The sequence below is a fragment of the Candoia aspera genome, chromosome 5, assembly GCF_035149785.1.
Source record: "Candoia aspera isolate rCanAsp1 chromosome 5, rCanAsp1.hap2, whole genome shotgun sequence".
In the NCBI taxonomy this organism is placed as follows: Eukaryota; Metazoa; Chordata; class Lepidosauria; order Squamata; family Boidae; genus Candoia; species Candoia aspera.
The window spans coordinates 11,403,650-11,475,738 of NC_086157.1; the positions used below are offsets into that span (position 1 = coordinate 11,403,650).

At 41.5% G+C, this 72,089-nt stretch overlaps 1 protein-coding gene across 2 annotated transcripts; it reads right to left on the minus strand.

Moving 5' to 3' along the window:
- Nucleotides 1-594: 594 nt before the first annotated feature.
- Nucleotides 595-58,633, minus strand: CTBP1 (C-terminal binding protein 1). Of its 2 annotated transcripts, none has more exons than XM_063304589.1 (9): nt 58,480-58,633; nt 29,029-29,183; nt 15,209-15,353; nt 12,019-12,225; nt 10,036-10,250; nt 7,471-7,601; nt 4,528-4,655; nt 1,934-2,051; nt 595-1,705 (listed from the first exon to the last, which is right to left on the minus strand). In XM_063304589.1, exons 1-9 carry the CDS (start codon nt 58,517-58,519, stop codon nt 1,522-1,524), a joined length of 1,323 nt encoding a protein of 440 aa, XP_063160659.1. In that variant the 5' UTR covers nt 58,520-58,633; the 3' UTR covers nt 595-1,521. The 2 variants fall into 2 exon arrangements, with proteins under 2 accessions (XP_063160659.1, XP_063160660.1); XM_063304590.1 differs by lacking the exon at nt 58,480-58,633 and adding an exon at nt 34,489-34,662.
- Nucleotides 58,634-72,089: the final 13,456 nt, after the last annotated feature.

Below are 72,089 nucleotides of genomic sequence, written 5' to 3' on the forward strand. Positions count from 1 at the left end.
AAAAAGATAACACATGGAAACCATTAACTAATCTAAAGATATAGAGACTGGAAATAATAGAATCAAACATGAAGTTTTATGGGCACTGCGTCCCACGTGAGATGAAGAAAAATGAGATGAAATCAGTCATAACTCATGCAAATATTCTAGCCATAACACCTTGGCTGAAAATGCTGGCATGAAATGAAAGGCAGATTTAAATCAGTATTGTATTTGTATCTGTGAAAAAGAAAATACAAGAGTTTATGAAGTAAGTTAAGCACATTGCCTAATCTTTAAAAATAAACACGCAGAAATATATAGGAAAAGAAAGCCAAAACTGTTACTTGTTTTATTCATTTGAACTAAAACTTTTTATTGATACGATTGTTCATTAAAAATCAGCTCCCACTTGTGGTGTTTCCAATCTCCCTTCCAATTTTCTTTATTAGTAGTCGGCAAGAATTGAAATAACGTGAGTTCTTTTCCAGCCTGCACTAGAAAATACTGGTTTTATACTGTTTTATTTCTAAGAGATCCATGCAAGAATGAGGTACACCTATGAAATAATCAGATTTTAATCAAGTTAAAAGAAATTAAGAGAGTCACCTGTGATTTGTTTGGAATTTTTATTTCTTTAAAATAATTCATACAAATGGATACAGACACAAACATGATTTAACCCAAAATATTGCTAGCCTACTACATTACTGGGAAGGAATCCATGTAGGCAATGAAATATTTCTACTTTTCAGTAGCCCTAGTGCCTTTCTCAGTCAGTCAGTCTCTCTCTCTTTCTCTCTTTCTCTCTGCATCCCAGCAATAATATATACTTTAACTGGTGACAAAAAAACATGACCCTTGCTTATACAAAAACTTTATTTGCACCTCAAAATCTCTTTCAAACATCTTCATTCTGAAATATGGGAAATTTATGTCAAAATCAGGAAAAAGTGTTTGTATTTTATTAAATTATCCTAAAAAATAAGACAAGAAGGTAGAAAAAACAATGCACTGTATGGCATAGAAAGAAAAATGGGTGGGCGGGCGGGTGGGACCCATTGTCCTGAGAAGTTCATCAACTGCCTCATTTTGGGGCATTTTTAAACATATAAAAACAAAAAAGTTTTCAAATCTCAAAACTGGTTTGTCAAACGCCTCTCTTACGTTTTTGTTGTTGACAACTGAGCAAACAAACCTTGGTTAATGTTCTAAAAACTGTACACAGACAAGTACATTCATGATATAATTAACTACTAACTTCTCTGGCTTAACAAAGAACCCACAGGACACAGAAACCATGATTCAGGTCACTGGACAGGGACAAACTACATTTTATATGGAGGAATAAAAGTTTTCAAATCTTCTTTTCATCTCCCACCATTTCTCATTATTATACTGCATATTGGACCAGTTCCTAAAAACATGGATGACCTTTTTCCAGGTGCTTGTTGTGGTTCGGCATCTGTTCCAAGTCCAAATGTTTTACCACACACTTTCCAAAGTTGCAACCATCTATGTTGGGAATGATATTCTCGTAGGCTACAATTGGTCACTGGGGTGGTCTCTATCAGCTTCAGGTTTCACTGTTTGGCCGGGAGAAGGAGCATGGGGAGGATGAGCTACTGGAGGCAGCCCATGCGATAGGGACATGGCATTGGGGACAATTCCTTCCACAGCTGTTGGGATCCCAGGTGGAGCCACACTTACAACACCAGGAGGGTACCTGTTAAAAGAGGGGAAAAGGAAGGTCTGTTATACCTATGGAATCATGGCTTTCACTGCACTGAAACACTTCTGATGAAGTCTAAATCCTGAGATTGTATCATCTACTTGCCTGTTGCCAGTACATCTAAGGGCTTTGTGATATGGTAGAACATCACAAAGTTGAGAATGGTGTTTTCCATTTTGGAATACATGGGAGGTGATGGAAATGGAGTTGATGTAGTCCTACCTGTAGGTAGCGCCATTAAGTTCTGGGTGAACAACTCCTGGATCCATGCTCGCCCAGTGTGTAGCTGTGGTCAAGTGTTCTTTGTTGACACAGTTTTTCAGGCTGTCTGGAATACGACCTAGAGAAGAGGTAAATACCACCGCATAAACAATGCAGCTGGTGCTATATGAAAACTGCACATGTGTAACAGAAGCACGGTCAACATGTTTTGGCCACAGCCAACCCATCCTTATTGCTGCATACATTCTCCTCTTTTTTCCAAAGCTTGCTAAAATTTCTTATCTTTTGTGCTCCATTAAGAGATGAAATCTTCAGACAGTTTCCAAGAACTTTGGTACTAATTTTATTTTGCAGCACTTGTGCTACAAAGCCTGGGCTGAGATTTTTAAAGCACTATTTACAGCTTATACCTTTATTTTCCCCTCTTCAAAATATTACGCATCCAAAGTCCCATTCTCTTTGGATGGAAGAAGGGCTGTTACATTCTCACGATGGCTTATGGAGACGAAGTGCAAAAGGCAGGAAGTGTTGAGGAATAGACTGGCTTTGGCATTCTGTCTTGGCCAGCAAAGGGAGTCTGAACTCATTTCAATAGCTTTACTTCCTTCCAAAATCACCCACCCCTTTGCTGGTCATAGCAGCAAAAGCGAATGGATCAGCAGAGTAATCCTAGGATGATAGATGGTAGATAATCTATATAGTCACAGTCATTTCCTATGGCCCCTTTCCCCCATGTTTCTGGTCTTCTCCTTAGTTGAGCCTTTACAAAATTTCTTCCCACTGCTTTCAATCAAAGGAAATAGGAATTTACATGCAGAAGGTGCTGCAGGAAACAGTCCGAACAAAATTCCTGTGATTAATTTTGGCCGCACCCAACGGTACATCAAATGCCCAGTTAAGGCTTGAGACAGGAATGCCGTCAATTCAAGCGAGGGCCTGGAAGCTGATGATAAATTATTGGCTAAAAATCCAATTTTTCCCCAGTTGGTTTAACTCCTTTAGTCCTAGTAGATAATTTCTCTTCACCCTGGAAGCAGGCGGTAGAATATAAGCTGGCTTCGTACGGACTCTCTTCTCTATTCTTAACATCATCAGGCTACGATCAAGCCAAACAAATAGTCATCCAAAGAATGAAGGACATGGAGTTCCAGAATGAACTCAATAGGCTCCCACAACATAACAGAATTTGGATAAACAGGGGTGTAAGGGAACCAGCAAGGTATCTCCTAAATTTAACACTTCCTATGTTGAGAATCGCATTCTTCAAAGCCAGATTCAATGCTCTCCCATCTGCACTACTCCAAGGCAGATACAACAAAGTCCCCACAGCTGAGCAGATCTGCCCATGTGGTGAAGAGGAAGTAGAAACTGTTTTACATGTAAATTTTATAGGGATATCAGGTCAATTTACATTTTGCCCCTAATAGAAAAACTCCCTGGGTATCCAGATAATTTTCACGTGAACTATCTACTTCAGGATTTAAAACCTTACATTACATGTACAGTTGCCAAATTCTGTGTTGCTGCAATGAAAGTAAGACAAATCCAGACAAAGAAATAACTCCCTATTTTAAAACGTACTTTTAAATTTGAAATATTTTGATTGATTCATTGTCAGGGGATAGATATTTTTACTTTTATTTTAGAATTTCTTGCCATATAATTTCTAATGTTTTAGGCTCACCCCATAAGGTAACACATGCATTAATACAGTCATGGCAGAGTGAATGCTGTATTGTTATGTGATATATTCTGTTAGTTCGTAGTTTATTACTGTATTTCTTGACTGTACTTTGTTTTTTCTTTTAAATTTTGCTGGTCACTGACCGCAGCTAATAAAATAATAATCATCCAAGGAAATTCGCTCTGATAGCTTCAAGGCTGGCACTGTTGGCCTCACTCATCAGACGCATGCAGGAGAGGTTCAGATTCTGTAGACCACTGTTCCTCAACCCTGGCAACTTTAAGATACGTAGACTTCAACTCCCAGAATTCCCCAGCCAACAGCTAGAGGCCCAGGTCTGAATACAGCCCCTAAATTATTCCTCCAATTATTTCTGTCCAATTCTGGACAGAAGGGGCAATTATTAAAAAAGAAATGGTCATATACACCTTGGTATGCATTGTGTTGTGCTTCTGGGATCCCCATGATGTTCATATGGGACAACCTATATACCATCTGAGGGACAACCCCCCCCAATGAAGAATAATTTTAAATAATTGCCAGAATACTGAGAGATTTCAACATTTGTTGCTTTGGGGGGCGGGTACCAGACCTGAAAGGGGTGCTGACCCTTGGCTCAAAGCTTTTGGCCAAAGGAACCACGGACAACTTAAAAAGTTCCAAGGTCACTAAGTAGCCTTCTAACTTCCTTTCTAAGAACAAGTGGTATGAGGGACAGATGAAATCAGACAACTGGGATACAGATTATCTCTCTCCTTACACATTAGAATTGCACCTAAATGTTACCATTAATAAAGTGTGGTTCTTTAGTTAACCTAGGCCCATCTGGTCTGTTCGGTATTGCAGAAGACAGAAGAATCGGTGAGCACATTAGGCCAAGGAGGTCACTTAAAAGAACATGGTTGGCAACCTGTGATTGCTCTCCTGATCTCCCGCGCTGCTTCCTCTCGCATCTCTATCGAGGCTTGCTCACTGTACCAGGCAGCATGGGGTGTGCAGATGAGATTTGGTGCATCCTTCAAAGGGCCTTGGCTAAAGCTGAGGAAAGGAAATCACAAGGCGTTGCATCTTCCTGAACAAACATTTTTGAGCGTGAACATTTTCTGAAAATTGTGTTAGCTAACTCTCAAGCATTGCTTTGTGGCCAGTTAAAAATGCAATCTGGATGATCCGGGCTTCCATCTTGACTCTCAGTAGCATCATCAGCACTGAGAACAACGGGACACATCTGTAAGGCAGCTTTCCCCAAGGTGATATCCTCTAGATGCGTTGGGCAACAATTCCCATACTGGTTGGGGAGTTATGGGAATTGATATCCAACACAGCTGGAGGGCACCAATTTGAAAATGAGGACTATACATTTTATGTATTCAGGCAGTCTGAAGCCCAAAACTTAGAAGTGTTCAATGAGCTTACTATAAAGAGGACAAGATAGAATCATGATAAAAAAAACACCCACTCAGTTATGCTAACTCTGTTGTAACACAAGAGAGTTGTAATTCAGCACTAAGTTTCTTTTTACAATTAGCTCATAAGTAGACTTGGCTGATCTCAAACAGCTAAACAAGTTTGGTCCCTACTGGTACTTGGATGAGAGGTGATCAGGAATCCCAAAGCTAGAGGCTAGACTGGGAAAAAGAAAATATTCTAGAAACATGCAGTGGCAAACCGTTTATGTAATACTGTCAAGGAAACTGCCTGGACAGGTCCATACAGTCACTGGGAGTCAAGCCTGACTGGAAGACAACTCCTTTTTAAAAAACCTTTAATCTGATTTTAAGAGATTTGGAAATGTCAGGAGAGATGAGGCTTTAATGAGTGAGTTAGCACAAGGCTTTCCTTACAGAATCCTGAAGATGATGAAAAGGAATAAACTAACCTTATTTTTAAGGGATCTGTTCCTCACAAACACTTTTCTGACTTCACAGAAACAGTCCAGTTCAAGGTCATCTCCCAGATTCTCTATGGTGTCCAAGTCTGTATTTTTAGAAATTTTGACCCTTGAAGCTATTCAGTCCAAGTTTATGAGAGCTATCCTTGCAGTCCCAATATGTATTAAGAACATGTTTAGAGACAGGCTTAGTCTCAGGAGATGCTGGAGCTTGTTGCTATCTTTTTAACCTCTGGCTAAACTTAACTTTTTTTCCAGTGGATCTGGCCCCACTGGTTCTTCAAGTCACTTTACCACCTTAAGTCAACCTGGTTAAATCAAGTTCTTGGCAAGCTTCCTGCCTAGGGCCCTTTGCCCATTAGGTTTTGATAAAAACACCACAAGCACTCTTAAACAAAGTACTGGGACACTGATTTTCAAATCAGTCTGGTTCCCAGCCTTGCAGCACACGGGGTCATCTCAAATGAGTATGTGCCAGCTTCCTATCTCTCCTCTACACAGTTCTGAAAATTTGCCAACCTCCACTTTGCCCAGGCTGGATACACTGCCTTCTGTCATTCTGTGGGGCACTACAAAACACTCCTTTACATCAGTGTATATGTCCTTGTGGGAACGGCTCTGTAGAGTCCTTGAGCCAAATGCTCTTTTACTGCTCTCTCTGCTGGGAATCCCGGGTCACTTTCACCCACCCTATCCTGAAGAAATACTCTGCCATGGAGCATGACTTCTATTTGTGTCTTCTCCAACCTGACCATCATTCAGATCTATCTTCCTGGGTTGCCCAATTCTGCACCTCTGTATGGACCATCCACCTCTCCTTGTATTTGAAAAATGGTATCAGTTTTTCTTTTTTAGCATCTTTTTTTAAAATCTGTTTTATCTGTATCTGACTGCTGGCCTTATGGCCGTAATAAAGGTTTGACTGATTGGTGATTATTGTTGACTTCATATTAACGTGGGCTTTAAAGGGGCTACCCTTGAAGAGTATCCGGAAGCTTCAGCTGGTCCAAAATGCAGCTGCGTGGGCTATTTTTGGTGCCCCTAGGTGGGCTCCTATAACATCGTTGCTGCGCGAGCTGCACTGGGTGCCAGTTTGCTTCCGGGTCCAATTCAAGGTGTTGGTTATTACCTTTAAAGCGCTACATGGCATGGGGCCAGGTTACCTGAGGGACCGTCTCATCCCCATTACATCGGCCCGCCCCACCCGATCAACCAGAGAGGGCAAGTTACGGACCCCGTCCATAAGAGAATTTCATCTGGCAGGGTTCAGGAAGTGGGCCTTCTCTGTAGTGGCCCCCGCTGTCTGGAATATCTTGCCCCGGAGGTGAGGCAGGCCCCTTCTCTCCTGACCTTCCGGAAGGCCCTGAAGACCTGGTTCTGCCGTCTCACCTGGGGCGGGAGAGTGAATAACCATTCTTGGGAGTGGCTCGCACTCTAGAGTCCCTCCCACCAGCCTGGATTTTACATCTCTCTTGGATTTTATTTATTTATTGTGTTTTATGTGATTTTAATGTTTATGTTTCGTGTGGGATTGTATTGTAAACCGCCCAGAGTCCCTCTGCTGGGGGAGATGGGCGGTGGCTAAATTTGAGTAATGAATGAATGAATGAATGAATGAATGAATGAATGTCACTGTTATCCAAATATGATCCAGTATCTCCCAGGGGCTCAGAGCTAAGAGAAGGATGACAGAAGCCATTCATTTTTCAGTAACTGGAAATAAGAGTGGATTGAACGTACTGCTATCAAGGTCTGTATATGATGGGTTCTCCCCCACCCCCCAACTTTTAAATAAATCTTGTTTCTTCAGATCCTTGGGTTTTTTGGAGTAATCTAGAGCTGCCCAGAGGTGCTAAGAATGTTTCTTTATAACCATTTTAATACTAAGAATTCTTACGGTGGAGATCACACTACTCTTCCAATGGACTTTAAACTCTTTTTAAGAATGAGAAGTCCAGTCACCTGAATGGTTCTGACTCATGGACATCCAAGGCTGCTCCTCGTATCCTGCCTTCCTTCAGCGCCTGTGCTAGTGCCTTTTCATCAACCAGTCCTCCGCGAGCTGTGTTCACCAGGAAGGCCCCTTGTCGCATCTGCAGGATTGAAAAAGATAGAATTCAGAAACTCTCTGGAATAAAATTCCCTGCAGAAAGGAAACATCTATGATGGAAAAGGCTACAGAACATACCCAACCAACCCCTGAACAAATGAGGGGAATATCACCCTATATGTCATTTAAACAATGGTCCAACCCTTTCTGATATTCTGGCTTATCAGGAAGCAACAATGGTGTTAGATCAGTTCCAGTCTGCCAGCAGAAGTAACGAAAAATGGTTTCTCGCGGCTTGTTCAGCACTATATCCTAACCAGGGTCCTTGTGCTCTTCTCCACTAGTAAGTTAAAATCATGAGCAAAAACAAATCCTTGGTTTATAATGTGGGTTTTTAACATCTAGACCAGACCATATCTTGGCCAACAATCCAAAGCTGTAATTTTCTATTAGTTTTAACATATCAATGGGAACAACAAAAACATTTCAGGAGTTGTCCAGCACTACACAAAGCTGGCAACCTAAAAATAATAGCGAACGTATTAAAAACTAACCAGAACACCTGTACATTTGACATTTGTTTAGTGACGGTCTCTGACAAAAGTAACTTTCGATAACGTGCTCATAACAAACGCTTTTTCAACAAGAACTGCTTGAGCTTTTATAAATTTGCAATAAACTGTATCCTTTTATCTTTAATTCTCTGTAAAATATAATACCCATTTTGAAACACATTATGCATTTCACTTTCACTAAATTAATCTTGTTCTGCAAGTGGCTAGACCTTCAACGTTGAGACTCAATGCTTGCTCAGACTCATCCAATTCAAGGTTCAGAAAGTACAGTGAACAAACAGATCAGAGGTGCAGGACTCCAAAAATTAAATATTTTAGGGATTGGAGGCCCCATCGAATCCATCTCCAAACAGTTCCTTGATGTGTAAATTTGTATTTATTCCAATTTAACAATCCCTCATTTCTACAGTTCTAGCCATTATGACAAACGATTAAAAATTATATAAATCCTGTAGCAACAAGACAGCAGATTAAAACTCACTGAGACTTATTTGCTTCCTACACCACAGGCTCCGAGCAGCTTTCAATAGCTTTTGAAAATGAGAAGGGTTCTGTACCCCAGGGGCTCGAAATCTAATTTTAAAACCAGTACGGCTCAAAGACCGTTGGTTTCTGCAACCTATCTCAAAAGGATAGGGAGAGATTATTGGGCACCACATGGCACAAACCCTTTGCGTGCACTTGTGATGGTGAGGAGGGCAAGACTGAGGGTGTAACTGAATGCTCAGACAGAATCAAACAGAAGCAGGAGACCCTGAAAAAGTTTGGCCCAGGCTTCCTAACTACCACCCCCTTTGTCAATGGTGTGGTTTGATAAGCAAATTCAGAGAAGCCTCTCAGATGCTCTGTAGCCACTCTGCAAAACTATCTTTTATGCCACTTTGCAGGTAAGGATAGGAAACCAAGACCCACTCCTATAAAAGCTGTATAAATGAGTGATTACAGGTAGTTCTCGCTTAACTGTGGTAACTGGGACCAGCAATTGCATCGCTGAGTCGTGAAGCGTGATGTCACATGACCACGCCAACTTACAACAGTTGCTGTTGCTAAGCAAATCCTGCAACGCTGTTAAGTGAGACATCACGTGATCGCTATTTGTGACCTCCTGCTGGCTCCCCTATTGACTTTGCTTGTGGGAAGTCAGCAGTGGAGGTCACAAATGCTGATTATGTGACCAGGGGATGCTGTGACCGCCGTAATTGCTAGACAGTTGCCAAGTGCCTGAATCGCAATCACATGACCAGGGAGATGCTGCGATGGCTACAACTTCGAGGACCAGTCCTAGGTCTCCTCATCCAGCACTGCCGCAACTTTGAATGGTCGCTGAACGAGTGGTTGTTAAGTGAGGACTAGGTGTACAAAATATTCTGGGAAATTAAATATTCCAGTCATTACTTAAACTTCTCTTGTTTTATCCTTCTCAAGTCATTCTTCATATAAATTCCTCAGTGTGCAGATGGGAACAGCAGGGGTTTCTTATTATTCCCTTGGAACAGAAGGGGGCGCCAATCCCTCACCACAATCAAATACATATGAATTATCATGTGCAGAAATGTCCTGATGCTGCAGGTTTCAACTTTTATCTACACAAGTAAATAAAGATCAATATTAGATGGGTCCTGGTATCAAGGGATATCATTTCCCCAAAAAGAACTTGCTGACAAATAAACAGTACAGGCCACACTGAAGCCAGCAGGAATGCGTGTATTTGCATGGCAGAATGTTTCACCTGGTCAGGCGGACCATAATAACGCATCTGCAATGTGGGGATAATGAGAGCACCCTGTTTTGCAAAGGCTTCAGTAAGGATTTTTAAAGGTAATGTTCACAAAGTATGCCGGACACTCAAAATTGCTATATAAATGGTTATGATCATCACTGTCTGATTTGACAGATCCTTACCTGTTTAATGGTGAAGTCATTAATCAGGTGATGATTATGTTCATTGAGGCTGCAGTGCAGGGTGACGCAGTCACTATGAAATAACAGATCCTGCAGAGTGCTCACCCGTTGAAGTCCAAGAGCCCGTTCAATGCCATCTGAGAGATATGGGTCATAGAAAATGACATTGAAGCCAAAGGCCTTGGCACGCAGTGCGACGGCTTGACCAACTCGTCCTGCAGGAAAGTTTTCAGAAAATACACTGAATGTTACTGTCCCCTTTCACAAATTTGGATTGTATGGAGTGTAAAAATGGTTTTGAGCAGTGTCTCTCAACCTTGGCAGCTTTAAGATGTTTGGGCTTCAACTCCTAGAAGGCTGGCTGGGGAATTCTGGGAGTTGACATCCACACATCTCAAAGCTGCCAAGGTTGAGAAACACTGGTTTGGAGTTACATGTTCCTTGGAGATTTGATTGTTCCTCATCCTTTTCTTTCTTCTGGAAGAAAGGAAAGAGAAGCTTCCATTTCTCACATTACAATAATCATGCCTTTATTATGTCATTATGTCTGAACTCAAAACCTTGCCCAAACGAACTTGGGAAATAAACCAGAATCATAACCCACAGATTGAAGTTGGATTATCAGTATTTTAGACAAATCCATTTGTCAGCTGTTGAGGTTAACTACTCTGTGTCATATGAACAAGCCTTACACACAAAATCTTTTTGTTCCTCTCCTTTTGTAAGTGGGCAAGCAAATCAAGAACTTCTATAAGCTAAATACTCTCGTTCTGTACAAAAGAGGGAACTATGGTTAATGGCTTCAGAAAAAGCCAGAATATGAAATCAAGGTTTGAAATTTACTTAATATTCTGACTAGTGATGACCAGATATGGATGACTTCGTTTTAACTTATCCTTTTTGAAAGCAGACTTCACAGCCCAACCTGCCAGGGTCTTAAAAAGCTGAGGGCCAGACCAGTTAACACTTGGGTGGGGAACACTTAGAAATCCCAGGGAAATAAACAGGCAAGAAAATATTTTATCACCACCACCACCCTAGAAGGCATCAATGAAAAAATGACTTCTGCACTGTAGTCATGAAAACTCTATAAACAGGTCCATGAACTTGCTATGAGTCAATTTCATGTGAGGGAATCCTTACTTTTAAAAACAACTACAAGGACATTGCTCCTGCCACCTACATCTCGCCATGAAGGTACTAGGAAGAAAATATCCAAATTCCCTCTCGCTGGGAATTCTTTCAAATCCACAATCCCCTTGTTCTGAAGCTATTTCTTAAATTCTGAAACTATCATTAACTGAAACACTTCTGGCTCAAGGCTCAAGATTTATTCATATGTCTGAGATAGGACTGTATGAAACCACCTGAGTGATCAAGGTTAGTTTAAAAAAGAAGAAACATGTACTTCCTCATGTCCAAACCAAAGGAAGAACGAGTGGGGAACTTACAAATTCAAAGCTCATCCAATAATGGTAAGACACTGTTTAGTATTACACTTGAACGATACCATCCAAAACCTTTCCCAACTTTTAGACTACATCACCCAACAGTACAGCCAACCATACCAGAGGGTCAGACACGTTGAAAATTGTGGGGGAGACTGGAGGCATTCATCTGGGGAAGTCTGCTCCTGACAGTGTACAGGATGGGACCAAATAAGGACTTCCTATGAAACATACACAAGTAGCGCTAGGAGAACTCTACAGCCACACACCATGAGGGAACACGAATGCTGTAGCCCATTGCATTACCTACTGCATTTCATGCCATAACAAGTATCTGTTTCCTGGTTCAGAGCAACTTTTTTAGAACTCACATTCAAAACACATTAAACCACTTTACTGTAACCAGAATGGGACTATGAGTCCGACTGTTGGAAAGCCAGCTGTGACAGACCCAGTATTTCCACCCATCTTCACTAGGCGTAGCGATAAAGCTGCCTTAAATATCCTTGGATGTACAAAGACCATTTTGACCTACCTAACCCAATAATGCCCAGAGTCTCCCCTCTGATTCTCGCAGCTCCAGATGCAACTTCTCGGATCTGTTCCACGCTCTGCACTCTGGTGCCTTCTCGCAAAGCCTGGTGGAGCCAGGTGGTTCGTCTGTAGAGATTCAAGATGTGGCACATTGTCGAGTCGGCTGTCTCTTCTACCGATGCAGCCGGGACGTTGCAGACTGCAATCCCTTGGGTAATGAAGCACAGGAAGTAAGAGCTGACACAGTTTCATTATGGGACTACAAAGCCATCTTGAGCAGCTTTTTGAAAGAGTTAACTTGACACCAGTGATATATGGTAGAGTTGAAAACCTGGGCAGATTGGGCCATACCCAGATGACACAATGGTCACAATGAACTCAAAGAGACTTAAGGTAATCGAGATGAACTTTTCAGCTTGATTTCAAGGAGAATGAAGCACTGAACTTGCTCTGAACCAACCCATTATGGTCCTTTCTAGCCCAGAACCACTGAACTATGTAGAACTTTTTCATTAAGACTGAACAGATTCATAAATACAACACTCACGAAGTACAGTAGAAAATATTGCCTAAGCAAATCAAGTAAGTTTCTTCCCACTTAAAGTTGTACTGCTGCACTGTACATTTTCAGAATCTCAGCCCATCTAACCTCCACATAAATTTAAATTTCACTTCATCTCTCAACATAATTTACTCGTAAGTCTCCTCAGGAATTAAGCTGTACACTTTCAAATGATTCGTCCCAGAGCCAAGAATGGCATTTTGGAACACTACCACCATACACAAAAACTGGAAACTGCACAATATAGAAGACTTTTTGCTATTCTATTAGATACAGTACATAAGATTTCTGGCATGTTAAAGATAGATAATGACTAGAAAAGCACTGAGATTTTGGGATTAAAATTGCTGCAAGTAATCAATTTACATCTCAGTAAATATCATCAAATTAAATGAGGCACACTCTCAGGGAAGTGGGTATAAGCTTATAGTGTAATAGACATCAAGTAAGTTGAAATATGATTTAAAAATAAGTTAACAGAGGAATATTGCCAGATTTCAAATCCACACAATCAAACATTTTTGTGTGAGGCTGTGCACTACTCAGGACCGAGCCTGAATCCATCTTGAAACATTTTTTGCAATGAAGAAACCAAAATAATATACAAAATGTCTATGATAGTTCATACTGGAGACACACTAATCACTGCTATCTGAAAGGGTGGCTAGGAGTGCATTAAACGTGCCTTTGGACAAGGAATGACACCCCACCTGCCATCCTCTTGAACTGCCCACTGAGTTCCAGATCTCTCCAAAGATATGGGAATGGACTCTGCATCACCAGGTGATGAAGATCTCAAGCAAAGTGCTTCTGAAGCAGTTCTGTACAGTTGGTTACCCAAAAGGAAAAGGATCACAGGGGACATGGCTTCATTGCAATGGCCAGTCCTTGATCACTGTCTTAGGTAAACAAACAAACCATTCTTTTTCAATAAACAAGAGAGAGAGAATTCTCCAGTGAGAACAGAGCCCTATTTCCTTCCAGGTTCCATGCTGAGCACCGCTGGACTGACCTGGGGCAGGACAGGCTATTTCTGAAGCATCAGACAGCTGCACGGTCTCCACACAGCCTTGAGTTTACCCTAAAGCACTCATACTTTTAAAGCAACTGGAAGTCAACCACTTGCCAGCTTAATGCATTACAAAACCTAACATTTCTAGCTATTCCTCTACTTCAGAACTGTTAAGGATAAAATTAAACAGAGCACCTGAAATAACTACCCTTTCAAATGTTGAAAAATGGATACTTCCGATCTGCAAGCTCCTGATCTAAGTGAGACACAACACAAAAGGGGGAAAAAATAAAACAGAAATGGTAAAAGCAGTTGAAGCTAATATTTGGGGTGGGGGAGAAGGGAGGGTAATCATCTGGATATAAGCAGTTGCTATTAGGAGAGGAAACCGCCTCCTTTTTGATGCCAAATTTTTCTAAATGCTCCAAGGCTGTAATTTGAGCAGATGCCTATTACGGAGATGTGACAAGCTGGTACAAGGCAAGAAACGCCTAGGGAAAAGTAGTCTAACACTGCCATGTTAAACTTACTGAATATGTTCAGTAAAATAACATCCTAATAACATTTAGAGCCAGTTTGGTGTAGTGGTTAAAGGCACTGGGAAAGAAACCAGGAGACCATAAGTTCTAGTCCCGCCTTAGGCACAAAGCCAGATGCGTGACCTTGGGCCAGTCATACCCTCTCAGCCCTGGGAAGGAGACAATGGCAAACCACTTCTGAACAACCTGGCCAAGAAAACTGCAAGGACTAGTCCAGGCAGTCAGCAGGAGCCAAAACTGACTCAAAGGCATAAATACATAAATAAAATTTAAGTATGAAGTATAGATGGTCTTTATAATCCCTCAGTTAGTAAATGCAGACCAGACAGACCATCATCTAAAAGACAGACTTTGGGTGTTTCCCAGTTTTGGCATGTGGTTCTGATTCACCCACCAATTTTGTGCATGTATAGAAGTACAAACTGAGCTTTCAGTCCCCCATATTCTCAGTGATCTTGCCATCAACCAGCCATGCCCACCCACTGATTTCACAGCATCATTTTGGTCATTTTATGGGGCTCCGGAACCTAACCCCCCAATCCCTTTATTTATTTATTTATTTATTATTTATTTATTTATTATTCAAATTTTGCTACCACCCATCTCCCCCAAAAGGGGGACTCTGGGTGGTTTACAATAAAATCAATAAAATCAAGACTATAATAATAACAATTAACATCTATAAAAACAATTACAGATATAAAATGCAATGAATAAGTATAAAATCCAAGAGGTTAAAAATTCTGATCAGGTGGGAGGGGCTCTAAGGCGCGAGCCAACCCCAAGGATGGTTGCCCACCTTCCCACCCCATGTGAGACGGCAGAACCAGGTTTTCAGGGCCCTCCTGAAGGTCGGAAGTGAAGGCGCCTGCCTCACTTCTGAGGGCAAGATGTTCCAAAGGGACACTTAGACTCAAGGTCTCATTATCCACAGCTTCTTTACTTGCAGTTGTAAGCTAGAACAGACCCCTGCAAATAATGAGGGCCACGTTCCAAACTACTGCAAGGTTTGTCTTCTATTTTAATGCCCAAACTTGATTCATAATTACTACTTTCAAAGCATGAATGAACAGAATACCTAAGTCGCCAGCAGATTTAATATCAATGTTATCAAAACCACTTCCAATTCGAACGATTATTCTAAGTGCTTTAAATTTCTCCAAGTCCTCACGAGTTAAAGTGATGGTGTGATACATCAGGGCACCCACAGCTTCATTCAGTACCTACAAAACAAAAAGAGATACAGTAATTTTTCTTACAAGGAAAAAATAAACAATGATCCAGTTTCCTTGCTGCTGAGCTGAACTTCCTTGCATGCATGCATCCACCCATCCATCCCTGAACTGACAGAAAACTATACTGGCACGAAGTTTTCTGTCCCCACTACCAGTCTTCATCCTGCTTTATTTATTCCTAGTCACCACAATCCTGTGACTTCCCTCCAAAGTTATGATAAAGCCTAATATATTTTAGACACATGGAACTGCCCTTCGATGCCAGAAGAAGTGGGAAAACAGTACTTTTAGCATGGGTACAGCTAAGGATCACCAAAACCTATCACACTCATGGACTAGCGACAAAATGGGGCAACGCAGCCTGGGGACATGGCAAAAAAAAAAAGATGCACAGATATTAAGCTTATTTTCCTCCACGATATTTAAGATGGCAAAATCTCAAATATTAAATTGTATGTATTTGGTGGATTTAACTGCATGGAGGCTCCAAAGTTGGTGTTCATCAAAAAAGCCCAGTTGATCTAGTGTGTGATGCAAGATTCATTTTTAGTAACTTCCTAGCAAGTCTCAGACATAAAATGTAAGATAAAGTTATGAATTTTCAAACATTGTTCCCTAGTTGCATACACATATACACTCAAATCCATCATGTCATTCCCTTTTGGGGCAAGCGATTTTATAAACAGCACCAAAAAAAAATGTAGTGGGCAAAATAAATTAAAGACATGACATTAAAGAAAGGAAATACAGGGTAGTCCTCAGTTAACCTTCATAATTAGGACCAGGAGCTCCGTTGCTAAGCGACACGATCGTAAAGCATGATGTCACATGACCATGCCCACTTATGAAGGCAGTTCTGGCAATTCCAGTTGTGGTTGTTAGGCGAATCCCACACGGTCATTAGGCGTGACATCATGTGATCGCCGTTTGTGACCTCCTGCCAGCTTCCCCATTACATCGTTCATCAGAAGCTGGCAGCGAAGGTTGCAAATGGCGATCATGTGACTGCAGGATGCTGTGGCTATCATAATTGCAAACCGGTTGCCAAGTGTCTGAATTGTGATCACGTTACCTGAGGATGCTGCAATGGCCAGCCATAAGCCTCCTCATTCAGCACTGTCATAACTTCAAACGGTCACTGAACAAGTGGTTGTTAACCAAGGACTACCTGTATTCCCTAAATCTAGTCCATGCCAATGCCATTCACTATTCTTTTCTATCCCTTTCTGTCCTTGTTTCCACCAACTCATACACCTTCATATATTGACTTTCATTCAATAAACTTCTCCTTTCTGTCTTTTTAGGATCTCATCAACTCCATTCAGCCACCACTTTCTTGACCTTCCCTTCATCTCAACCCATTCACTTTTCCTTTATGTATTTGTTCTGTGATTCAATCTTCATTCATTCACTCCCTATATCTGACCATACCAGCTCAACATACTTCTTTCAGACTGTTCACTCACTTTTATATCCAGACCATATTAGAATTTTGGGAGTCAAGCTAAGAGCCCCCAGCACAAATACACCTTCTCAAGGAAACTAAAACTGTCTGCTGAGCCATAAAACATTTAGAAGGCCAAGGAATGCTGATAAACTGGGAAAAGATACTGGGAGAAGAACAGAACTTTGGAAATAGAAAAGAAAATAACTCTCTAGAAAGAAACCATGTTCATAGAATATTGCCTCTTTGTCCTTTCGAACCCCCATTGTCTTTGTAGTTCTGTTCCATTATCTCATAGTTACAGGTGCGGCCAAAAGTATTGCCATTTTCCTTTGTTTTATTATTTACAAGAATAGGTTAACCAAAAGCCAAGTGTCTTCTGCTTTACGGAATAAAGAGTGGTGGTTGGCATTTACTTGCATCAGTTTCAGCTTATTTCACAGCAAATTGGGATGCTTTGAGAAAAAAAGTGGAAGGGTGCCGATACTTTTGGCCACGTCTGTACACCCTAAGGGCCTCACTGATCCCACTAGGCACATGATGTGTTGTATCCAATCAAAACCTGCTGTAAGCTGTAACCAATCAAATTCTTTGGTTATTGCTGTATCCAACCACATGTATATCCTAATTCGCTTTAAGTCTATAAAGAGGGACTTTACATCACCCCTCTTTAGGACAAGTCTTTGCCTCCAGTGCTGTCAAGAAACTAATTTGTGTTTCAATATATTGTGTCCTTGTCTCTGGTGGGAAAGTTCTACACTCCAAATTCACTTCCATATAACTCACTTCTAAACTCACTTCCACATATGGCCACTCCTATATACATACAATCCTTTTGCTTCTTTGTCAAATATTCATCCCTTGCAATACGCCACAAGCTTTCCACTATCTTTCTATCAGCATTTGTACACCTGAAAATTTCTCCATTTTCCATACAGTGCTTTTCTATGTTCAACTGTGTCAGTGTCTTCAAACAGCAGTGCGATAATAAAAGAATTGTAGAAACAAGGGGGAATACTGAGAAGTTTGAATGAATCTGAAAATCTTATAATACGTAATAAAGATAATTTGTTAGGCATGGTTTATAAATTTTAGTGAAGCATGACTAAGAATCTGAACAAGTCACAGACTGCACGATTAAACAAATGCAGAATATGAATGTAGTTACTGAGATGCAACAGCGGGAATTTCAGTAGAAGAATATCACATTTACTTTGAACATTATACTCAGAGAAAATTGGTATAAGATGTTTTATCCTTGGCATATTTACTCCAGTCTTTACTGCTAAAATGAAATGCTTTTTGTAAAACTCCTTGGAAACATAAGAAGCAGCTTGGATTTTATTTTCATATGTGGTGGCAATGCAGTAAAGTCCAACAATATTGGAAAATGATTCACTGTAGAATGGAATGAATTCTGAAAGTTACAATCCCAGTGCAATATCCCACTACGATATTTTTATTAAATTTTACCAAGCCTTACATCCCTTCAAAATATACTGAATTGGCATTGTGTACAGTATGTTAACAGCTGCAAAGAATTACACGCATTTTATTGGAAACGACCTTTGATTCCCTCTTTGGAAGAACGGCTAACTAAATTATGGGAGTATTCCTCAATATCTTCAAAAAAATCTTTGTTTTTAAAAAGTAAACCTGACCCAGAATTTAATTTTAATTGGTATCATTCCTAGGCTACAATATTTTACATAGAATTCTTCCACACCCAAAATTTGGGTTTCAGAGTTCATATTTTAACTTGTTGTATGATTTATATTATTGGTGGTATGCATTAATTACTACTTTTAATTTTCTTTCAATGATTTCAATATTGTTAACAAGTATTTTTTTTTAGCTTGAAGCTTAACAGGTATACATGGATTTTGACTAGAAAATCTAATCTAATGCGGCTTTAAATCTATTTGCTTCATGGTATTTCAGACTTATTTATCCACCGGTATTTTACTATTTGTACCTGATTTTCTTATTTGTACTATCTATTTCTTACATTATTTCGAAATATATAATAAAGAAATGAAAACACTAAAAACAAAAATCTCAATTTTCCCATCCTTAGAAACATTCTACCAAGGTACACAAGTTGATCTACAGTTCATTGGAAAAGTATTGGCCTCCTCAAGTATTCGAATGTTTACATTTCTTTGCCAATGAACATTATCAGAGAGTCGTACATGTCCTATTGATACGTAAAGGGAATTACAGTGAACAAGTAACACCATTTCATTTACTTCGTGAACAAATTAATCCTTTGCGCCATCTAACTAACTAATTCAATCAATCTATCTTATTTACTGCCATCAATTTGGGTTTTCAATCAACAACACATTATTTCCATATAAAAGTACTCATGCATTCACATCCCTGACCAACACGCTTCTAATACCACCACAAACATTCCTCATATATTTATCGTCCATAAATATATTACACACCCACTCCACATAACACATTTATATTTTAATATTTTGCCAGTTACACAATCGACACCTGCTGCCTTACTATTTTTCAACATTCTCAAAGCATTTATTATTTCTTTTTTATTATTTTTTCTTGGACAGAGTATTTATAACTTTCATTTTAACCCTTCCTCTGAGACATCAATATCATTCCAATACAGACCTCTAATATATTCCTTCTGGCATTTCTTCACCTCAGTTTCATCCCAGATCATATCACCCTTTTTAATTTTTAATTCCATTCAAGCCTTCACGTTTACATCGTCTCACCTTCTTCCAAACCATTTTATTCCCTTCAGAATCACTCTGCATTCCCTCTACTTCTTTTAATCCTAACTGTTCTTTGCAATTATCTTTCTTGCTATACATATTACACAACATGTTCCTTTCAATCTTGTTTTTTGCAGCAAGCTTCTCTTATATGCATTTTTTAATCTATAATCTTTTATGTCTTCGTTCTACCAAGCATATTTTTCATATTTCTTATTAGCACAACTCTTCACTGGCAGTCTAACACAATTATTTTCACTCCGTTTCAAACAGCTCCCACATCCTTTTTCCATTCATTCAGGGGAAGATTAATCTATCTTCTAATACTTTTTCATATAAGACTCATAATTAATGAAGGATGCCAAGGTAGTGAGAGGATTTGAATGTGCATGAGACTGTTATTTGGTAGTGTCAAGAGTAGGTCTTGGGAAGAAACAGACATGGGAGAAAAAGAATGGAAAGAAAGTGGAGTGAAAGTAAAATAATAGCAGGAGTAAAGTAAAATAAAGTAAAATAATAGCTTCCTACTTTCACTCCACTTTCTTGGCATCCTTCATTAATTATCTCCATCTTTCGTATAACCAAATCAGTCAAGCTTTTGGATTCTTCCCTTTTCTATGTGGACCTATGAATTGACTTTTGCTTAAAATACATATTCAGAACAGACTTCCTAAGCAGATACAGTCTCCAGTCTCATTCTCTCCAAATGTCCCAATTACATTTTCTGTATTCTCATCTCATTCCCAGCCATCCATTCATGTCATTTAACAGAATCATCTTTCCTCTAGACTGCATTCATTCAGCATATTGCACAATCTCCTCCAAAACTCATTCCTAGTTCTTCCACTATTTAAGTTCACTGAAGAATAACATGCAACTATCCCCAGTCTTCACATTCCTATCTACAACTAACCTGATGACAACAAATGACACTTTCTAACATGCATTCCATCCTTTTCATTCATGAATTAAAACTACATCTTCCCTCCCCTGCCTGTATTCAGCGACTCCACTCTACAAAATCAGACTGCCTTCATTCAGATCAATGGCATCCTTCCCCTTCCTTAGTTTCACAAATGTCTATTTTTCTTTCTTCCATTTCATTTAATTTATGCTCTTTACCATTTACTCCTCTTACGCTCCAAGTTGCGAAATACCACATGCCATGGTTAGCACCAGATAGAACTTTACAGATTGACCTCTGCTGCCCATCGTTGCTATGGTCAATTGGGGTTTTCATTTAGTAACACAGAAAAGAGGCAAACAAAATGACCAGTTGTAGTTGTTATGGTATGGACCCCACCAGCCAGTTTTGACACATTTTGGCCAATGCTACAAGCAGAACCACAGCCCAATTTCACCTTAATCCTGTTCACGCCGCTTTATGCAAGATGCAATTTCTAATCTGGAGAGTAACGTGCAAGTCAGCATGATCTTGCTTGCACCCTACCCATGAGAAGATGCACCCAGCAGACTGACCCAATCAGGATACCTCTAGTTACAAAAAATTTTTATGAATGACTTTTGTTTAAAAATTTCCTCATTGTACAATAAAGTAAAATTTAAAAACTCACTCTAGCCTTAGAGACTGGCTTTGAGTTTATTACTCTTCCTTCTGCTTTGATTATCTGCCTGTAAAATTTGCTTCCTCTGACACCCTCCTGGTTCCCCAGCCAAAGCTCCAGGCAACAGCCCACTTAGCAGCACAGAGTAGGTCTAGACCGGTGTTTCTCAACCTTCCTCAACCATCTGGCTGAGGAATTCTCAAAGCTGAAGTCCACACATCTTCCAGTGGCCAAGGCTGAGAAACTCTGGTCTAGGAGCATCACTACAATCCTGCTTTCTGGAAGGGAGCACTTTCTTGGTGCTGACTCTGCTCTCTCCTTCTTAGAGCCCCGAATGCTAACGCTAATGCCTGCAGAAAGTTGAACCCTCCCATACAGTCTGAATCACCAGGACCACCACAGGAAGAAATCCACTAACGCGATGCTGGGTTTCTTAATTCCATGTTTGAAATAGCTGGACAGTTTGGTGTAATGGTTAAGGCATCAGTCCAGAAACCAGGAGCCTGTGAGTTCAAGTCCTGCCTTGGGCACGAAGCCAGCTGGGTGACCTTGGGCCAGTCTCTCTCTCTCAGCCCTAGGAAGGCGGCAATGGCAAACCACTTCTGAAAACCCTTGCCAAGAAAACTGCAGGGATTTATCCAGGCAGTCTCTGAGAATCAGAGATGATTGAGTGGATTAAAAAAAAAATTCTTTGCTGAACAGATGGGCAGAATTTGTTAAAAGTTTCAGGTAATATTTAACTGACACAACAAGCCATGACAACAGGTGCAGTTCTCCATGAGTTTAAGTTCTCTTTCCTGAAGGACTATGTGGGTTTATCCATGCAGTGCATTTTCCTTGCATGGCAGAGCTATAAAATACAGCCTCTTAATTAAAATATCCAGATGTGAGATGCAGAAATTTGAGGCGAAGTTTAAAAACAAAACAAAACAGAAAACTTCCCTGCAAACGTTTGAGTTTTATCAGGATAGAAAGACTAGGAAAAATACCTGCCCTAATGAAAGCTCTTTTTTTTTTTTAAATAAAGGCAGAAGATAGGTTTGACAGCTTTGCCATTGCAAATGCACAAGGCAAAACAAGGAACAATTCGAATAGACTCATACCGAAAGACAGAAGGAAGAAAAACTTTTTAGAGCTCTTTTATTAATGAAAGGTTTGGCATAATAGTTTTCAGAAATAAAGCAATGAATATACTTTATATACCCCATTTGCAGTATTATTAAATTGTTTGCTTAGTGTACTATTATTACTATGAAGCCTACTTAATTCACTTTCAATCTTTTTATTTTAATAAACAGGTGTAGCCACTTAATTATTTTAATTCTTTTCACAAGTATATTCACGTATTATAATATATGCTGTAGTATATTAATACACTGTAGTATATTATACGTATTACCATATAGTACACACTATATAGTAGAGAGACATACGTATTATGTACATTTCCATATATTATATAGTCATCTGACATTCATTTATAACCTCAGAATGCTCTCTGAAAATGCTATGCAAACACTACCAAAATAAGCTGTATTTTATATTCCCATATAAAACATAAAATTTAGGAGATATCCACAATCAAGGCGGTATCCCATCCCGTGATATCTTGAGAATGAAGACATGGAAAACGATTCGAATTCAACATGCTTCCAGCTCGAAACAGCTGTTCTAAGTGGTTCATACTCCAAACCGAACAGATGTTTTGCTTCTGGCTGCTCCATGTGGCACTGTCTCACATCTGCTGTGTCCTTTGAGGTAAAGTGGTGTTTCTTTTCTTGAATGTTCCTGTCTGGGAAAGGGGAGGAGAGAGGACCAAGGGTGCCTCTTTTGCTATTGACTTAGCTGGTTGGGATGAACTGGGGGTGAAGTTTTAGAGCCAAACAGCTGGCATTTTAGGGAAGACATCCCAAATCTGATTCCTCTCCTACTCATTATGTTGTTGTCTGATTGCCCTAGAAGGTGGTGTGTGTGTGTGTGTGTGTGCGTGTTTGCAAGGCTCTTATGGGGAAGTTCTACCATGTACACAAATATTTATTTATTTAAGCAATTTTGAGCCTCCTCCTCCCCAACTCGTGACAACTCTGGGTGGCTTACAACTCTTTTTAAAGAAAAGCAACTCCAGAAAAGAAAACGATTCACGAGCACCATCAAGAGCGACTACAAACAAAAGACCCATCCAACAGGGGATCCAGCATCAACCTGCCCCAAGGCGAGGAAAATAAGTTTCTATTAAAGAAACTATTTTCTATTGAAGAAAATAGTTCTTCAATAGCTTCCTGAATATCATCAGGGCGGAAACCATCCAGATCTCAAGGCGGGGTGGTGGTGAGGCGGTATCGTTCCAGAGAGCAGGCCCTGTGACAGAAAAGGCACAAGTTCTGGGCTTCACAAGATGACACCACTTAGGCGACAGGACCTGAAGTGTGCCCACTCTGCCTGGTCACACCAGATGGGCAGAAACAACTGGAGAGAGGTGATCCTTCAAATAACCCTATGCCAGCCACGAAGGGCTTTATAGGGATAACCAGCACCCAGAAGCCAACTAGTAATGGGGGCAACTTGTGGAGCAGTGGGGTCACATGGGCATAACAAGGCCTGCCCATCCCTGCCTGTGCCCCCGCATTATGGACCATCTATTGCTTCCACGTGGTCTTCAAGGGCAGCCCCATGTAGACCACATTACAGTAGCCTAATTGTGAGGTGACCAAGGCATGAGTGATCATCTGAAGGGCCTCCTGGTCCAGGAAAGAGTGCAATTACTGTATCTGTGCAAAAGCCTCTTGGCTATATCTGCCACCTGCTCCCGTGGGGGGGCCTTTAAAAAAAGCAGGTAGAATGCAAATGTGGAAAGTACTAGTACATTATTGGCTTGAACTGCCTGCTGAGACTGTGTATGCATGCTATATATGCTCTGGGGTTTTATGGAGTTTGGGACTCAGGATGCCTTTATAAATGCAGTGAATCTATTTTCAAAGGTCCTCAGAAAGCTTCAACCAACAGGGGCAAAAGAGTTTCACGCATACCTATGCTTAGCAAGCCATCAATATTGTGCAGTAAAGTCCTAATTTAACAGGCTTCAGTTTAGCAGACTGAAGGCAAAATCTGTCTGTGTGCCATGCGCTTCTGCACATTTGCCCTTTTACAAGTATAAATTGCATAAAATATCCATGTGTAAAATCCCATTTCCACTTTTTTGCATAAATTAAGTAAAATGCACATGAGTAAAATCCCACTTGGATTTAACAGGCATTCTATTTTGACAGACACCCCTTCTGCCCATGTGTCCGTTAAATCAAGAGCAGTTAATGCATATTTTCTAAAGGTCTTCCATAATGACTACTTTGGTGGTTGGTCTGGCTGTCTGAACATTGACTCTTTTGTAGTTCCCAACTCTGGAAAGAGCAGAAGGAGTAGCTGGTTGGTTGGCCTGCTTATCTTTGGTGTTCTTTGCCAATACATTCTGGCATTGTCATGTATCTTTCTGTCTGCAGAGAATTCAGAATGCCTTTAAAAATGCAAACCGTTACACCAGCTTGCCTGCTAAGCTTAGGTGTGCATGTACACTCTGCTCATGCCCTTGTGCACCGTTCAAGCACTCCATGGTGTGTTGTGTTGCAAAGGCATGTTGGAATTGGCTGGTTGGACCCATTTGCGGCAGCTCCTCTCTTCCTCTAGCGTAAAAAGAAAAGTTGTTTTGCTGAGCAAAGTTGTATGCATGACTCATTGTGCTTCTTTTGTTCTGTGTGCTGCTGCGGATGTAAATTTGCTTTTAGGATATAAATGCTGGCAGCCAGCAGGGAGGGATTTTTTTTGTTGTTGTTGTTGCTCAGGGTGGAACTTCATTCCTGAGCAGCAACTCTTTCAGTTCTTCTGCTAATGTTTTCATTTTACCAGGCAGAAACTGCCATTCCCATTTTTTGTCTGCTTTTGGCAGCCAATTAGTCCCACGTTGCCAAAAAAAAGGGGGGGGGAACCCCTAAATTTGCAAGGCAAGCTTTAAGTACCATGGTGGAAGAAGACAGGCCATGTTTTTGATGATATGCAAGACTAGGCGTATACAATTTAGACTAAGAGGTTTACTTTAAACTCAGGGGGCAAGATCACAGCCAATGGATTAAAACTATATGGAAGCAGTCACCAGGAGGAACTTCTTGGCTAAGTCGTCAGCCAATAGAACAGCTGCTACACATAAAGATCTCTCTTTCTAGACTGGATGCTCTGGTGCAGTGTTTCTCCACCTCAGCAACTTTAAGATGTGTGGACTTCAACTCCCAGAATTCCCCAGCTCTAGTGGATCCCACTCTAAGCAAGGGGTTGGGAGTAGATTGATTAACTCTAAACTCCCTTCCCACTCTCTTATTCTAAAACATGTTTTTATGATAATGGACTAAGTGGAATTAATTTTTTGCCAGGATGACCTCCTGCCCTAGAGGAGGTAATTGAATTGAAAGTGAGAGATTAAGGTCTCCACATTTTTGCGGTTATCAAGGAGAGCCAGCATAGTAATCTCCCTCATATTCTTTTCAATTTGTACGCCCCTCAAGGCAAAGGAAGAAGGATAAATGTGTACTTGAACACAAGGAATACATTAGGTGATGAACTAAAAAAACCTTCCACAATGGGAGATTCTCTCTCTCACACACACACACACACACACACACACAATCATCATCAGTTTTTGGATTGCTACTGGCATTCAGCACGAGCTATTCTTGTGCTTTGGGGGTGAAAATAACGAAGCAGGAAGTTTTATTAGGTTTCTACTGTTTCCTATAAGAGCTTTGTTTCATCAAAGCATGAAACACTTAAAAACTAGTTCAAGTTTTGTTCTGCCAAAAATGAAGCCAGTTGGAAATGTTTTGATAGACCTTTTGTCTTGATCTCAAAACCAAGCACATTTTCTGTGCCATGGACACCTCTTCTTGATAACAAGAGCTTCCTTATTGCTAAAAAAAAAAAAAAACAGCTTCAGATTGGGCTAAGGACGAAAGATATCCCAGAAACTTAATTGGTACCAGTTAGGATTGTGTGACACGCTATAAGCTTGGTTCTTATGAAACTATGTGGGTGTTGTTTACTTCCGGACCACAACGATAAAAGGTAAATTTAAAGGTTTCCCTTGACATTAAGTCCAGTCGTGTCCAACTCTAGGGGGCAGTGCTCATCTCCGTTTCAAAGCCGAAGAGCCGACGCTTGTCCGTAGACACTTCCGTGATCATGTGGCCGGCATGACTACACGGAATGCCATTACCTGCCCGCTGAAGCGGTACCTATTAATCTACTCACATTCGCATGCTTTTGAACTGCTAGGTTGGCAGGAGCAGGGACTAGCAACGGGAGCTCACCCCGTCACGCGGATTCGAACCGCCGAACTTCCAATCGGCAAGCTCAGCAGCTCAGCGGTTTAACCCGCAGTGCCACCGCGTCCCTACCACAACGATACCTATACAGAAAATTAGTCTAGTAAGTTTCTAGCTTACTATCCATTCTAAATAAAGATCTTCCTTTTTCTCTTCTGACATGTGGCAATACATCAGCTGAATGGCACCTGAAAAATGAACAAACTCTATCATATTGATTATAGTCAATATGATTCTCTGCCCTGGCAGAGAAGCCTTATCAACTGCCCAGAAGAGCCCAGGGTAGTCCTGACAATAAATCTGGGTAGAAGCCTGGGTTAAAAGCAATTTCCATATCACCTTCTTTACTGTTTAATCCCCCCAACTCCTGGTGGAATCAGATTTTGCAGCTACGGTGCTCTACTATGATTTCTTCCAATGTTTTTGTACCATCACTCCATTAAATGCACAGAAGAGAACGTACAGAGCGTGCAAAATTAAAAGAGCAATCAAAGCAACACCAACAAATAAAAAAGTAAACGAAAGGAGAAATTGAAGCGTTTTAATGGAGACACACACATAAACATTTTTTTAAAGAAATACTTTAAAGTTAGCTGGGAAAAATACTAAAAACACACTCCACTGATCAACAGGGTTCTTCTGGAGATAGGCTAATGCATGGGATAATGCAGAAAGTGGGTGGGCTGATAACAGGTAGACATTACAGGTAGTCCTCACTTAATGACCATTTAACAATGGTCCGAAGTTACAACGGCCTCGAAAAAAGTGCTTTATGACCTGTACTCACACTTATGACCATCGCAAACTGTCGCACCAGCCCCGTGGTCACATAATCACAATTTGGGCACTTAGCAGCCGGCTCGCCTTTATGACCAGTTGTAGCATCCTGCAGTCACATGGTTGCGATTTTTGACTTTTTTTTTGCCAGTTTCCAGCAAAAAATGGCCATTGGGGAAGCTGTCATAAAAATGGTCATAAAATCAGGTCTGGTCACATGGTGACTCACTTAATGACTGCACTGCTTAACCAATTTTCTGGTGCCTATTATGGTCATTAAGTGAGGACTACCTGTAGTCAACCCTCCCAGAACAGGCAATGCTATTTCCTTGAGATTAAATAAACCATTTCGCCCACAACCTAATTCTCTACTTTTATTCAGAGTCGAATACAGTTTGTTCGCCTTCGTTTTTCTCAATATAGAACTCAAAATTTGCTTCGGCAATGAGATATTACTGGTACAGCAAAGACTTGAGCTCCTGGAAGGAACTTATCATTTTTGTACAGCTACACACAGACAGAATTTGCCTAAGCATGCCTCACCCCAAACAAAATGAGAGAGACAACATGTTCCATCACACCCGCCACCTCTTGCTGAATGACAAAAATTGAATGGGATACTCTTAAAGGAAAATGAGATCTTCAAAATATCATAGCTGAACTCTAGTGACCTTTGATTCAAAGTCACCAACATCAGACTGAAACTGAGTGCTTTTGACAAGACAGATTCTGAATTACAGTGGTCCTGCAAAATGCTTCCAGCGTCTCTGAAGCAAACTTTTATTTATTAGGGGAAATAAGTTTGACATTTCTCTGAAAAGGTCAGCCATGAGCAATTTATAAAAAATTATATGAATTTCTTCAGAGGGAAATTAATGTATCTTATGAGATCTCACAGCAGTTGACTATATTAGTCAACTATGGTGACAGCCTGGAGTAGGACCTGCAACTAAGTAGTCTAATCTAGCTCTTTAACTTGAACCAGCTTGTTAACTTGCTTGAAAAATCCATAAATGCATTCTGCAAAATTTCTTCACGTGCTCATGGGCCAGAAAACAAATACTTACCAGACACGCACATACACAAGGACAGTCTATCATAACGCTTCCCAACGTGATGGGCATGTTGGATAACTCCCATCGCACTTCGTTAGCAAAGACCACTGATATGCTGGATGGTGATGGGAGTTGTATTACATAATACAAATGCATTGTATTATCTCAGTAATTTCTACAAGAACTCTGTCAATTAATACCCTGTAAATTATTAACGTAACCAATACACAGACCAAGTCTAGAAGGCCCAACATCAAAGATCAGCATTTATTAAACCCATTTTCTGATTTCATACTCATTACTACTAAACCAGTTAAGATTCCATTTTCCTTTGGCTAATTATACGTCTCCACTTATTACCAAAACTAGCTGGAATAGTCAAAACTACCCTGCTACAGTAGAAGGCAACTTGCAATCCATAATTAGGGATTTTCCCAGCCAGAACAAGTTTCATTACCAGGGAGGACGTTAGCAATCTACAACTAAGGCTGAGGTTTGCCAGGGCAGACAGTGCTGTTTTATGGGGAACCAGATTACTCTGGAGTGGTCCCTAGCTTTCTATAGAGGTATGACCAAAGGCACAGCCCTTGTGTTTCATTTCAGGAGTACCTTGGTGTCAAAGAACTCTTGTGAACTCTTCCATTAGTAAAAACACAAGTACATTCCGTATATTCAAAGACATTTGCACATTTACAGCAATTTTCAGATCTACCTTTTCATGAATTTCTTGCGTGGACTGCGCATCACAAAATGCCACCGTGGCCACATCCTTCAGGATTGGCATTTCTACAGTACAATCTCGGCCATCGAGCAGTGCTACCAAGGGACGTGGGTGCATAGGTCCGTTCATGATCGGAGGTCGAATGCCTGAAATAAAAAAAAGGAAAAGTCATTTTATACCCATATTCAATTCAACTGGAAAATGGGACAATATCTATATGAGAGAATAGAATCATAATATTACAGGGAAATACTAAATTGAGCCATTTGGTGTGTTTACCCCACCATGGTAGCAAATAAAAACACCAGATTTTCCCCAGATCATATAGAGGGGAAAAAATGAAAGCGTTACAAAATGCTACGTAAGTCTTCACTGAGGATATTCCCCCATTGTTCTGATGAGAAAGCCACTTACAATGGGCCCCTAGAATTAATCATATTTGCCTGCAGACAGAAAAGATGCAGTACCACAATTAGTTTTCAACAGAATCACAACTGGGAAGCCTCACATAACAGTACTGACATCCACAACTCCAACAAGCAACAAACATGCTTCCGAGCATCTGCTCTGCATCCAGCCAAACCCAACAGTTCTAAAGGAACGTGCGTACGCATCTAGCATATGAGTCAGTCAGGCATGAAATCTGAATTTTGGGGGGCCCAGTGAGAACAGCATTATCGGTCTCTGTTCTTTTCAGCTACCTGTTCTGTTTAAAGTCACCATTTATCATACTATGGGTATACAGCCCTGAGCTGGGTACATCAAGGTTATCGTTGATTGTGATCTCTTCAGTAGCTTCTTACTCGGTTTTAGAATCTAGTTATGATGGTTACCTAGCTGGGTAATGAAATGGCTGCAAGCCAACAACCAAGCTCAGAGAGCACCAAGGACTCCACCGCTCAACCCTGAGCAACATGCATTCTCTTCTATGAGAACCTAGTTAATTGCAAAAATACAGAACCAAATGTTCTGTGAAAAAACAAGTGTTAATTGGCTTTTTAAGAAAGTCATGTTCTCTCATGAACCATGTACTTGCGTGGAAAAAGTCTGCAGGTCCAGGACAGTAAATGCCCACAGGTATTTAAGACAAAATATGTCAGTCCTTCCACTAACCATTCACTCCAGCACCACAGCTTGTTAAAAGCTTTGCAGATTCATTTATTTCCAAATCTCTTTCCTGGACCAGCAGCTGAACATTAAACTTGCAGTTTTGCAGCAGAGGAGACTCCTGTGGGCTTCAAAGCCACTGTTCTTATGCCTCACAGGCTGTGCTAGACTTGATGAGTCACAGAAAATCAACAAGATGGCTTGTGTTTGTTTGCTTTCCAGCCCAGAAAATGTTGGAAGGAAATTTATGTCAAGGGGCTCAGGACCCTGCTAGTCGGCAGGATAACTCTCCAAAGGGGAACAGAACAGGGTCAAAGATGGTGTGGGGGTTATAAGTCTGCAAAAGGAAACTCAAGTTCAAAAATGGACCTGATCTGGTTGGGGGCTACAGAGGAAATAAAATCTAGAAAGAGACCCCCAGTGCACCTCTGCAGAAGGAGCAGAACGCTGCCCATCGCCCTATTCTAAGCAGCTTTATGTCGTGGTCATGTGACCCAGGTACCTGCAGCCTGCCCTGTGCTTCCCAATGCACACACATACAAATGCACCACATGGGGAGCAACGATTTAACAAGTTACTTCCCTACACAGAAGAAAATGCAGAACCTGCTGGAAAGGATAACCAAAGCCGCCCTCTGTGGGCTTTCCCTACCTGGTTGGTTCAACATTGCTAGATTCTTAAAGAGCCTGATGAGTCTGGGACTGAGACATACCTAAACCCACCCCAGACACTGCTTGAAACACCAACAAAAAGCAATAGAAACAAGGCTTGGAAAATAATTAGCCCTCCTTGTCATTATTCCATGAATCCCTATGGGAGGGAAGGGCTTCAGAGCAGACACTTCCCTTGTTTAGCCAAGAGCCACACATCCTTGCTTGCTGCCTAGATGGAGGCGGGAGAAGGGCAAGCTCTGATGATGGAGGGGAAGCACTGCAGGCCTGGTGCATTCCCTCCCTCCTTCTCTTTGCAACCCTTGATATTTAGTCATTGGTGTTAGCACTGCTGGCAATCATAACACATGAACCAAACCAATATGCTACAACAGGTAAAACGAAAATCAGAGAGCTGTAGAAAAGGCAACTTCATAGAAAAGGAGCCCAAATGTATTAGGGCTGTGCACACCTCACAAATGAAGTGCTGAAACTTTGCACAAGCCCAGCTCCTCTGCTTTTCATTTAAGCAACCCGCCTTTTTTCAAGCTTGCACATAAGCCTGAAAAAAAAAAGATGTGGCTGCTTTAAAAGTCAACTTATAAAGCTACTCTGAAAGCAGCTGCGACTTTTTTTTAGGCTGCTTTAATGAGTAGTGAAGAGGTGCTGTACCCATGGGAAGTCTGAAGCACCTCTTCCAAGTTATTTTCAAAGCTTACACAGCCCTAAAACATCCATCAGGGATGGGGGTGTCAAACCAGGCAAAATGGCAGCCATGGCGTTCCAATCCAAGACCCCTGCTCCTTGAACATGCATCAACTTTGCACACCTGGGGCTTTGATCGTAATGCCACAACTGCCATCTTGCCTCATTTGATACACCCCTATGAGAAAATGTAAGCACTACGAACAACAACACAGATACTACACCACACACTAAGGCACTGTGCTGGTTAATGACCACAATAAAGAGATCTATCACACTAAGGCACTGTAACACCTTAATTCTGAAAATCTTTGCTTCAGGGCAGCACTGAAGGAGCGGCTCCTTGGTAAGAAGTGCAATAACGAAATGGTCAGCCCCAGGCCAAGCTAAGGAAATCCAAGTGACAGACCAGGTGTACTAATTGCTAGTGCCTTTCAGCAACTCAAAGCCCAGGGACCAACAGCAAAACCAGAGAAACATAAACTCCAGATCCCCATCAACAATGCAGGGTCCTGGATCACACTAGAGCAGCAGTCATGTTCAAGCAAGCCTTAATTCAGGTGGACATCAGGGAAAAGAAAGGGCCGGTCTAGAATGTATACGATTCTCAACCGAGTTAGAAACCCTCATGTATTCAGATGACTGCCAGAATACTGCATGCCCTTATTCTGTAAACGTGCATGCAGAGGGCTGTGGGTGCATGTAAAATCTATCAGTCAAGTTCAGAACTGAGGAGGAGGGAGGATGGTCCTTCAGAGCCAACATGTAGAAGCATGTAGTACAATGGCATTCCATCTTTTCAGATCCAGGGTCCACTCTGAAACACGACTTTAACTTACTATATTGTTTACATACTACATGTCATCTATTAAACACATACTCTGTCTTTCTCATCCTCCTCCCACCCCAGATTTTGCTACCTTTTCTCCAATCTTTGCTTCTTTTCTCCCCATCACATTCTCTCCCCACAAAGTAAAACTGTAGCACCACTGAATGACTCATTGGTCAAGAACCCAAGGTAGAAGTAGACTGCTGGGCTGGTAGAATGGAAGGTAGACCACAGGGCATCGTCTATCGCTATACACCGAATCTTATCTCTTCTTCTGCTCTATCAGCTCAGATCTTTTAATGGGCATGGAACAACCATCTGGGACCTAGTTGCCACTGATGAGTCATCATCCCCTTGGTCACCAAAGGGACCAGGAGGCACATGTAGGATTTGGCTGCCACTTCCTGTTCCATCAAACTTGTGAACAGTCACTCGCCTATGGTGAGATGAATCACCTCCACAAGATAAAGATCTCAGCGTTTACCAACTGGAAGCAAGCTGGCTTTTTTTCTTTCAGCATCTGAGTACAACATACACGACTAATATGTACTCTGTGAACCCCTCACTTCACACCATTTCCCTTTATCCTGCTTTATCAATCTTCATTACTCTACAAACTTACAATTTTTTCTTAAATGTGAATCCCTCTTCTTCCCTTAACACCTTCAGTGTTTCTATCTCTGCTGCATCCCCCTAAATTTCTTCTCTTTCTTTCCTTTTTTGATGTTAGCCACCTTCTCCGTAAGACGAGCCATGCCCAGGCATTATTTCTGTGGGTTCAGCTCTACATGGAAGGAGAAGTGAGTAGTTCCTTCCTTCTTCCAGACGGCTATATGTAAGGAAGAGCATGATTATCTGCAACTCTGTGAATGCTTCCAAGTGAACATGAATTTCCATTATTGGGTTTCCAATTGTGGGTTGAGCATACAAAGGTAATGGAAACTGAGTGAAGATCTAACTGGAATCAAGGTTTCCCTTGTTCCAGGGCCTCTTTCAATGCCAGGGGACAGTTCTGGTACCAGATATGTACCAAATCAACCATAGCCTGCAACCCATAATGGCCAGGTTTGTGTATCTTATCATGCCAAGCCCCAACCAAACCAACAAAGTACATTAGAGTTCAGTGCAATGTGTGAACCTGTAATATAGTTTATGTATAATGCTAAACTATTAAAGAGCAACCTGGTTCACACATCACACTAAGCCACCACTGCTTGACATGGGACATGAAATAGCCCAGTGTCTCAACAGCTAAAGCAGTTCTAAGCCAGAGGCTAAGACTTCTAAGGGGAGACCTGAGTTCTGACACAGCTGCTCAGAAGAGAGTTTGAGATAGCAAATAAAAGCTACGCCTCAGAGTAAACAAGGTTTACACCAACCCAGTCATTCATGCCCCTCTCCCACCCGCTCTGCAGAAAGGTCCTCAACAGCCGGCCAGCTCCTACATTCTGAAAAATGAATGCCTTTATATATTCTGGATTCGAATCCGGTAAGACATAGTCAGCTGAAAAGCTACAAGGGTGTTTTGGAAAGCTAGGAGTATTTTGTGACTTCAGGAGTCCAAAATTCATCACCATGAAAATCTCAACACACCCTTCTTTTTCCTTCCCTCTTTTAAAGGCAAGTTTTCTGGGTGAGGAAATGTAGAAACACTGTATTTATTCTTCCCTTCCTACTGAAAAGTAAATTGATAGGATGCATTTGATGGTTTAGTTCAGCCCAGCAAGAATAAGTTTATGGAAGTCTTGAATCTGTGTGTTCCCTCCCTTCCTACCTCAGTCTTAAATCTGAAGCATTTGCTTCCCACTTCAAACTAACTACACCTAATTACATTTGAACTCAGGAAACTGTGGTTAGTTTAAACTATGGTCACTGATCAGGTTATCTAAACTCCAGTTAAATGATCCAGTTTCCTGCATTCACACATGACAGGAACTCTGGTCAGTTCAGCATTGCACCCAAAAATGATCCCATGCTAAAAATCCAAATGTCTTATTCTCAAGACATCCTTAGAACAGAATGTGTAAGATTCAAGATAAAAATGCCCAGTTAGCTACAATTACAAATTAAATTAATACAAATTTTGACAAGCTTTTCCTTGATTATAATATAAGCTTGGTTCAAAACAGTCGCAAGCTCATTCCTGGAACTCCTACCAACCTTACATTTCTTAAACTGGATTTTGGTTTCAGAGTCATTAATTTCACTTTTCAGCTATTTACAGTCTTCAATCCTGGAAGGCAACCTGTCATTTGATTCTTCTTCTCATGACTTTAATTTTTTGTTCAGCCTCCTGAAATCTTGAACCAAACCTTTTAAATTTCTTATTGTCTGCAACCTCTGTATCTTGGACGTGTTCAATGGGGCTTTTTAACTAAAAAAATTTAAAACACACAGACACAAAAAAATACAGAAAGACAACATTAGGGGTTTAAGAAATGCAAAAGCCAGGAAATTCAAATTGGTAAATCCTCACTGAGTCTTGTCAAATGCAGGTTGTCATCTTCCATTAACATTCTACTGGCTTCAGCAGATCTTGAAGGCAAATAATAAATAGTGATGTATCAAATATGTCACCATTTTGCCCCTGCTGCCTAGAGATAAATTAACACCTATCTGTGGACTGGCTGTGGAAGAGTTACAAAATGCTGGAGCAAAAACTACTCTTTCCTGCAAATCTCTTAATTTTTGCTTGAAAACTGTAGCCAATGTACTGCATGCCCTTCTACAAAGAAAGAATGAAGAACAGAGGTAGAGGCTAAGGCCCGCTGAGTTTACAGTCAACAACAACCTCACCAGGATAACTGGGAAGTGATTCCTGCAGAAAGGACATTAAGTATGTACTACTTGAAGTTATAGTCCCGCCTTAGGCATGAAAGCCTGCTGGGTGACCTTGGGCCAGTCCCTCCCTCTCAGCCCAAGAGCCAATCAGGCGTGGTATGAGAGTTCTAGTCCCGCCTTAGGCATGAAAGCTGGCTGGGTGACCTTGGGCCAGTCACTTTCTCTCAGCCCAACTTGGTGCAATGTAGACTAGCCTCCTTGTGGTGCACCCTGGGCAACGTGACTTGTCACGGCTAAATAGTCCACACATCTGGCTGATGGACCTCACAAGGATTTCCCAGCAAGGAAAAAAAAAAAGCAGCATGAACACCGAACTGCTATGCCATATGATTAAAAAACAAACAAACTCGAAGTTATAAACTCTGTTGATTTAGTGGATCTTCAAACCAATGATGAAGAACTTCAGCAATCCAAGACATATATCACAAACATCCTAAAATGTAGCTTAGGAACTAGAGGACTTAGTATCCCTATGAGTAACATGTACCAAGGCTAATATATATCCTTAAAAAAACTTACTGCAGCTGTCAACTATGTTGGATCCACTGAGAAACCTTAATTTTGAACATGCAGGATTTGGGGAATTTAAGTTTAAGCACCAAATGCATTTTTAACTACTATCTAACAATTCTATATAGAAAAAAGCCTTTATTCTACAGACAAGTACTGAAGACATAGATTCCTCTATTTTGTACATAAAGGACCTAAAGACATTTAACCTGGATCACATTCTCTGCCTTGATAGAGACTAGTAACTTGGGATACTCTCAATCCCCTCCAGAGATTTTTCAAACTATTTTTACTATTAACTATTTAACAAATTCTAAACTAAAACATATTTCTTGACTGGTCATGATTTGAAGATTCTGCAGTCTTTCAACAATATGGTAAAGGAAATGGTTCTGCAAATTAAAAATTATTTTAAACCCCTGGATCAAGAAATAAAGATTTATTAATGCTCTCAAAAGCCCTTTCTATAGAGATTATCTAGGCCAAAAATAATCAAATATTAACATATGTCAGCAAATGGTAAAACTGCTGTCAATTATAACTATGAATGACATTATCTATATTGACATCAACATGAAAGATAACTTTTTAGTGAGCTTAATTGAGTATCATGATAGGTATATAAACCCTACAGTTAAAGTTCAACACAAAGATTACCAGAGGATATATCCAGTTCCCGCGGTTAGTCATAGAATTGCAAACCATCAATCCAGAAAGGGCATTATCCTCTTTTAATCTACCAAGTTGGAAAGCAAATAAATCAGATTTCTCTAAACCTCCAATTCAGAAACAAAATTACAGCATTCTTTATGTAATGTTATTCTTCATAATGCAACATATAATTGCAGAACATTTCAGGAGTCTTTAGTAAATTGTCATGCTTTAAAAACAAAACACCCTTTTAGATTTTAAAAACTTTTTTTTTTTAAGAGATATTTTCTAAACAGGGAGCCACTTCTGAGACATTTAATCACAGGGCTTCTCAGATAAGAATTCTGCCTGTTCACTCTTCCTACCCATTGGTTTATTTAGGATTGTATCTAAATAAACTGGGATTCTTGGTTTGCTACTCTCCTGGCAAGCCAAAACTGGAAACCAAACTTATCCCTGATTTTTGATTGTAGATCATTCAAAGAGCAAAATAATCAAAAATCACAGTTCCTTTTTATCATTAAATAAACCATAGATGGAGGCTCCTAGTTTTTGCTCATCCACTTGAGAGGAGAGACCAATGAAGAGTCACTAAATACTGTAGGGGAGCATCCTTGTTAATTTCAGGATTCTGGCTAATTGAAACTGCCACATTGCTCTTAAAGTTACATTGAAACTAGTAGGGTGGAAATTCCTATAGATTTTTAAACTGCTTGTTTTCTTGATTTCAGAGTCCACATCTGAATGGGCTGATATGCATATCAGAATTAAAATTAAACCTCTTTTGTTTGCCTGTTTCCCTCTTGCCTTTTTTCTTTGATCTCTATAATTAAAGTCCTCAGTGACTCCCTCTGAAGATCCAGTGTGTAGATACTGAGTTAGACATACTTCCCTTTGTCTAACATCAGTTTGTAAAGTCCGTGTATTTTCTTTTTTCCGCGAAACAGATTGCTTTTTCTGAAAAAATATACAAATGCCAAAAACACAGAACATAACACACTCATGAATAATCCTACAAATCAGGACAGTACGTGAAATGAAGCAATAACCCAGTAGAGGAGTGTTTAGTTTAAAAATGTTGTTCTGCACAAATGTTTAAGATCATCAGTCTCAATACAGGAACATTATTTTAACGTGGCTATTCAACATCATTTGAACAACATCCTTTGAAATAATGGCATCTGTGGGACCAAACACAGAGCTATGAAAAGCAACTTCAATTGTGTTCTTTGAAAATTAAACATTAAATAATCTTATAATTTTTTAATTCTGAATTACATATTCAGAACTCTTCTTAGAGATGATTTATCTCATTGGAAAGAGAAGCGTTTTTCCCTTCCTCAGACATTAACTTCGGGAGGTTTTCTACTGTGTAAAGCTTTCGCTCTGATTCATATCCCTCCTGGCTAAATTTGCTATTTGTGGCAGCAATGTTTCTAGTACAGTAACAGCACAGCACGGTTGGTTAGTATGTTTTTTTAAGTTTTATTTAAAGCACACTGATGGGGGGGGGACTATTGCACTCCATCCCTAATTACCAAACGCCACCTGAGCATTTTCAAATCTTCTACATGCAGGCAGTATGAAGCTTTCTGCGATTAAAAGTGAAAGGTATTCTCATAGAAAAGAAGGCAACTCTCATGCCAGAAGGAAGACAGTGGATTCAGATGATGGTTTTACTAAGTAGTAAGTAATTATAATGTGCCATGTAACTGCTAAGTATTCTGCGTGTGGGTAAGCTGGAAATGCTAGAAGCTATCTAGAGCAGTGTTTCTCAACCTTGGCACCTTAAAGATGTGTGGACTTCAACTCCCAGAATGCCCCAGCCAACATATACTGGCTGGGGAATTCTGGGAGTTGAAATCCACACGTCTTAAAGTTGTGGAGGTTGAGAAACACTGATCTGGAGTCATGCTTCTTGTCCAGCTAGCTTAATAATTTCTAAAAGTATTGGGATTAGCTCTCCATAATTTCAGAAACTGCAGAAGCATTTCCCAGATGTAACTACAGGAAAAAAAAATATTTTCTACTGCTGAGTTAAGGGATACCCTTCCAAGACCTTTAATCTGGCAACCACATTGAAATTTTATTGCTTTAACCAGCAGGAAAGATAATATATGCATTAAAAAAAAAACCCACAAATAAGTAGTTGTAGGTGCACAGCAGCATGTATAATCAATATGAAGCACAGGTCAATACTGATCCACAAAATCAGTTGTCAGAACTGTCATCAAAGGCCCTCTTTGGAATCAAAGAAAACAAAGATGTGGTGGGAGAGAGGCCCACTCCCCCTTTTATCTTCCACAAGCCTAGTAACAACACTGAAACAAATTCAAGGTTTATAAAAATGATCAGCGAAAATAAACTTGTAGAATTAATAACAAACTGAACAGTGATCCCAAAACTGGGGGTTACTATGGAGAAGATCCTTCCTCAGTAGCTACTCCAAGCACCTAAGCACCTCCTTAAGTACCTTGTTTGAAAATATTAATGTCTGGGACATGTCAAGACAAGCCAACACCACAAAGAAAGCAAGTAGAAGCCAGCATTTCAAAATTAGCAGGTGATTTCAGCCAAAGCTTGATTTGGGTAGACAACATAAACCAAGCAGCAATCCAATCCAATCAAGACATTTTGCTGCCTGGAGCAAAAGGCACCCTCATTCCCCATAGACGTTATACCGGAAGCTGGGGTGAGCCAATGCTCTGCTCCGAGCTTGACAGAGGCAAGACAGCTTAGGGGTGGCAAGCAACCTTCTTTCCTTTATGCTTTGGTGAATTTGCATGAAATGCATGCCAGGGCTGCAACGTTTCCATTTGAGGGTTAAAAACCCGGCTCAGAAAAGGAGATTAAAATTATGCCTTGTTTACTTAATAGGATAAGGAAAGCTAACATTTCCTTCCCACACGCATTCCAGTGACTAACGTGGGCTACAATTTAGATTTAATTGTTATGACTATTTGAAACTGTTATACATAATGGTTTAGAGTAAACACTTCCAAGTTGCTTTATTCATTCATTCTCTCATTCACTTATTAGTATGATAATATATAGTATAATAATTAGGACAGCTTGTCTTCTCTGTCAGCTGCTGGCCATGTACATGAAAAGACCAATGGACAAGGGACATGGAAGTTTTGGACTTGGAAACCAAGGGAGAAGGATGTGATGCCTGATTCTGAGCCCCAGGTCCCCACCAGCTATTTCCAAGTGCAAACAGCTCTTCCAAATCCAGATTTCTGGCAGGACTGAAATGCGTGAAGAGGCAATGCAGCAATGTCTTAAGCAACTTCCACCATCACCTACATGTAAAGTTGCATTTGTGTAAGTAGATACAGTTATTGGAAAAAGAACCTCGCCGAGAAGATATTAATCATTTAAAAATAAAATAACTTCAAAAATGTATCACACTTTCAGGAAAAAGAATAATTTTCAACATAGCAACAATGAAAGCCATTCCACATTATTTGCAATTCTGAAAAAAAAAAGTGTCAATTTTTGTTTCGAATTGACTATAATGGTGAACACATGACTGAGAGAGAGATGCTGCAAAGGTTATAAATGCATGCCTTGGTCGCAGTTATTTTTTCAGCACCGTTGCAACTTCGAACGGTTGCTGCACGAGGCAGTTGGTAAGCAAAGTCTACCGGTACTTCAATAAAGTTTCCCCCGTCTTTTTGGTTAGCCAAAAAGGTTATCATGTGATTAGTTAATGAAAAGAAATTAATAAGAGTTAAAAGAATTTTAAGTGGGTATAAAGAAGGAAAAGGCCAGGAAGGAAGAAAAAAACGATTAGCGAAGTGATATGCATGGAAAAACAATTAAATGTTTCGAGTTCAGGGCATCTCCCTTTTGAACATAACCCAAAACAAACCCTATAATAATTAAATCTATAGTGATTAGACCTGAATATATTGGGAATCATTAGCATCTATGTTCCAAAAAGATATCACACAATACTTGCATTATTTTATAGGTACATATATCTAATCTATCTTATCAGAATTTTTCTGTTCTCCCTTTGAACAAGACCAATTCAAAGCTCACAGGCCTCTATTTCTCTTTATCAGCTCGTTGGACCAGGTTCACCTGATCTACAGCAAGCACAGCACAAAAGAAGCACCTTCACATCCCTTTCAACTCAGCAGAACTCAAATGCTTTACTCTGCCTTGTTTAATTTGGTGGAATTAGGTGTGCAAACTGAAGCTGATGTTACACAAACTACAGCCACGAGAAGGATCATGTCCTTACAATGCAACTGACACCTTGTTTGGATTTAAGGAACAAGCAGAACCACCGATCCCAGGTGTCCTAGGGAAGGTTTGACTCACTTTACTTAGAAACACAGTCTTCTAAGCTACATGTCTATTGAGAGTGTCCAACCTCCTATTCAACTCCTTTTCAGTTGTTTCAATATTATTTTAAACACAATTCAAAAAGCGAGGTTAGCATGCTGCAAAGCAAACTACCAGCCTCCAGAATCATCTTGTTGCTAAGAACATCCATGGATTAGAGAGAGATCCCCACTGATACTCCTGGCTCTAAAAATGCTTCATAATAAAAATGCAACCTGATGATAGATAAAAGGAAGTACTTCTTCACATAGTCTGTTCAAAAGATGGGTTTTCCCCCATATTTTATATAATGTTGGTTGCCAACATTAGATTAAAAGGTGATTACACAAATTCAGAAGCCATCAATGGTTACCATTTTGGATAAATATGCAGCAGTCCAAATATTGATGGCAGTATGCCAATATAAAGTAATGTGGGGCATACAGCTCAGATTGCTATTACCCACATCCCCCTGGCATCTGGTTGGCCAAAGGAGGAACTAAGTGCTAGATGAGACTTTTAAACAAAAAGAGCTATCTTGAATCTGATCTATAAAAATGTCTACTGATATCTATTTACCTTTCAAACAGAATTCCTAATAAACTGATGTCCAATTTTGTGAGAAAGAGAGAATCTGGAAGAGAAAACCAAGGTAAAAAAAAAATTGGGGGGGAATCTCTGTATACTCAGTATACAGTCCCTTGACCTGTGACCCTTCAAGTTAGGGATTTAACTTAGCACCCCTGCCAAACAGAAACCCCCAAATGTTACAATTTCTTCACCTTTACAGCAGATATAGCCCTATACCGCAAAAGCGGTATGGGCTCCTTGACCAGTTTCTAGACATTATTTAATGCATTTTACAGTATTATACTATATATACCTAATTGTTTATAATGTACATAAATATAATTATATAGTTATATATTATATTATAATTATAATTTACATTCTTTCTACTGTGCAGAATAAAACAAGGTAACATTTAAAATGCAAGAAAATTATTGTAAGACAATTGCCAATACCCAAACAATAAATATTGCTAGAAAAATGTAATATCAGACAGGAAGGAAATAATGTGATCGGTGCTCTAGTAATCAATTCATATGCATAATAGTTCAAGACATACTTTATGTTACACAGGAGACTTAATCTCAATTTTCATGGTAAGTTAATTGTGATTAAATAATTTTGATTTAAATCAATACAAGTTACCCTATTTACTGTAGACCTTCCAAGATAACATGAAAACATGTGAAGTACACATAAAAAATTGTTTATTCTTGTAAAATATTAAATCTATGCCAAATATACTATATCATTTTCTGATTGGTAGAAAAATTTGCTTTTTCAAAAATTGGTGAATTACTCAAGTCTTGGATCCAGTGCTTGATGTTCAAAGTCTTTCAATATACTTCCCTTAGGTATTCCCCACACACTCCAAAACAATCAATTCCTCAATTTTCAGATATAAATTCAAGATAGTATTCACGTCTTTACTTGAAAACATTTACCTATGGCACTACTTATATGTAATAAGTTAACATATCCTCAAATCTTTTACATTGTCAACAATCTACAATCTGATGCATTCTATTTCCCAATGCATAGGACTTCCAATAACTTGGAATAAAAGTTTTGATAAATTTTGATGAATTAAATTTCGATGAATTAAATTTTGATGAATTAATTTCAACCTCAAGTCCAAATAAACAAACTTAACACATTTAAGACTTGTGTTCATTGATGTTCCATTACTCTTTATTCCATAAATCATAAATGTTGAAAATTTCAACTTTAAAACTTTGGATATTGATAATAAATTGATTTGATTTCAAAAGTAGACTCCATCAAAAACAAGAGTATCTCAGAGCACTTCGAGCTATCGTGCATATTGAGCTACCAAATTATGCTTGAATTGTATTATATTGCCACTTTTGCATTAGACAAAAAAAAAATTCAAATCACTGAAATTTCTTAAAATAACCATGACCAAGTAATTGTATTCCTAAGATTCAGCATCAAAATCCAGTATATATCTCAGTAGGGCTCAAATACATGTAGCTACTCTCAATTCATGAAATGAAAGTTCTGTCAAGTTAATTCTTGCATCACTTTCCAATTTTAGTTATAAATACATTTTTAGGAGAAATATTTCCATCCAATTGGACATCCATAAGAATATTAAATTCTCCAGCAACAATTGCATTCTCAAATTACATTCTCAAACAATTACATTCTCAACAATTACATTCTCTTTTTGAAAAGCATCTATGAAATCCATCAGGAGTTTTTCTTTTCAGGCCATAAAAATTGGCCATACCAATATCAAAATAAAATATCTTCAAACAAATAATAATAAAATATATTTCATAATCCAGATACTCTTGAACTGAAGCTATATTAATAGATTTACTGAATAAAAGCATAACTCCAGGTGCCCTAGTACCATTACCACAGATAGATGATAAACCTGTCCAGCCAATAAGAATTTTATCATGTAAAATATAAGCTTCCTGTAAAAATATGACATTAACATTATCCTTGTAGAATGTTAAAACAAATTTCTATGCTTAACAAGAGTAGGCATACCTTACCATTCCAACTTAATTACATCACAGTTGCTAGCAAAGAGGAACGACAAACACCACCAGCCCCAAAAAAGAAACTAGAGGGAGATACTAGGCAGAAAAAGAAGGAAAATTGTGTCATGGTTGCAGAGAATAGGAACAGGGAAAGAAAACTTCTCTGGAAAAGAAGATGCAAAAGAAATGTTTAAAAAATGTTGAGGACCATTTATTGCACAATAAGCAATTTCAGAGCTTCTTTTGGTGTTATAAATCACTTCATCTGGCCAGAAATTGAAAAGCAAAAAATTGCAGGGAATAAGAAGAAAAATGTAATGAATTTCTCTTTAGACAAAGTATGTGCCTGATTGAATGTTTTCAGGGAAACCACAGAAGATGGTCTATCTGGAAACATGGAAGACTATGCTTCTTAATTTCATAGCTGAATTCTTGAATGCTTTTCTTAATACCATGCCCAAACTGCCCTTCCCACAAACTTAATGCTGATGGGAGTTGCACTTCTAGGAATATTGATTCTGGTGTGTAAACAATAAAGCATCTTGAATCTCCAAATCAAGATCAGATAGAAGTGAAAGAGAACTGCACAAGCATCGGTCCAGAAAATCAGGCAATACAGCTTCGGTATCAACAGATCAGCCATTTATTTTCAAATTGATACACTTACAGCAACAATGGATGCAGACACTGCAACAGTCAGGCATATGGCGCAAGACCAAACAGCATTTCGTTCTGTTATACGGAGGGTCGCCGTGAGTCATAACTCAACGGCAACTAACAACAACAACATGGGTTAGATCTCCTTGTATTTTTAAAGGACTCTTTTTTATACTAATCAGCACCTTTTGCTTGCATTTGAATTTTAAGTTCAGCTGTTTTTAATCTTAGCTCATGAGAATGTGCAGTTACCATCCTGAAATCCTCCAGTTCCAGTGGCTACTTGGCAATTGGGCTCTGCATTTAGCATCCTAAATTTCCATGCTGGGAACGGTGGTAAAAGGACCTTCCTTAGACAGCACAGATAAACAGGTTGCTGTTCTTCTAGCAGTTCAGTAGAATAAGCATTACATCGGCAGTAACCCTGATAGATATTCATTTACTAAGGTTTTCAAAAAGATGCATTTTCCTCCAGCCGTGGCACCCTAACGATCTAGTCCAGTAAGTGAAGGCCTTGGCCATCTAGCAAAGTATCATCAAAGGGCACAGATATTGGCAAAAATTTGGTACCTAGAATCAAACTTGTCACAGTCTGAAAAGAGCAGTGTTGTCAAAAGTTAAACTGATCCTGAACAGTATCAGAAATCATTTATTTATAGAGATGTGAAAAAGCATATTGCCTAAGAAACAGACATTGCCACTGAATTGTCAGCAGAATGTTAATGCTTTTGACTACTTCTCGTTCTCCCCAATTCTACTGATAGGACACAGCTGAAACTTAAAAGAAATGTTCATACAACAGTCAAAAGAGGTTGTAGCATTTTCAAGAAAAAGACAGCCAGCCATCTACTTGAGGCCTTGTGGCAGCAGACCAGACTAGCTTTCCCATTAAGACCCAAGCCAGCCTTTGAGGATTACCCAATGGAGAATTCTGAACCCCCCCAAAATTAATTGCTGTCCTCAATGTACCAATCAACAACTTGGCTGAACAGAAGTTTTGCAAGAGAAATTTATGAGTCTTTCATTGGAATAAAGTGCCCTAGATAGGCCATTGAATTTTCAGTCTTTGGGATTTTGGCTTTCACTGGTTCCTCCTCCCCAGCTCCACTTCCTTTATTGCTCTTTTACATAGACTAATTAGGACTCATCTGGGAGCTGGCTGTGGCATCTAGGGTGAAGTGCATATTGAGTGGGCTTGCAGGATTTTATACAGCTTGGTCTGTTATAGTATTGCACTAGCTCCAATGATCAAGTAATACAGACTACTCAATGAAATATTTTGCGGCAGAGACAGACACAAGGTAAACCTGGAATTTCTAGTAGATTATAGGATGACGTAGTTTAGCAAAACTCTAGGATTCCCTTTTGTGTTTTTTTTTAATCAGCAGTGGCTTGCTCCCTTCTAAAGCAAGCTCCTAGAAAAGCTGATTCACAGTGCTTCAAATATAGATTGGTATTTGCATATGATGGTCAGCCACCCCAGTATTTATGAGATGCAGTCAGCAAGCGATTTGCCCTGAGCTATTACTTTACAACTGATCCCTTGATGAAACTCACAAACCTCCAATTTTCTTGCACTTGCTCTAAAGATACTTCCATCTTCTCTCATCCAACAAAATCCAGGGCTGAGTGATAGATAAAACTACTTCCACTTATGTAATCATCAGTCATGAACATTATACGATCTTGCAAAGAACTTCAATTCTCCAGTTCAGGTATAAAAAGCTATATTTAGGCTTATGTGCAATACAGACTCTGGTCAAAACACCCTCTCTGAAGTCCTGATGTTTTGCTCTGATCATCTACAAACCAGAGTTTATTCCTAATCAGGTTTCTGAATTAACTAGATTAACTCATGAGTAATACATCCAAGCCCAGAAAAATTTAACGTCTTTCTTACATTTACAGAAATGCCGCAGTATGTAAAAACAAGCCCAGCATACAAGGACCATTGACAAGAATCTGTAAAGTGTTCTTTTACATCTGAATGTCATCTTTGAGTAGGAAAAAAAACACTCAAACCTAACATTCACACAACCAGCTAACCAGCATCACAGAAACAGTTTCTCCCTGCCGGTGACTGAAACTAATCTATTCTAATCCCACCATATCAAGTGCATTCAGAACAGACAAAACAGTTCAAGTCCAACAAATAACTAGACAGATTGTTATTACTTTCAACAAGAGTCAATCAGCTTTCCTATGGGCTGTACCTCTTTGTGGATGGAGAATTTCCTGTTGCAAAAGCAATAAATATACATCTGGACAGGTCCTTCCTTTTTATTCACGCATGGAAGAAAATTTGGCCTTCTGCAATTAATATTCCAAATTACAGAAACAATACTGTAGGATCATACTGCATTCAAAATTGCAAACAATAATATAGTGCTTATCTTATTTATAAAATGCCTGTATTTCCTTTCAGCAATGTATTCTATGTTCTTTACACAACTAACCAAATGTGTGGGTGGGAAGGAGGGAGGGTGGGAAGGAGGGAGGGAGAAAAAAAATATGAAATAGAATATCACTCAGTACTGTAAGAATACATTGGGCAGGTTTTTACAGCATACCAGGTGAGCAGGTTTAAAAAACTATAGGTTAGAAGTTGTGGGAAAGCACCCATTTAAAAGGCTAGGACAGAAAAAAAAATCTTGGACTTCCACAAAATTAGCTTGATAACTCTCTCTCTCTCTCTCTCTCTCTCTCTCTCTCTCTCTCTGGTCACTGGGGACAATCTGGGTAGAACTGGAGGACAGTAAATAATAATTGCATCTTTTCAATGCACGGAAAACTCCTCTGGGAATAAGCATTTCTTTAGCACAAGAGGCCCCAAACCCATTAAAAGATAAACATCCACTCAGAAATAAAGATAAAGCTTGTCATTTTGAAACTTGAATCTGAGAACAGACAAGTGGACCTACACGTAAAAAGGGTAAAAACAGGTAAATCCCCATATTAATCTCTTTTTCTAATAATTAGAATGAGGTATGATTAGTGAAATGTGGTTTTTCCAACTCTCCCTGGAGCCCAATCCTATGCCTATTTACTTAGGTGTCAACCCAACAGAAGTCATGGCTTTTCAAGAGAAAAGGCACAGAACTCAACATAACCAATCTGTGCAGGTATCCATTTCACTATGCAGAATACCACGTGTCACAGATCTTTAACCAAGTGGATACTCTACATTCAGAAAATGCCAGGTTGCATCCTTTCATCTCTGGACGCAATCTAGGAAGCACACTGGTTAAGATGAACTAATCATTCTGGTTTCTGTATAGGTGCCGTGGTCTCTCAGCAAAAGGTAGGAAACAGCTATCTCACCCACAGCAGAGAGAAAAGTGGAGTTGGTGATGTAGAGAAAACAATTTCCAAAGGTCAGTTAGAATATCTTGGTAATAGTTCCAGGCTCGATCAATAGTTCTAGCAGCCTTAATGGAAGAAATGAGTAAGAAAGAGTCAGTTCTGATCCAAATTCTTAATTGCAGCGACCTCCCTCTGAAAGGTGAAATAAAGGAAGAGAGAAATTGACTAAAGTGGACAGCAAAACTAGTGCACCATGCTTCAAAGGAAAAGTTTAAACAAAGGAAGTATTATTCAGTGTTGCGGCCTTGCAGATAAAGACACCCTAGACTTGAATACTCATCTGTGGCTACACTCTCAGACTCAGAGCGATCAAAGACCTAAAGAGCTCATGGAAAGATTAAGTTGCTTCACCTTAGTCAACTCAGGTAAACAGCAGAATTGAAAGGAAAAGGAACTGGAAAGAAAACATGAGATCTTTATAAAGCGCTATGGTGAACTTTGTCCCATTATGAATGTTATTTACAAAGGTGAGTCAAGAAAATTAGCAAGTCCACTTCCAAGCCTACCTCATACCTAATTAATGATTCCCTATACAAGCAGAGGGACGCGGTGGCGCTGCGGGTTAAACCGCTGAGCTGCCGATCAGAAGGTCGGCGGTTCGAAACCGCGCGGCGGGGTGAGCTCCCGTTGCTCGTCCCAGCTCCTGCTCACCTAGCAGTTCGAAAACATGCAAATGTGAGTAGATCAATAGGTACCGCTTCAGCGGGAAGGTAACGGCGTTCCGTGTCGTCATGCTGGCCACATGACCCGGAAGTGTCTATGACAACGCCGGCTCTAAGGCTTAGAAACGGAGATGAGCACCGCCCCCTAGAGTCGGACACGACTGGACTTTACGTCGAGGGAAACCTTTACCTTTACCTATACAAGCAGTACAAAAGAGCCATTGTATGGCTCTTCCTCTGGAATTTGTGCATGCAATGGTCTCTTTATCTGCACAGTTAAGTTTAAAATACAGTCTATTCTTCCTCAGACAAAAGGTTATTTTCTTAGATATTGCTGAGGCTTATAATAGAAACTGATGCCTACCTGCATCAACTTTAAAGATTGTATGGACAAGAAGAAACAAGCATTCCATGGCAAAGCTACTGACAGAAATCTTGCCAGACAAAAACAGAAGGCAAATTTATATGGATAATTAAGGAAGCAGCAGGATTAGCCCCCCAGTGAATCCCACAACTGAACAGCTTTGAACAAAGAACAAAAGCCCCAAGGGGATGGAGATCAGCAGGAAGTCCTTGTGGGTTACAAGTGCCACCCATTTGGTTCTCAAAGGAGAGTTAGGAAAACTGATTTATGTATGCAACTGGGTGTGACTCCCAAAATACGTTATCAGCAACTTGGGACACAGAATCATGAACAAAAAAAAATCAAGAAAAGTCTGGTAGCACCTTTTCTGATTAATGGGTTTTATTAAAAGGCATAGAAAGAGGCAGCTCACATCTTCAGATATGCATCAGATCTATGCATCAGATCAGGAAAGCTTGTGCCTTTTAATAAAATCTGTGAGTCAGAAAAGGTGCTACCAGACTCCTGGGTTTTTGCCACCAAAGACTAGCATGAGTCTGCCCCTTTAATATCCACAATCATGAACACTTACTCATAAATCATGTAACAGCCAAGATACGAACCTTTATTGTCCAAGATTGCTCCTCAACTGTTGGGCTGGTAGAATTTCTCTACCTTCTCTCCGGGAGAAAAAGGCACCCACAGTTGGTCGGAGGCTTCCTAAGCTGAGCACGCTGTGCCAAGTAGGCCTGCTTTCTTTAGCAGCATTTGGAGCAAGAAAGTAAAGCCATAATGTCAGGGTTGACTGTCTTCACCCCCCATTAACATACAGGGCAAACAGAAGCATGCCAGTACTGCATACAATGTGGACACCAGGCCTTGCTGCTCAGCTGGATATAAGTTGGCCACCTGCTCTCAACACCTTTCCTTCCTTCTTGGGAGCTAAATCCAGTGTGGAGAAATCACAGCAGCTATTTTGCACTATAGGACAGAATTCAGTGGAATGGTTAACGGCAACTTTTCTCTACACCAGTTGTGGATTATCACTTAGGCATTTATGGTGCCTAACAAGCATTATTCCCCTATAAAGGCTTTGCTGTTCCAAGCTGCGTCCTCTACCTGTGCCTTCTTCTGATGACCCTAGCAAATCCCATACTTACTAGATTTATTAGCCAAGATAGTCTTTGGAGAAGGGTTAGGTACAGCGAGCTAGAGAGGAACAGAGAAGAGGTGAATTTTGCTGGAAAATTTTCCTACAGAAGTACAATTCAAATTAGCACATTCATCCCAAGAGCCATAGACTACACAAGCATTGGGACTGCATTATTTGATGTGAGAGGAAAAAACTAGTCTATTTTATGAGATTTGATGACTACACTAAAACTAAACACTCTGATATGCAGAGAACAAAACTATTTTATCTATCTATCTATCAAATTTATTCACTGCACGCCTCACCCAGAGAGCAACTCTGGGCGGTTTATTTATTTAATTTTTACCCCGCCTTTATTATTTTTATAAATAACTCAAGGTGACAAACATATCTAGTACTCCTTCCTCCTCCTATTTTCCCCACAACAACAATCTTGTGAGGTGGGTTGGGCTGAGAGAGAGGGACTGACCCAAGGTCACCCAGCTGGCTTTCATGTCACAGTCACAGTCTCCTGGTTTCTAGCCCAGCACCTTAACCACTAGACCAAACTGGTTTACATAAAATAGGAATAAAACATTAGTTAAAATACAATAAAAGAATAAAAGAATACAATAAAAACAATATTCTTAATAAATAATATGTTCTAAGAGGTGGTAAAAAGTTCTTAATTTCCAGGGAGTATCTTTAGGGTGCTAACCACCCCCAGGGTTTTTATTGGAAGTTTGAAAGCAATGAAGGGCAATAGGCAATAAAAATATGTAATATATGTTTAGCTTCTTTTCTTTTTTTTAGAACAATCCCCTGAAAAGCAAACATTAAACAATTTTGAAACTGCCAAACTAGTCTGAAGTAAAACTAAATTAATAACCAGAGAAAATTTTCTGGCACATCTTTCAAGAACAGAGCAGGATGCTCATATACCAGAGCATCCTCAGCTCACAGACAGATTAAATGAAAAACCACTCAGGCAAACTTCAGTTAATGGAAGATTCTGAAAGCAGAGTTACTGCACAAACTATCTAAGCTAGTTTACTGGGCACAGGTCTGGAGTTATGGAATAGACACTGACTTCAACTGCACCCCCAAGTGAGGATGATCAAGGAAGGGGCCCTCAGAAGTTGTTCCAGCAGGGACAACCCTTAGTTCGCTTTCAGATTTTCCGGAGTTCACTTGGCAGACTTAAGTGTTTTCATCATGCCTTCTGTTTCCATATTCATAACTGTGGCATCAACCAATTATCACAACAGGGATGTTCCTATCCTGCTGGGAAATCTCATTTTCCTGGCAACATGAAAAAAAAAATATGGACAGAGGAAGAGGTAGCTGGATATCCTTGCTCTCTTTAGGGAATGTGAGGTCGAGCCAAAACCAGGCGGAAGGTTCATGACCAGATACAGCGTAAGAAGGAGAATGTTGGCAATCAGTTGGCTCCCAGCTTTTGCTATTTCCATGGTGATTCTCCAGTTACACCCCAGAAGACTCTCTACATTGATTACATAATTCATCCAGGGCCTCCATGGACTGGTGGGTTCAGATGGGTTATAAATTTGCAAAAGACTATTCTTTATGCATAGGGACGCGGTGGCGCTGCGGGTTAAACCGCTGAGCTGCTGATCGGAAGGTCGGCGGTTTGAAACCGCGCGGCAGGGTGAGCTCCCGTTGCTAGTCCCAGCTCCTGCTCACCTAGCAGTTCGAAAACATGCAAATGTGAGTAGATCAATAGGTACCGCTTCGGCGGGAAGGTAACGGCGTTCCGTGTCGTCATGCTGGCCACATGACCCGGAAGTGTCTACGGACAAACACCAGCTCTAAGGCTTAGAAACGGAGATGAGCACCGCCCCCTAGAGTCGGACACGACTGGACTTTACGCCAAGGGAAACCTTTACTATTCTTTATGCTGGGACCCTAAGCAATCCGACTTACCATGCGATCCTGTGGTATGCCTGCCTCATGAAAAGGGAAGCACAAAGACTGCAATATGTCCTGCCCTAGAGGTAACAGTCTAAATTTAGTGAAGTGGTTTTGTTAAAAAAAAGAGAGGGAGAGAGAGAGGGAGAGAGAGAGGGAGAGAATGGTTCAGGAAATGCTGAGGAAAAAAAGATTTTTTTACTCTAAAAATACATTTACTTTAATCTCCTAGGAGCAGAGAACCCTCTGAGAGAGACAGAAGACACTCCAGAGAAGTAGGAAGCCATTATGGTGATAGTACAACTTAACCATTGTAGATTTCTCCTGAAGCTCTGAAAGCAGAGCTGAATCTATGGTCTCTGGCATGGAGAGCAGGGAAGCCATGACTGGGGATAGGACCTCATGATGGACAGGACCTTCTTAAAGTGTTTTCACCACTACTAATGGCAGTGTATCCCTGGGCCGGGGAATTTGGGAGTGCTGATAACAAAACTACAGCCAAACATCAAAGTTATAAGCTTAGTAAAGATGCTTGTCCTGAGCAGTTACTTCATTCCGTCATGTTCCTCCTGGCTATAGCTAGTGCTTGGCTTCATTTTCAGATGGAGCACTTCAATCACTCCGTGCTTCATCTGCGTTGCCTTGGCTTAAGCATACCATACCATACCAGGCACTTCAAGGAAACCAAAGGTTTCAGATCTAGCATGGAATAAATTGGAGGAAGATGCTCACCCAGAGTATAACAATCCCAGTCAGGTCTCCTCAAGTTGTGCTGGACTTCAGCCTCGAGGCATCATAACTTTTGCTCATGCCAGCTGAGGAATGTGGGTTTTGAAGCCCAATCGGTCAAGAAGCACTGCTATAAAGCAGTAATGAGTAGTGATGGGGATGTTTATGCTTACACTTATATAGCTGCTTATACCAAATTTTCTCTTAGGGCTTAAGCAGGCTGCTTGGCAATGTGCCTAACAGATAATGAAGTGTCCATGGATGAGAACTCTACTGATGGCCACACATAATGAATTAAGAATTGTTGCTGTCAACAGAATGCCAGCTGTGACTCCTGGACCAGGCATCCCTGAAACACCAAAATTCAGCAGCAAGCAGAGATAATGCTCAAGTTTAGTAAGTCGCCACCTTCCAAAACACTTGGTGTACCAGGCCACTGGTGACCTTGGTCTCAAAAAGACAAGGCAGCTAAAGCACTAGATATAGTTTTAAGGTGTAAACTGTCCCTTTGACCAAAACAACCTGCATATAACTGATTGCTAAAAATATATGACGGGACCCATAATTTTGCTCTAGTTACAACAGTTCTGCCTTCCGTGACTGCAAGTCTCCTTTTCACACAATGTAAACTTTGGATCTTATTTGTAAATTTTCCAAATAATTCTGTGAGTGGCAAAGATAAACTGTTGACCAACCTAAGTGAGGTTATTGTCCTAACTGCCAGGAAACACGCTGAGACAAGGAACTGGTCTCTAATGTTTTATTGCTTGTACATAACAGGAATCCTAACAAACTGAAGAAGCGTGGGAAAAACCCAGCCATATAAACCCCAAAGGTTAAGGCGGTCCCGATCTGTGTCTCTTTGAATGGCTACCTAATTCCTCAGTGCTACGCATGTGCTTAACAGTCTGGATGGGAGCCCCCTGCTCGCCATCCTTACTCATGACAGTTATCAAGATTCCTGGTCATTCTGGAGAAACGTTTATAGTCTGTATTTTCAAGGTTCAAATCAGTTTATGATAAAGTACTGTATTCATTGAATAAAAACCTGAAGAACTACAAGGATCAGCGGCAATCAATGTGTTCAGCTCAGCTAACAGTTCTTAAATCAGACAAATACCTTGCAACCGTTCACAACAGTCAAGATAGGAAATGCCACATCTCTGTTTGTCACTTCCACAGCCCTGCTCCCATCAGCCAAGAATGTAATACTGATAAAAGTTATGGAGCATGATCTGATTTGAAAAATCCAGTGGTACAGTGGCTGATATGGATAGAAGTGGTCTCCAAATAATGCAGAGTCATGGAAAACCATGATGGGAAAGTTGTGCTTATCACCGTATACTCTGAAGGTTATAATCTATAACCTTGGATGAGAAGGTATAGAAGGATGAGAAGCTCAGAAGTCCAGTGAGAAGTGGCTCAAGTGATGTAACACATGCCAGAAATGCTCTGAGATTCCAGCGGAGAGTTCAAGGGCAGTTCCATACTGTCAAGCAAGTACAAAAACATCTGTCTGCTCATCGGGATCAGGACTACTGTATATGGGACGGAAAAATCCAGATGAGCATTAGAAAACTCTGGCTCTTTGCTGTCATCTATTTCAGCTGGCTGTTCAGTTTGATGCTCTGGATTTTTACAGCCTGTACATGATAGCCCTAATCAAGATTGCCTTTATCCAAGCAGCAGCTGGGCTTACCAAATAATTGCACTATTGGAAACTAAAGCAATGTCTATTGGGTTCACACGCTGTGCTGACCTATGGCTTGTTCAACTGGCTGATTAAATAAACAGAAGTTGACAAGCTTCAACATACACAGCCATAAACTCTGATTATAAATCACAATGACCAGGTTCACTTAATATACGAAACCAAACAAAGTGCATTAAAGCTTAATTTACTGCATAAAACCAAGTGTAGGTCCAATTCCTATTCACTTTAGGAGGCAGTTCATTCTTCTGCCACTGAAAAGCCTGCTCACTCAGGCCCTGGCCTAAAAAATTGAAGTTATCCTGAAATTAATACCAGCCAATTCACAGAAAAAGACCTCAGTAAGAATAATGCCACACAGACCTCTGAAAAATGCCTTGCAAGAAGGTGAAATACATGAAGAAAGCTGGCATGACTCATCTGTTATATGTGGTTACTGGTTTGAAAATAAACCAGGCATTAACCCTTGAGACATCAAACTTTAAGAAAGAAAACAATTCTCAGAATAACTAGGTGATGGCTTGTCATCTGTGCCAAACCTTGTCTTCTAGGATTCAGGTCACCACCTTGGCAAACAGTCTGCAAACAGGCAGGAAACTTTTGAAGCTCTTGAAAAAGTTTATTTCAAGGCTCATGTGCTTCAGTCCAACCCTGAATCTCCATAAATATAAACGACAGATGACTTCCTGTTGTGTTGTTTCTAGCGAAACTGCAGATTGGATATGGACCCACAGAAATGAGTCACAGCATATATAATACAAGCTCTTACCGCCCCAGGCTATCTTTGCTTCTGCTAGCGTGGGTCAATCGGGTGGAAAGAATGGATGTTGTTTTTTGTCTTAATGCTATAGCCCCAGGATCTGAATACAGAGCTTTCCGTTTTAGCCAGAAGAAAACCAGGTACCAACAAAAGACAACCCTGTAAGGGTTTCTTTGTTGGGACAATGTCTTTCTGTAGTAGACCACCAGCTGAATATCCTACTAAAAATCAACTGGTTAAATAATCTCAACTTTGCATGTATGAATTTCAGGCTGTTCCTCTCCTCTCAACCCTACTGCAGCCCGTGTGCACCGCTTACTACTTTGCCATTAAATAAATCTTGGCAGAACTTGAAGAGGCTTCAGATTTTTGACCGCAGAGCTCTTTCCGCTGCCAACTGCTGCAAGATTCTGCAGTCCAAAAATGCCACAAGTCCAGGGAATTCAGAATTGTCAGAACTCCCAGCCGTAAAGCAACAGTCATAAAATAACGTTAGCTCCATCTCAGGTTATCCAGCACCTGCTGTAAATATTGTCCCACAACCGCAATTATCTAAGAAGCCTAGGGTTTAATGCGCATATATATTTACTGTAGATGCTCAAACAGCTCCATGGACTTTTGAGTTACTATTCCCATTCCAGATTTCTCCAGAAACTCCAAGGGACCTGCCAGGTTCCAAAATAATTCACTGCTTCAGGAAACCACACAATCCCAGAATATACATTTGGTGGACCCATTTTGTTAGCTGTTTAACACAGCCCCGATCCACTGAGAACAACCGTCAAAAGAGTTGTGCTTCTGCTTAATATATTGACCATAGTTGGCTACTTGCAGCAAACCATTATAGTTGGACAGAAGTTGGCAATCCATCTTTGTCCTATGCGAGTTCTTTCAATATCAGCTCCAGAATTCCTGGCTCTTTTCTCGTGGCCATTTCAGGCCTAGCCATAGCTCCATAATATCTGAGCAAGTGCTCTAACCTCATGTTAACAGCCCCTGTGACTGCACAAGGCAAAGAATCCTGGAAATAGGAGGTGTGTCAGCTGTCAAACAGCTGGTCTCCCCTGTAACTCTGAAACCTTTCTTGAGAAGCCTCTGAAGAGTTTCAAAGCCACTGTCCTACTTAATCAACAGTCAAATAATGTTGATAAACACTGACAAACTAAACAAATACTGATAAACTAAAGTGACCATCATGGTCTTCCCAAATGTACCTTTACAATATTTGGTCCCAAGAACTGCTCAATTTCTTCCTGCGATTTGCTTTAGAAACTCTACCTGGATTTTCTTGCCGTAAAGTTGTAAATACCAGCACAGCCTCTGAAATTATATACCCAAAGAAAAGCATCCCTGGGCTACATTCAGACTGCAATGTTTTCTGTCTTACTTGGGAGGAAGCCACTGGCCTTAATGGGACTGCCTTCCAAATAGAGATGCAAAGGATGGTGCTGTGAATCTTTCTTACTCATCCAACCACAGCTAAATTCAACAAACAACTAAGAAATCTCTTTCAATCAGCACGAGACTCTTTTGGACATGAACTATTTGGTTAGAACAATTATTCCAATATTCTCCACCCCCTTAATTCACATCATGGGGGTATTTCCTGTGATCTGAAAGATACACATCATGCATGGAATTGGCTACAGGGAAATTCACTGTAATTGAAAATATCACCTCACAAGTCTGGAGATCTCCATACCCCTTATACCACAAGGGTGTTTGCAGCAGATGGAAAGAACTGATAGAACAACTACCTTGTTTGTTTCATTAAACAAGATGGGGAAATGAAACATGATTTCACCATTGTGTTCTTTGTTCTATCTAACCTATCTTTCTATTATTGCCACCTTTTTTTACTTTATTACTACAGTACTTATTTTTACCCCATATAAATTCTCCTATTCTCATATCTTGACCATTCTAAACTGATTTACCCAGCACTCCGCTAACAGGTGCAAGTGACATGCATGGAAAGGGATGTGTATTTTGTACTTGAACATACTAATCTATAATAAACATAATCCTTTTGGGGGGGGAACTTGTGGGGTTTAAAATACCAGCAAACCACAACTATAATTTGAAACTATATTGATGTGCCACTTTAAATAATATACCCAACCGGTATGATTTTTAATGGTAATAAATTCCTGTTATAATAAGCAAGAATATCTATGGAATTCTTTGCTAATAATTTCAGGAATTCTTGAGGCACTTCAGTGTCATATTTACCAATCTGTATTTGCTAAAAATTGAACCTTAATAGCATTTGCAATGTATTAATGGCCTCTACACAGGAATAACTTTAGGTCTACAAACCATATCACACGTAAAAAACATTCATGAAACACTACTTAATAACAAAGCAAAGCTCTCCAAGGTTAGCAAGTAAAAAGTAGCACATTAGGTTATGTGTTAGGAAGATCTTCCAAACAAATCATATGAAAAATTTCCAGGAATGAAGTAGTAACAACTGGATTTTTTTTTTTTTGCATTAGATATTTATCGCTGATGTCATACAATTTAGCCACAAATATTACCATCTTGAATCTTATTAAAAATGAAACCACATCATCCTCTCTAAGCAGAAAATATCTGTGCTGGGAAATCACTAAAGCAATCTGCTTTTCAATGAATAAATACCAGAAAGCCACAGAAATTGTCTGTATTTTGCAAAGCACTGTAAAATGACTAAAATAAAGTGCAAATGTTCACTACCACCTAAGGCCTATTTCGTACAGTTCTAAAAACCAAGCAGATTAACAATGCTCCAAAGATTTTCACAGCTCAGCCACATCTGTCTCAGATTAATTAATCCATCAGAAAATATTTGACATAATTCTGTTTTGCAGAGCCAGCGATCAAAACCCGTGCAGTATTTTTTAAGGAAACTTTCCTTGCTAACACTGGCCTGGAGCTGACAGTTCAGACGAGCTACTGCCAGCAGAATTAGATTCCCTTTAGCTGGTGCGGCTTCCTCTAAACCGCCTGAAGTCTGGCGCATTCCCACCGCCGTCTAAATGCCCATCAATTACGCCTTAGCACCTTTTCTTTCCTGCTCGCTGACTTTACGATCCCAGAACAAAACACGGGCCTTCCTGATTACAAGTCCCATAAACCACGACAGGGCAGAAAGAACGAAAGAAAGGAAGGAAGAAAGAAGGGTTCGAGCCCAACTTCACCCACCCGGCTGCAGAGCCGAGCCAAGCCAGGATCCCATAAAGCGGGCACCGCCAGCGGGGCGGGGGAGGGAAGGAGCCCGGCCTTTCCTAGGGCTTCAGAGCCAGATGAAATCCAAGACCGACGGGGGGGGGGGTCTCCATCTTGGAAGGGCGGCGGAGGCTTTGCTGGTCGGGGAGTCAATTTGAGGCTCTTCCCCTCCACGCCCCATTCCAGGGCCGGGAGAGGAGGGGAGGCCTCCAGCGCCCCCTCCCCCAGAAGGGCCAGGCTGCCCCCCCGTGTCCTCCGCTATCGGGGGATCCCAGCGGAAGGCGGCTCCCAGCCCAGGCGCCCCTCGCCCGCTTCTCCCGAGCTCGGCGGGGAGCGCACCCCCTCGCCGCTCAGCGTCGGCCGCAGCCGGCGATGCGACCCCAGGCGGAGGCCCGGCCCGGCCCCCGGAAAGAGGCCCGCGGCCTCCTTCTCGCCCCGCCGCCCGCCGCGGCGCGCTCCCCGCCCCGGAGCCAGCCTGCAGCTGCCGGAGCCGGGCAGAAAACGCGGGCGGAGCGCTGGGCGGGCGGGCGGCCTGCCCGCCGCGCGGAGCCCCCCGACCAGCCCCTGCCCCGCCCGGGGCAGAGGGCGCCCGGCCGGCGCGCGGGGCGAGGGACCACAAAGGCGGCGGCGGCGGCGGCGGCAGGCGGGACTGCGCGAGGGCGCCCAGCCGGCGGCAACAATGTATCCCGCGCAGGAAGCCGGGCGGGCGAGCGGGGCCGGGCGCGATGCTTACCCAGCGGCAAGGCCTTGTTGAGCAAGTGGGAGCTGCCCATTGAAACGCGCGTCAGGGGCAGAGCTCCGGCGGGGTCCTGGGCGCGAGGCGAAGCATATGGCGGCCCGTCGGTCCCCCCTCCAGCCGCACCGACACTTCGCCCGGGGAGGGGGAGGAGGGGGAGGCGCCCAGCCCCGGGACGGCGGGAGGGGCCGGCAGGCGGGGCGCCAGCCTGCCAGCTCAATCTCCCGTTTGCTGCCAGGCAGCGGCCGAGAAAGGCGGGCGGGCGGGCGAGCAGGGAGGCAGCGAGGGCGGGCGCGGCGGGGCGGGGGCAGCCGCAGTCTTACCCGTGGGACCCTCAAGCCTGGCGAAGCCGCCCAGCGCGGCCTGATGCTCCTCCAGCGCGGCGCTGCAGCTCGGGCGCCACTTCCGCCACCCGCTGGGCGGCCGCGCGGGGCCCGGTCCGACGAGGCGGGGCGCTCGGGCAGGGCGGCCGGGGCCGCTTTTGCTGGGGTCCCTCGCCGATCCGGGCCGCTCCTCTGTCGCCGGCGGGGCGGCGGGGTCTGCAAACACGGGTCAGGACCACACTGAGGTTAGACTGAGGCCATCGTCACGGCTTTGTACAAGTTTGGGAAGTTCAAGGAAAAACAAAGTTAGGGAGCCTTATTATAAAGGGGCGACATTCGTTCAGGTAACGGAGAGTGGATCATTCATAAAGGCCTGTAGGTGCATTTATTTATTTCTCAAATTTGTCACCGCCCATCTCCTCCGACCGGAGGGACTCTGGGCGGTTTACAACACAGAATAAATATACGATAAAAACTCAAATAAAAACACAGAAGCATTTATCTTCTCTCCCTTTGAGCTTCTCTCTCTTCCTGCAACGTTACCTAAAAGAACTGTTCGTGACCCTTTTTCCAAGGGGGGGGGAAAGCATTATGAATACACAAGTGTAAATTGCCGGTTAACAGCTTTCCACACTGAAGTTGCCCATTCAGAAGTCTCAAACTGCAGCCTTGATCTCAGAAAGGAATCACTTCCCGGACCAGCGTTTCTCAACGGCGTCAACTTTAAGTTGTGTGGACTTCAACTCTCAGAATTCCCCGGCCAGCATTGCTGGCTGGGGAATTCTGGGAGTTGAAGTCCAGAGGTCTCAAAGTTGCTGAGACTGAGAAACACTCCCTAAGACACTAAGTCAGGCTTTAGAATCTACCTTTGGGATTCAAGTTCTCCAAATCTCCCAAAAATCAAATTGTTCCAAGGCAGAAAGGCTGACTTGGCCTATCTTATCTCTGCCTTATCTGAATTCAATCAGACTGCGGTAGAGAAGGAACAACTTTATCAGATGATTTTTCATCTTTGTTGTCTCCCCCTCTGGTTCCCACTAGCATTGCTCCTGCCATTATCTCAGCCAATCTTTCCTCCAGCCTGGTGAGCTCCAAATCTGTTTGGCTACCCTCATTTCCAGCCTCCTTACGGATCACCGTGACCAAGAGAGGTTAATGCAGCCTTTCTCAACGTTTTGACCCTGGAGGAACCCTTGAAATATTTTTCAGTCCTCAGGGAATCCCTGCACATTCACGCTCAAATATAAGCCAGAAGTCACCAAATTATTATATTCATTTCATGGGTAGGCCTGTATATATGCATGAACAGTGTTCTTCAACTAAAAATAATGAAACCTACCTCTTCAATGTGAAGTTGCCTGAATTTGAAATATTTTCTTAAATAAATCGTGATCTCCCGGGGAACCCCTACTGACCTCTCGCAGAACCCTAGGGTGCCACAGAACCCTGGTTGAGAAACCCTGGTCTGATGACATGTCCAATGGCACAGATCATTTTGCCTTGCCATCTGACCACAGCATCTCAGGTAGGACCCTTGGCAAAGCCACATCCAAAGTGGTGAATGGACTTCCCCAGAGCCTGAAGGAACCCTTGTATTTTCATTACTGTAGAAGCAGGAAGCATGTTTACAGTAAAAACAACAAATGAGATGTGGTCAAGTAACGCCCCCCCCCCTTTTTGCCAGCATGCCATGAAATCGGGCAGAGATCACAGCAACAATCAACTTCGGTCAACCACTACTGTCATATGATTTATCCCCAAATGCCCTTAAAATTAATAAGTGGGCACATTTAAGCTTTAATTCATCCGAAGTGCTTCCTATTTGCCATGCCACAATCTTAAGGAGAACCAGAAAGGGCAGAAGGCTTTGCTGTTGATCGCACTTTGAGATCCTTAGGCATTGCTCGATCACCCCCACCTAATGATCTCTGCAGAGGGTGTGCTTGTCACAGGATGTGGTGATGGTTGCTAGTTTCAAGGGTTTTATGAAAAGAGGCTTGAATTTATGAAGAGTAGCTGCGGAGAACTTCCACTCAGATAACCCTGGACACCTTGGAATGGAACCCAGATACTGCAAGAGAGGGACAAGATTCTGGAAACATCAGACCTTTAGAAGAGAATGTCTGCAGCTCAGGGCTGAACTGTGGAGTCCTTGGTGCTCTCTGAGCCTGGCTGTTTTCTTGCAGACACTTCTGCAAGATCTTCAGCACTGATGATCTTGCCTAGTCGGGTAACGAAACATCTGCAAGAAAACAGCCAAGCTCAGAGAGCACCAAGGACTCCACATCAGACCTTGGTTTAGGCCTTGTTCCAAATAAGCAGAGGAAGCATTCAGGCAGTGAAAAACACACTCAGCCTGTAGCGGGGGCGGGGGGGGGGAACTGGGGAGGGAAACGACCCCCACAAGAATTGACTAGCAATTGTATTTATTGCCCAATATAATATTTTCATGGAAAGCTTTTTGAAGACTTAAAAACTGAGCACTGAGCAAGGGTGGGAAGAAGTGAAGTTACGATTGAAACAAAAAACCCTTGAAACAGGCTTGCAGACGTGACTGAAGCAGGAGGATGCCCGGGACAAGCCTGGGCCTGTTGACTCAGAGCTCTGTTCCCCTGCAGCCACTGGGGCTTCTTCCAAAAAAAACTTGCAGAGGATTGACAGCCCTTCTCAGCGGAGACATTAGATATAGGAGCTCAGGCGCAGTGGTCTACGTGGCACCTTCAGTTCTTCAACTTTGTGAGTCATGGTCCATTCTCATTAACAAGTGCAAGAACTGGAACAGCAGTATTTTCACATCATCACTCATCTTTTATGACTGGAGAGAGGGTGAAGGGACAGGGCAGCATGAAATATTTGTGGTCTGAAGCTGGTCATTGACCAAATAAAGTATCAGTAGTAGTAGTAGTTTGTTGTTGTTTTGTTGCTGTTCTTCCTCTTCCTCCCCTCCTCCAGTGTGAAGGACAAAGGGGAGATCCAGAGTTTCCACATACTTCAACTGCACTAGCAGTGGAATTTTACTTTAACCTTGCACCTTCCACATATTTGAACAGGTTACAGGTAGTCCTCGACTTACGACAATTGGGACTGGTACATCTGTTGCTAAGCAAGGCGGTCATTAAGTGAATCATGCCCAATTTTACAGGCTTTTGCCTTAGTCGTTAAGTGAATCACATGGTTGTTAAGTGAATCTGGCTTCCCCCATTGACTTTGCTTGTCGGAAGCCAGCTGGGTAGGTCGCAAATGGCAATCACATGACCCTGGGATGTTGCAACCATCGTAAGCACATGCCAGTTGCCAAGCGCTTGAATTTTCATCACATGATTGCAGGGATACCGTGGTGGTCATAAATGTGAGGACCAGTTGTAAGTCACTTTTTCAGCTCCATCGTAACTTTGAACAGTCCCCAAACAAATGGTCTTAAGCCAAGGACTACCTGGAGATTCAGCACTATCTGTATAAATTGGGAAAGCTTAGGAGGAATTGTTCTTGTTTGCCAGATCTCTGCTCCCGTTTCTTTTGCCTGAAGGAGCTACCTCTTGTGAAAGACCAACCGTGGGTACAATGAACACCCTTCACCTCTACAGCTGACAGAGTATAATTGTGGAAAATCTCCATCATTATATCACAGTCTAGAGGGAAGGTGTCTTTTCCTGCTGAAGTTATTTACTTACGTTTATAGTTTTGGTATTCAGCACTATCTTCTTATACTTCCCATCAGCAGGTGGCATGGCTGGTTGGCCTGGGCTGGGCTGGGCTGGGCTGGGCTGGGCGGCTAAGCTGTGTTGGGCCAGTGAGCACTTGGATGAATGACCACCACAAATTCCCAGCTGATCAGCCAGACTGAGGAGTTGAAAAGCATCTTGGAATGCTTGAGGCCACGGTCAGCGGCTTCAGTGGTGACGCCCCTCCCAAAACTGTGAGATTTGTCATGTGAAAATTACATCCGTGAAATCACTAGAAGTCCAGCTCAACTTTGAAGAGAACTTAATTTTTTTCTTAAAAACAGAAAAAGTTTAAGAAGTGGGAGTTTCCTGGTCGAACTGTTTTTTAAAAAATCAGTTTGCTGAGTTCATAGATTTTAGGTGTCTCTAACAGATGGAAAGGAAAAAAATAACTGATAGAGGACCCCCAGTTAGAAAAGCATATTGATTACTCCTCCTGGGGGGAAAAAAATCAGGTTGAGGAAGGATGCCAAGAAAATGGTAATGCAGCAACCCAGAAGGCTCTGAAGAAGGCTCAGCCCTTCCTCCCCTGGATAGTTTGCAATGAAATTAATCAGGAGGCGGCAAGGTTAGCCGATTAGAGAACAGCCTACGGTCCAGTTACACAACAGGAGCTGTTTGAGCCAAAAGCTTGTTACTGGGAGTGAGGCTCTGAAAGATTATTCCTCTGCACGCATGACGTTTGCAGGCAGCAGCTTCTGGGCAGAACAGCCCAGCAGATCGGCGGGAGTTGCCGCCACCAAATAAGCAAATAACCCAGTTTCCTTCCAGAAGCCCAGCTTGAAAAACAGGGCACTTGTCCCCCCTCACCACCGCTTGGTTCCTGCAATGCTTCCCCCGGTTGAAACAGCAGCCTGAATGCAGCGAATCTCACCAGGCGCACCACCCTCGGGTTCAAAAACAGTGCGATGGAGAACATTTTTAAACGAATGTACACACGTGTATTCTTACGCATATGGGGAGCCGTGTGAGTTAATACAGGGGGAGAGTTCGTTTAGAAACTCTACATTTCAAACAAAAAAGACTGCGCTTCAACCCTCGCCCTCTTTCCTTAACTTTTCCACGTTTTCCCCCTTTTAGCGAAGTATCCGCAGCCTTGCGGGGGAGGGGGGGGCAAGAGATATGACCAAACCTTCCCCCTGCGAGGCTGCAGCTTAGCCTACTTAGCCTCCCAACGCTTCGTAATCGGGTTTGCTCCGCTTCACGAGAAACGCTCCGGAGGGAGATGTCAAACCAAGTATTTCGCGCAGGCTGCTGCCTGGCCGGGTCAGCTGACTTGCATAATGCAGTACACACTGGAACTGTACGTGAAGGGGATCGAGGGAGAATACAATTAACTCTCATAATGGCCGTGCACTTCACGGCCTGCTGCTTTACCTGACTGGAGATGCAGCCATTGATCCCGGAGCCAATACATGCCGGCCGCTTGCAGGAAGCTGCCCCCGTCCGCTGCCGCAAGATCAAAGCGGGCGCCGTCCTTGCGGGAATGTTGGGACGCGTTTCTTATTGTCCTCGTTATCCACCGGTGGAAACTGAATGTTTGCACAAGAAGATGGGATTAGATTATTTTCTAATTCGCCGTGCAGGAAACCTGACACTGTTCGGGGCTGCCCTCACCCCCGCCTAGCAATCGAGACCTCCTTTGCTGTTTGCATGTTGAAACGCACACACACAACAAACAAAAGCCGTGCTCCTTACTCAAACCAACAAACAAAAACATGGCAACAAATCATCCAATTCGTATAGAGCGAAACAAGTTCCAGCCACTGATCCATGTAGGTAACTACGTTGTGCAAAATAACACATTGTTATTCATCGGCTTAAATAGTAAATCGAGAGCGTGCAATTATGGTCCGGCCTTTTTTAAAAAAAATCAGAGCTCTTTCAGAACCGGTTGCTGTTCCAAGTGACAAAAGCAGCCTTTGAAAAGCTCGCTGCAAATACGGCCAATTCGGTTTTAAACGTGGTTCGGTTCGGTTGCAAAGTAAGGCCACGATCCAGCTTGAGTGGAATTGAATGACATAACCATGGATGAGTCAAGTCTGCTGTTCATTTTGCCCAGCTGAAATCAATGATAGTGAAAAAAGGCTTAAACACCTCTTATCTGAGTTCTCAGGGGTTTGTTTCTACCTTGCATTCATGCTTAAAGCTAACTGTTACAGGGAACCAAGGTTATATTCTTCTCCAACCCCAGTTGTCTTATTCCACTCTTTAGGACAACCCAGGTTCACTGGTCTTTCTCTTTCATCACCAAAATGAGATAAGCATTTGAAGAAGGTAAACAGGCTTCGCCCTCAGAGAAATGGGGTGCGTAAGAAACTGGCCATCTGAACCAGGAGACAGCATAACATGCAATCAAAGTCAATAGCCATCCCAATATTTAATTTATAAGAATTCTGAATAGCCCACACTTTGCAACAAATTCTAATGAGGGTTGCAAGACTTCTCCTGGCCAAAAGTGACTGGATAACCTCTGTACTCAGCATGTTGATCAAATGTTTCTGAGAAGGAAGAACATCTCGAATGGATAGCCATTTATTATTTTATTCATTTCTTCAATGTATATGGCTGCCCATCTCAAACAAGTGACTCTGGGCAGTTAACAATAGCAATAACAATCTACCCAGATTCGCTATAGGCACCATATAAATGTAATAAATTATTATAATTAAACAATAACAGCTATTTGCAGCCAAGACATACTAGCCATTCATTTTTTAGAAAAAAGTGGAAGTAGTCCTTCATTCAAATGACAAAAATTAAATAAATACCTATCTTTAACATAGCCAAAATACAGGAAGACCACCAAATAGCACAAGATTTCAGTCAGGAAGGCCAGTCTCCCAGAATTTGTCATTTTAATTAACAAAAAATAATTCTAGCACCCTATTTGGACCACAGATGCTGCTTTGCTGAACCTCAGACATGTTGGACAAAGATACTGTGGTCCGCATAAAAGACAAAGTTTTGGATCTGCTTTTTCAGACTGAGATTTGCAATAATTTCTAAAAGACACAAGATTAAAAATGCTGTGGTTTATTATGACCAAACTCTTCTCATAAGTGGATTATGGGGCATGCTTAGTACCAGGAGAGTGCATTCATTGATTCTTAATGGCCATGAGTGGGAGCCAGGCTAGCTTTCTATCCTGAGGTCAAGTGACAAGGAAAGTGGGAAGGACTGGGTTCTCACTGCACTGGGTCTTTTGGGCCAACAACTGATCTACTTGTGAGCAAAAAAACCCAGTTTTAATTTAGAGAACCCTTAGTGCTAAAACCTGGATATCCAAAGGAATGTGTTCTATAGCATTGTTTCTCAGCCTTAGCCATTTTAAGTTGTGTGGGCTTCAGCTTTCAGAATCAACTCTGGGAGTTGAAGTCCACACAGCTTGAAATGGCCAAGGTTGAGAAACATGGTTCTGTAGGACCACGTCCAAGGTTCTTCGTTCAAAACTCTTCCCAGCTGGATAGGTTCTTAGGCTATTTTGTCAGGGCAAACTATCTTTTGCTTTTGTTATGTTTTTAATATTACTTGAGCTGCCTGAGGGCCAGTTTGGTGCAGTGGTTAAGGCACCAGACTAGAAACCAGGAGACTGTGAGTTCTAGTCCTGCCCTAGGCACAAAGCCAGCTGGGTGACCTTGGGCCATTCACACCTTCTCAGCTCTAGGAAAAAGGCAATGGCAAACCACTTCTGAAATCTTGCCAAGAAAACTGCATGGAATTGTCCAGGCAGGAGTCAAATGAGTTGAAGACACACACACAAAACACACACACACACACACTCTCTCTCTCTCTCTATATATATATATACACACACACACACACACAGTATATATGTATGTAAGTATGTATAGCTGCATTGGACACCATGTCTAGTTTTGGCCTTAGACACCAAGCAAGGACCTCATAATCATAAATTGCTGTCTTTTCTCCATACGCATTGCTAGTAAGAAGGCTGCAAAAACAATGCATTTGGATTATTGTCTTTATTGTAATAGTTCAAAGATGTCTGAAAAAGTTTAACTGAAAAAGTAGAACAAGAAGGGTTTCAATGGTAAGAAGGTAAGATTGAGATACCTTTAAACAAACCTACAGAATAAGTTTTAATCTCTGCAAGAAGCTTAGATGCTGTGTGAGACTATATTTTGTCCACATTCTGTGGCAACCAATATAATAATCAATATAATATTGATTTTATCAATATAATATTGATCCTAGTGGAAGCTGGATTCTCAGGTGGCCGGCTCAGGTCGACTCAGCCTTCCATCCTTCCAAGATCGGTGAAATGAGCACCCGGCTCACTGGGGAAGGCAATGGCAAACCACCCCGCTCTAGTCTGCCAAGAAAATGTTGCAAAAGCAGCATCCCCCCAGAGGGTCAGACATGACTTGGTGCTTGCACAGGGGACCTTTCACCATAAAAAAACTACACCCAGGCAGAGTAAATATTGGCTGAGATCAGAAGTAGGCAGTTTGGAGGCCACAGAAAAAGTCCTGTATATTATCAGACAGGAAAAAAAGAAGCTGCAAATAATAAATATGATAGTTGAGTGGTAATCTATTTGGACAGTGGTCCATGAAAGTATCTGGCCAAATAAAGCTGGCTACTCTTTAAAGTGTTTTTTTATGTATGTATGTATGTATGTATGTATGTATGTTTTGATGCAAATGAAGAGCCCCATGAGGCGCAGAGTGGTAGGTGGCAGTATTGCAACTGAAACTCTCCCCACGACCCACTTTAGATCCCAGCAGAAGCCAGATTCTCGGGTAGCCTGCTCAGGTCGACTCAGCCTTCCATCCTTCTAAGGTCGGTAAAATGAGCACCCAGCTCGCTGGGGAAGGTGACGACTGGGAAAGGCAGTGGCCAACCACCCGGCTATAGTCTGCCAAGAAAACGTCGCAAAAGGGGCGTCCCCCCAAAGGGTCAGACGTGACTCGGTACTTGCACAGGGGACCTTTAACACAATATAATATTGGGAGAACTTATTAAATCATTCCATTTCTGATTTGCTACCACAGAGGAACAATGAAACACAGTGAAAAAAGCAGATTTTAAATATTGAGGAATTTTGATGTAGAACGCCCTCTTACTAGCAGTGAGTATGCAGAAAAGACAACCAGGTTTATAAATCTTCAAAAGGGAAATAACAAATCAGTCAACTTTTCAGAATCAAAAGAGGGCTGTGTGAAACTTTGCAAACCAATTTCCCCATTTAAAAATGCAGGGGGATCCATGGCTCTATTATGTCACTCCCAAGCCCTCATCTTGAAATTCCAGTTAGAAAACTATTGGATGAGACCAATACATATTGGATGGTGGAATCGGTTCCTCACTCTTCCCATTCTAAAATCCTAGAAAGGGGCAGTTAGACCACTGGGGGCAGGAATCCAAGGAAAAGCATCCCACACAAATGTCTGTCTAACCCTGGGTTTCTCAACCATGGCAGCTTGAAGATGTGTGGACTTCAACTCCCAGAATTCCCCAGCCAGCATATGCTGGCTGGGGAATTCTGGGAGTTGAAGTCCACACATCTTCAAGCTGCCATGGTTGAGAAACACTGGTCTAACCTTTGCTTGAATGAACCCTGATAAAGGGAGCCCACCAATTCTCTGGATAACTGGTCCCATTATTGAACCGCTCTTAACATAAGAAACATTTCCTAACTTTCAATGGAGCCTGCCTGCCTGCATCAGAAGAGAAGAGGTGAACACTGGGGCAGGGAAAGAGAGAAATGAAGAAAAAAAGGCCATTCCTGAATCTTTCCTCTTTGTTTTTTTGGGAGAACTGGGAAAAATGAATCATGAAACCGTTTAAAAAGAGGGGGAAAAATGCTTCAGAGGAGGTGTCAATCTATTGACCCCTTCTGCTGTCTTAAAATGATGGGCAAATGCTGTGCAGCAGAAACCCAGTTATGCAGGGGGGGTCTGCAGGGAAACTCAAGATGGTGGTCACAACCACGGGATCAAAGCCCTGTCCCCTTTTATATACATGTAAAATGGGGGTGGGGCTTTGATTGCATAGTTGTGGTTGCCATCTTGACTTCAGGGACTCCCTCCCTTGGACATCCCTGCCCTAATTAACGCCAATGTGGTGGAGAGAAGCCACCTTTGGAAGAGTAAGATGTGCAACTGCACCTCTTTTCCTGCAGAAGTCGGAAGTATTCACATCTGAGGTGGGGAAATGGTTCTTGTCTGTCTGCTGGCCCAAGGGCGGGGTGACAAGGGCATAAAATATCACCCTGGTGTTTCCTGTTCCAGGAAAAGCTACACCTGGTGCACCAGCTAGAGGGGGATGAAGGCCCTCCTGGCCATAGTGTCTGCCTACTGTTCCAGCAGGAGCCAGAAGGATCTTCAAAGTGGGCCTTGCTTTTCACAGTGGAGGACAACCTGTTACATAGAAACTAACAATTGTCAGATTGGGAGGAGGGGGAATCAACTACTTGGGATTAATAGTCTACATAGGAATAAGTTAATACTATCAAGTAGCTCTGTTGCTGCAGCCAGCTCTGATCCACACCAGCTGTGTAGCTTGGTGTGCTGGAAGCAGCTTGTAATGATAGTGGGACTTCCCACAACCCAGGGGGTTCATTTCCATACTAACACACAAGCAACAATGCACTTCTGTTTCCACCTGAATGCATCCTTAAAGGACTAGATTGTGTCTGCGGTTGCAGTATAAATTGTAGGAGCATGCAAAGACCAACAGAGGAAACTTGGTCTGCTCATGATCTAGGGAAGGAATCAGTTGGGGGACTGAATGCATTTCTTACAAAATAAATTCATAATCTTCAGGAGATATGCCAAAATTTTAACATCTATAGAATTCCTGCCCAGAACTGTGTGTATAAAAGAACATTGTTTTAGGAACTAGTTTGTTCAAAATAAAATTACACAGACCAAATTCCAATATGACCCCATACTGAAACATTGTTCAAACCTCTTTATAGATGTATTTTTCAGCCATTAATTCCTACACTTTTAAGTATCACCAATGCAAAGAAAGATGGATAAATTACTAGCGGAGCTTCAGTAATTTTGAGCTGATCAATTCGGTCCTTACAAACTAGTTACTGGCTAGGTTCACACACTGTTGAATCATAATTCATCAGATAAGCTGACTTTCCATGTTATGCTAAGCCATCAACAATTTGTTAACCACAGCGCCCAGATTCATAGAACATAAACCCAAACCAGATTATATTTTAGCATCACATGCAAAAAGTAAATCTTCTAACTTCACCTGAAATTGCTTGACTACAAGGTTTGTAGGCCATCTTCATTCTGCTTACTAACTACTCCTAGAAGGAAGCATGACTTAAGCCTCTCTAGAGCAGAGAGGAAAGAAATACATTTCTTAAAAAGATAGCTGAAGACTCACAAGTGAATGCATCTACTATACGTGTAACACACTGAAGAGGAGTTTCTTTAAACTAACAAGAACAGGGCAGAACATATTGTAAGATAGTCCTACAGAAACACAATCTATGCAAGCTTTATAGATGTCAGATGTCCTGACTTAGGTTTTATGAGCTTTTCGTGCATTAGACAAACCATAATAATATGAATGATCATTCTTCTGGTTTGCTATCTTCCCAGCTTGAATAGGAAGACCAAGGTAAGTCTGTAGGCAGCATCCTGAGGAATGGTAGGGAATGCTGAAAAGGCATCCTCACTCTTTTGCTTTTTGATAAACAGGCAGTAGGTGGCTGATTTTATATATATAGCAGCTGTTTTGTGAATAAGTAGTGAGACATCTACCAAGGAGAAGGTGGCAACTCCACCGTCTTGGCTCAAGTGAAAAGCATTGCTACTTGGTGGAACTTGATCCCTTTTCTGCTGGCTCCTTCCAACTCAAGATTAGTCATCAACATACCTTGCCTTGTCTCTTTCTGGTCGCCTACCAAAATGGAAGCTTATGGGTCTCAATTGAGCTAGTAACTCTCCACCTTAACTGTTCACACCCATCCTTAGCCCCACCCACCAGCAGCTCCTTCCCAGAAATGGACCCTCGGTCACTCAAGAGGCATTGTGTTGCTTTCTCATTGACCAAGGTCTACTGACTGTCAGCAGAGAAGAGGAGGTGATTTGCATGAAAGGAGAACTCATAGATTTCCTGGTGGTAGAGAAATTGACTAGGTTCAGTACCTATGAACTGGTAAAAAAGAGGGTTGCAGAAAGCTCTTTTCACTCTTGTTCAGCACTTCCAGGAACTAACCTCATCTTCTGGGAGGTCCTTGGACTCAGATGATATATTTCCCCCTCAATGTTTTTAAAGGGGACAATGCCATGTAGCAGGCTGTGATTGTTTGGTAATGAAGAAAAGTCTCCTTCATTCTGCAAAAACTGTTCTTAATTATTGCTACCATACTCCAAGGATCAGCCCTGTTACTGAAAACAAATGGTGGTGTTCAGCCCTGCCACAAGTTTGCTCCCCACCAGGAACACTTACATTTTCTAGCTACTGGAGATGTTTCCTACCTCCCTGATTGTATTTGTAGCCCTGTTGTTGCATTAATTACTGTGTCCACTAGAAGGTGCATTTCTGTCCCTTTCCATATGATTCTGTTCTGTCCAGGTGTAAGAATTCCTTCTTAAAAAATCACTGAATATAAATGGAGTTTCTTGAGTACAGCACTCAACAAAATTCTCAGAAGGCCTTCAGTGCTGCATTCCAAGTTTCAAATATGAAAATCCCAGTCCCCAGTTTAAATGCTCCTTCCCTCCTCCAGTTAGCTTCAACTTCCATTATTTACAGAGGTATAAAAGCATTTCTAGAGCCAGGTAAGATGGCTTTAGGAGGGTGGTAGCCATAGTGCTGATGACTCAGGTGGGCACGTGAATCCACTTTAGATCAATACAATTCCAGAGGAGCTGGGCTCAGCTTGATCTGTGTTTACTGCAGCAAACCTGAGTAGAAGGGAGGAATTTGCATTCCTGCTTTCAAATATGTCACAGGCACGAAGAGGATCCTTAACTGCTAATTTTCATTGGAACAGAGACAGAGTTGAAACAACAGTGCTTTTTTGAGTGTCAAAAGTGTTCTGAAAGCAACAAGGACGCATGAAGCTAGCTAGGACTTTTGTACCTGGGAAAGGTGCATGACGACCCTAGAAACAATAACAGAATCTCTATATCTCCACCCAGAATGCTGCTAGGCTTGCGCCATTACGTTCCAAGAACTCTGGAAAAAATAGAGCGACTTTTCTAAGCCAGAATGATTACCTCCATTTTAAAGATGGGATTGCAGTTTGGAAGGAAAGCAACCAGCATAAGACCAAACTAGCGGAAACAGCAGAAGAGCCAATAACAGTTTAGGGGGATTATTTTAATCTCACACTTTTTTTTTTCTTTTTGTAAAAGCAATCAGCTGATTCCTCCATTTTTCTAGCAGGGGGTGGGGAATAACATAAATTAAATCTGAACACCAACTCCCCATTGGTCGCTGCTGCTGCAGACCACATTTATGGAGGATTACCCTCTGTCTGAACCCATTGAGAAGCTGTTGAAAGTGAACAGTGGCAGTCACACGTCGGTGGAGCATTTCCCTAGATTTGATGCCTTTT

Excerpts from the sequence above, each read along its gene's own strand:
- CTBP1 (XM_063304589.1), bottom strand. The coding sequence starts at position 58,519 with ATGGGCAGCTCCCACTTGCTCAACAAGGCCTTGCCGCTGG. Across the intron at positions 29,184-58,479 it reads CAACAAGGCCTTGCCGCTGG|GCATTCGACCTCCGATCATG; the intron begins GTAAGCATCGCG and ends TTTTTATTTCAG. Across the intron at positions 7,602-10,035 it reads ATGACTTCACCATTAAACAG|ATGCGACAAGGGGCCTTCCT; the intron begins GTAAGGATCTGT and ends TCAATCCTGCAG.